Source organism: Lissotriton helveticus, chromosome 6 (assembly GCF_964261635.1).
Source record: "Lissotriton helveticus chromosome 6, aLisHel1.1, whole genome shotgun sequence".
NCBI lineage: Eukaryota > Metazoa > Chordata > Amphibia > Caudata > Salamandridae > Lissotriton > Lissotriton helveticus.
The window spans coordinates 392137345-392209433 of NC_136067.1; positions in this window are offsets into that span (position 1 = coordinate 392137345).

Consider the following 72089-nt stretch of genomic DNA (forward strand, 5'->3'; position numbering starts at 1 on the left):
GTGAACGGGCCTCCCCAGGTGGAGCCTCGTCTGCTGTAGTGGGGCGCCCCTTTACCGTTTCAGTTGCCATTCCGTCCGCTTTTGTTCCACTGTGTCAAAATCCGCAATTCAGCTGAGTTGCGCCCACTCTTGCGGTGCAGCGATAGGCGGCTGTCACAGGACTCTCAAAATGGCGGCAGGCTCTTTCCTTTTTGGGCCTGGTCCACTGAAATGGCCCTGGGACACCTTGGAAATCGGACGCTTGTCTGCTAGGTCTTGGACCCCATTCTCGAAAGCGTCCCCTCCGCCTTGAGGATTCTACAAAAGTCTTGGGGGCCCCCGACTCCTGCAGGATTCCGGTGGGGAGCGGCTGCCATGATTGCTCGCGGAATGACCACGACGGAGCCACGAGATGGTGGTGCTTTCATGCTGACGCCAGCTTCAGTCTGAAACATCCAGAAACAAGGTGGGGCTTTCATCGTTTGGGAAAAAAAATAGTTTTCATCCAATGAAAAGTGTTATTTTTAGGTCATATGATCAAGCCTTCCATCATTAGGAAACTAAAAGTAAAATGAACCAATGAAAAGTTTTATAAACAAGTCACATGACCTGTTATGCGGCATAGGGTATAAAAAGCGTAGAAAACCCGTTGGCACGTGAGGCGGCGTCAGTAGCGGACCGATGTGCGAATAGGCCGAAGGCAGCACAACGCGCCAAGATCCGGATGGCACCGAGGTGGTGTCTAGCAAGTTGTCGCACTGGTGTGGCCATCCTACAATGCTGAAAGTCGGCGTGGGGCGCCCCGTTGGCCTGTGAGATGGCGGCAGTAGCGGACCGATGTGCGAATGGGGCCAAAGGCAGCGCAACAATATTTTCTGAATAGAAGACACCACAAGGCGCTGAGATGCCAAGATCCGGATGGCACCGAGGTGGTGTCTAGCAAGTTGTCGCACTGGTGTGGCCATCCTACAATGCTGAAAGTCGGCGTGGGGCGCCCCGTTGGCCTGTGAGATGGCGGCAGTAGCGGACTGATGTGCGAATGGGGCCAAAGGCAGCGCAACAATATTTTCTGAATAGAAGACACCACAAGGCGCTGAGATGCCAAGATCCGGATGGCACCGAGGTGGTGTCTAGCAAGTTGCCGCACTGGTGTGGCCATCCTACAATGCTGAAAGTCGGCGTGGGGCGCCCCGTTGGCCTGTGAGATGGCGTCAGTAGCGGACCGATGTGCGAATGGGGCCAAAGGCAGCGCAACAATATTTTCGGAATAGAAGACACCACAAGGCGCTGAGATTCGGTTAGCACCGAGGTGGTGTCTAGCAAGCTATGCAGCTGAGTTGCATGCGCACTTGCGGCGAATAGGTCGAAGGCAGCACAACAATGTTTTCTGATTAGAAGACACCACAAGGCGCTGAGATTCGGTAGGCACCGAGGTGGTGTCTAGCAAGTTGCCGTACTGGTGTGGCCATCCTACAATCCTGCTCCGAATAACGACGTGGGGTGCCCGAAGGGGGGGGGGGGAGGCGGCGTGAACGGGCCTTCCTAGGTGGAGGCTCGTCTGCTGTAGTGGGGCGCCCCTTTACCGTTTCAGTTGCCATTCAGCTGAGTTTCGGCCGCTCTTGATGCTACAGCGACAGGCGGCTGCAACAGGACTCTCAAAATGGCGGCCTGTTCTTTGGATTTGGGTCTGGTCCACTAAAATGGCCCTGGGACACCTTAGAACTCGGACGCTCGAATTTTTTTTCCTTTCCTCTACATGCAAAAAAAGGTAAATGCCCGGTACGTTACACGCTTCATCTGCCACGATGTACTCTCCAGAGGAACCGAAAAAAAATATAGTTATGGTAACTATACCATGCATCGTCATATGGAGAGGTGGCACCGATTAATTATAGTGCTGCATAAAAGAGAGGTTTGGAGGAGAACCCCCGACCTGCCAGTACATTCATCAAAGAAGTGGCACTGACAGCATCAGAGGCAAGGGAAACGGTCCCAAATATTTAGAAGAACTTTGGAAAGATTAAAATGACATGTTTAGATTGTGGCAAATTAATTTCATGTGGACAGATGAGTGTTACTCTAATAAATACAGCATATGAACATCATCATAGTCGATGGTTGGTAGAGACATTTTGACTATATCCTGGACCTGCCCGTCCTCGCCCAAAATGGCGCCGGAATAAATGGGACTCGTAACTCCTTGTTGTGTACTGGTTGCACAACCTTGATATCACGAGATACGTATGCAGTTTTGAAGCACATGGCGGGCGGGGACGAGAATAGATTGAATATTTCGATATCCCTATTGATATTAAGTTTGATGTGTTATTGATTACTGTACTATTGAAAGTTCGAATTAACGTCACCCATGGTACTTGCCCGCAAATGTATATCTAGATAATTTTATTGTAACTGGCCCTGTCGTATTTTAATTATAAAATGTACGTCCACCGATTCCGCAACTGTTAGACACTTTAGTTCTTGCAACCTAATGGCCCGCCCGTTACGTTCCTCTACAGTGTAAATGTCTACTCATCATATACGATTACAGTTTGCTCCGTGGCCGGCCCACGTGGTTATAGGCCCGTATTTGTATAATGACATTTTCACAATAAAGGTTTTTAAAAGAAAACATGGTAGTAGTATATACATTGGTAAAGTTTTTATTAATAGTCACTGTTTTAGAATCAGTAAAAGGCAAGTGAAATAAAGCAGACCAATTACATGAAGGGTAAAAGGTATAATACGCAGGAACGCAGTAAAGATAAATGGTCAAGGGCTGTTGTGTTTTCTACTCCTGCAACATAAAGTGATCGATAAGAATCTCATATTCAGGCGTATCGGCGACTAAGACAGCAGGCCGACCCTCTTTTGCTCAACGGCTCCGTCATGGGACGAAGAAACGCCCTTTTTCCTCGAAAAAGGAATATATTTTACTTGCAGGACAGTTGTAAATTTTCCGGGAAAGTACATTAGCCTGGAACATTATAACATATATTTAAGAAAAAATAATGTTCGAAAGTAATAAAAAGCGTAATTTTTAGGTCATATGACCAAGCCTTTCATCATTAGAATAAGAAAAGTAAAATGAACCAATGAAAAGTTTTATTAACAAGTCACATGACCTGTTATGCTTACGTTACGCGCTGCGCGTCGCGCCCCGGATCACTTCCGGATGCGTTAACGCGGCGTGTCATATGACGCATTACGCGACAACGCAGGTCCAGAATACAGTCAAAATGTCTCCACCATCCAGCGGTCGGAACACAACCCCTTTCAGCAGGCTAAATAGTTCTGTTAAATGACAACAGAAGGGACAGGCAACAAGAACCATCAGTCAAAGAGGGGAGGGCTAGTTCTTCTCTACCGGGTCACGTTGGGGCGCTACCGGAACTGATCGAATTGGTAGTCTACAGTGTTTCTGGATGTTTCAGACTGAAGCTGGCGTTAGCATGAGAGCACCACCATTTCGTAGCTCCGTCGTGGCCATTCGACGAGCAATAATGCTAGCCGCTCCCCACCAGAAGCCTGCGGGAGTCGGGGGCCCCCAAGACTTTTGTAGAATCTTCAAGGCTGAGGGGACGCTTTCGAGAATGGAGCCCAATCTCTAGCAGACAAGCGTCCGAGTTCCAAGGTGTCGCAGGGCAATTTTAGTGGACCACGCCCAAATCTGAAGAGCCGGCCGCCTTTTTGAGAGTACTGTGGCAGCCGGCTATCGCTGCACCGCAAGAGCGGGAGCAACTCAACTACATGGTGAGCGAGACGCTGTAGTCGAAAGAGCGGGCGGTAAACAGCTGAATAGCGGAAGAGGCACAGTGTAGCAAAAGCGGGCGGAATGGCAACTGAAATGGTAAAGGGGCGCCCCACTACAGCGTGTCTTTAGGTGAAACGGATTGTGGGACAAGGTCAAGAATGGAAGAGTTACCAAAAGGCAAAAAGTTCCGCTTGATCCCGGGAGCCGGCCACCTATGTCGGGGGCGATCTCAGGCTACACCAGGAGAACATGACTTGGGGAGGGAGCCGGAGCCAAGCGCCCCCTCCGAGTCCGCGCCATCACACCGTCCCTCGGGGGCCTCCGTCAAGCGGTTCAGGGTGGCACCGCATTACATTGTTCACAAATGCAGTCACGTCCTCAAACAGCCCCCACTTTACTTTGAGAATAGTGAAGCTGAAGCAAGTGCAAATAGGCTTCAGACAGTGTTACAAGCACTCCTCAAAACTTTGAACCATCAGAGTGCATGAGTTTCATGCTCGATCGATTGAGCTAGCCGGATCGGGCAACAAAAAGTATAAAATAGTTATGTAAATAGTTGTTTAATAAAATGTTTTACCCTGTTACTTTGCTGGTGTGTTGTATATATTTGTAATATTTGCATAGAGTTTATCGTTATTTTGGGCGGGGTGGGTGGCGGAGCCGAGCTGTATTGCAGCCATCATGGTGTGGAGTTCAGTTCATCTCAATAGTTTCGTGTTTGTCATGAGGGGTTGTTCTTAATGTTTCTATTTTAGCTAGGTCAAAAAGAGATCCCATTAGTGGCCTACTGATTTTGCTCGATTCCTTTTGTTTTTTTACACGATTTTTCGCTATCTGCAGAGACTAAACAGAGTATTGCGACTCTGTGCTTGTTTGTAAATAGAGAATGAACCAAAGAGAACCAATTCTAAAACAGTAAATGCTTGGATAACAATCAATCAAATGGAGAGAGAAGCAGGCACGACGGATTACAACGGGGGCAAAGGCCTGCGTTAACTACCCTTCACTATCTGCAAAGAGAGAGTACTCCTAATAGAAATGAGGGGGAGGGGGGGGGGCAGCATTCAAAGCAGATCAGTGTGCATAAACACGAAAATGTTTTTACTTACCACGTACTTGACATTCGACAGCTTATGATATTTGCTATTAAAAAAACATTGAAATTCACTGAAAAAACCATAGGTTAGAGACCATATATTGTTAGGAATTAGCATTTAAAAAACCTTGAAAATTCACTGAAAAAACCATAGGTTATAGACCATATATAGTTAGGGATTAGCATTTAAAAAACCTTATTTTACTCACACAAAACCATTGAAATTCCATATATAGTTAGTTGCACTAACTATATATCGTGCACCCGCAATCCACTGCTGATGATGTCACATATTACATCATTCATGACATGGTCAGTGACATCACTGATGACATCACTGATGACATCTCAAATATAGTTATAGTTAGCTGGACATTTTACTCATACAAAACAAATGAAATTGCTCCTATATAGTTAGTTGTACTAACTATATTTCGCACACCCGCAATCCACTGCTGATGATGTCACATATTAGATCATTCATGACATGGTCAGTGACATCACTGATGACATCTCAAATTACATCACTGATGACATCACTGATGACATCATCCATGTGACAATCACATACACCTTTTCATACACTATTACAATTTTTCATCACTGTTTGTAAAATACAGAGTATCATATTTAAATCCATTGTCACAGCAATACAAGTATCTAAAAATTCACTCAGTGATTCATAGATGTATACACACATCTAATCACTTACCTATGGATTCACTCATACATGCTGTCAATGAACAATAGAACACTATCAAAAATACTTATACAATTATATCAACATTAAACAACAGCACGCATCCTATTCACATATGAAGTCATCCTACTCACTTATGCAAACAATGGATCATACTTACATATTTACTTAGCAAACACTTATACAAACACCACTTCTTCTTAAGTCATACTTAGTGAATTATAAAATCATTATTACAAGTATACAGTTATCCATACAGTCACTCACACAATCATTGTGTCTTATGTATACTTATTTATATACAACAACTGACACATACACTGCCTTTTATTTTTCTAGTTTGTTGGACCCGTACCTTTGAGAAATATATTTGCTCATCACCACACCCATAAAGAGATTCCCTCACCCAAACTGTTAGAACATGTAGTTTTAACTTCATATATCTACTGAATCAACTATTCACACATCTTTGGACAGTCACACACACCCCCCACCGAACCACACACACTTTCACACTCCCATACAAATACTCAGTTAACTAATCAATAACTAATATAGACTTTCACATAGCTAGTAACCAACTGTAGAATCAGTTTACACAACAACTGACAAAGTGATACAGATATTCACACAGTTTAGTCACTATCCACTATATTTAGTGAGACATTATAAATTGGTCAAGTAAACAGTCAATTACACTGCTACTAAATCCTCCATCCAAATATTTATTTATATATATCCACTCATTCTTCAATGTAAATTGCTACATATATAATGCATATTTAAATAACGAAGCAAACCACATTCACTGGATGATGTCATCATTGATGTCATCAGTGATGTCATTTGAGATGTCATCAGTGATGTCACTGACCATGTCATGAATGATCTAATATGTGACATCATCAGCAGTGGATTGCGGGTGTGCGAAATATAGTTAGTACAACTAACTATATAGGAGCAATTTCATTGGTTTTGTATGAGTAAAATGTCCAGCTAACTATAACACCACTAAAACTTATAGTTTTTTGAGTGAATTTCAAAGGTTTTTTAAAAACTAATTCCTAACTATATAACTCCTGAAATATATTCTCCCTGCCAGAGTTTAACAAGGCTCTGACCGCGGAGGGGCCCCCAGGAGGCAATGACGTGGTTACGGCTAATAAATTGCTCAACAACCGCATCACGGCTGCCCTGGACTGTACGGCCCCACTGGGCCGGTCAATAATAGGAGCCCGCAGACAAAGATCTGCTCCTTGGTTCAGCGAGGCGCCAAAAAGGACTGTAAACGAGCAGAAAGACAGTGGAGAGTGGCATATGACGACCAGCTGAAAGAGGGCTATCTCGCTAAGAGACGCGTCTATCATAATAGGATCCGGATAGAGAAAGCCACATATTACGCAGAAAGAATCCAGGGAGCAGAGAACTCTGCTAGGGAACTGTTCAGCATATATAAATCCCTGGCCATCCCAAAAACCTCCACTCTAGCCGAAGACCACTCGGTAGCAGCATGCAATCGCATTGCCAACTACTTTGGGGACAAAGTGTCTAAGATTTATTCTGCTTTTCCCGCTATACCACCAGCAGTGGAAGAGCCAGCAGACTCAGTAAGAGAGGAAGTTGGTCAAAACCTACTACTCAATTTTATCACCCCCACACCCGAGGATCTAGTTAAAATATGCAGATCGGTGAAATCAGGCTCCCCGCGTGATCCCGCCTCCCCAAAAAGGTTGGGGGACAGCCTGAAGACACTTGAACCCTAAATTAGGCACCTGCTTGATGTCTCTTTCCAGTCCAGTTCCATACCAGAATGTGTCTACTCTGCCCTCTTTTAATTATATCCCCCTTTCAACGGCGTCCTAAAAGTGACGCAGTGAAATCTCATAGATTTCACTGTGTCACTTCTATGACCCTTCCTTGCGTCAATACGCCCCCTTTGCATACATTATACCTGGCGCAGGTATAATGTGGCGCAGGGGTTTACAAAGTGACACATCTACCTAGATGCGTCACTTTGTAAATATGACTCAACAAGGCGCTTTTTTTACACCACTGGTGCGTCACAAAAAGTGACGCACCGGCGGTGTAAAAGTGACGCATGGCCTCATAAATGAGGCCCTCAGTCTTCTACTCTCACTTTTTCTTTCACTTTCTCTGTCTCTTCACTCCCTTACTCACCTTGTCTCACACTCACTTGCCTTTATGCAGTCTGTATCTCCACTCTTTCCTAAACATCACTGCTCTTTTCTTACCCTTCCACACCCCCGTTCCTTTACTACATTTTCTTCACTTATCCTCATTCCCCATGTACACTCTCCTTCTCCTCACTCTCCTTCCCCACACTCACCTTCTTTCAGTCCCCCTACTTCACTTCCCTTCCCCTGTCGTCCCTTTCTTTGCTTTCTCACTAATTTTCCTCTCCTCTCTCACTGCACTCTACTTCCGTTACTCTTTTTCATTTTTTTAAGAATACAGCTCTTTTTTGAGAATTGGAGGTAGTTCTGAAAATAACTTTTTTTTCTTGTTTTTTCTTTTTTTTCAACAAAAACTAAAACAGGGAATGGCAAACTGCTCAACAGGAGCAAAAAAAATAATCAAAAATAGGGCTGGGGACGGCAGCGGTGGTTCTCTAATGCTCGAACAATGATCATAATACTTTGTTCCCCGTAACAAAGTAGAGCATCACAATGTTTGCATTTGATTGAGGCCTCATTAAAAACAGGCTGAATATTTGGGATCAGCTGCTCTGGTCGCCCCCTGACCGATGCAGTTGCTCCTCCAGTTGAAGTAGAGACACCATCCCGTGGAGCCTCTCGTGCAAGAGCCCTGACACTCTCCCGGGCATAGTTCTGGGGGTGCCTCCTCTGGACGTGTCGAATCATAGTAGAATTACCAAAACTGTACTTCCTTCTGGGGTCTCCTCGGGAAAGTACAGTATGGCAGATCTTACACTCCACCTTTGGAGCATTTACTTTTTTTTTTCCCTCAGGTATATCAAAAAATTTCCAAATGAAATGTTCTTTCACCTTCGGCTGAGGAGGCTCTTCATCTATGAAACCATCTGATTCCTCACTGCTGCTGGATGCTCTGGCAGCCATTCTATCCACAGATTGTTAGCACAGAAAAAAAGAGGTCTTGCTCTCACCAAAGTGAAAGAAGAAGTGAAGGAAAAGGGTGGGGTTTTCATTCTTTGGAAAAAAAAGCGGTTAGCAACCAATGAAAATTGTTATTTTAAGGTCACATGACTTGACGCGCTTACGCTACGCGCACCGAAGCGCTTCCGGGGGCGCTTACGCGGCGCGAAAGTAGGCGCTTCCGGGGGCGCTTACGCGGCGTGCCTGAGTGACGTTTTGGTAGCTTTACGGAAATGCAAAATCATTTTAATTCGGAAAATCAAAAATTCTGCTTTATAAGTATGGTACAGAATGTCTTGCATTATTATTTAGTTTTCATACATATTTTTTTTTTACGAACGCAGAAATAGCGCTCTCGCTGCGCTCTCGGGAGAGCTTACCGGTGCGCGCACCCTGAGCGCTCCAAGTCGAAATGATATGGGTAAGCTTACCGGTGCACGCACCCTGAGCTCACCAGGAAAAAATGATGAAAAAAAAATATATACATTGAACAAATAATTTTTTTTTTTAAATATAATTAATAGTTGTAAAAAACAGCTAATAAAAAAATAAAAAATCGTAGGTTCCAAAGTCGATATACAAAGGAATTAGCTTTTAAAAAAACTATGAAATTCACAGAAAAAAACATAGGTTTCACAAACGTTATAGTTAGGAATTGGCATTTAAAAAACCTTTGAAATTCACTGAAAAAACCATAGGTTTCACACTCGTTATAGTTAGGAATTAGCATTTAAAAAACCTTTGAAATTCACTGAAAAACCATAGGTTTCACACCAGTTATAGTTAGCTGAACATTTTACTCATACAAAACCATTGAAATTCCCACGTTATAGTTAGTTGGACTCACTATAACTCGCGCGCCCGCAATCCACTGCTGATGATGTCACATATTACATCATTCATGACATGGTCAGTGACATCACTGATGACATCACTGATGACATCTCAAATGACATCACTGATGACATCATCCATGTGATAATTCGATGCACCTCCTCACACTCTAATCTAACCTTTGATACACCCAGTGTTAAATACAAACTACCATTCCTGAAACAATTGACACACCAATACCCGTAACTACATACGCACTCACTGATTTCTAGGTCTACACACACATCCACTCATTCACCCATACAATCACTCATACATACAGTCACTCATCAATAGAACACTATCATATCCACTCATACACCTATACAGACACTCACACACTGACACTCATCCACAGAGTTACTCACACACCTAGTCAGTTATGCAAAGAATCAATCACACTCCCATTTCCTCAACTACACAGTTTTACACACTAACAGTTACTTATTTAAACATATACTAACACATACTTACTCTCTTATTCAATCAGTGATACAAGTACATATTGATCCATACAGACACTCACACAATCACTGGCTCTCATGTATAGTCATTTATATATGCCAACTCTCACATGCACTGTGTTTTACATATGTACTTACTTGGACATGGAGCACTGAGATAGCCATTCACTCACCAACACAGCCATGTAAACAGCCAAGCGCTCATACAGGTGTTTCCACATGCACTGTTGAACCCATACACCTAGTGAATAAACTGGTCACACATCTATCCACAGAGTCACACACCTCACAGCCACCCACACACACTCTCAGACTCACATACAAATACTTGTACAACCAATCAATAACCCATATAGCCACTAATATAGCTACTGATCAACACATGCAGTAGCTTACACAACAACAGACATACTGATGCACACATTCCGACAGTTTAGTCATTAACCCATGCATTCAGTAAGACACATTTAATCACTCACTCGTACAGTCAGTCACGCACCTACTAAATCCTTCATCCAGACACTTATACATCCATTCATTCTTCAATATGTAAAACATATTTAAACTTTACAGAAACACACAGACACTGGATGATGTCATCAGTGATGTCATCACTGATGTCATTTGAGATCTCATCAGTGATGTCATCAGTGATGTCACTGACCATGTCATGAATGATGTAATATGTGACATCATCAGCAGTGGATTGCGGGTGCGCGAGTTATAGTGAGTCTAACTAACTATAACGTGGGAATTTCAATGGTTTTGTATGAGTAAAATGTTCAGCTAACTATAACTGGTGTGAAACCTATGTTTTTTTCAGTGAATTTCAAAGGTTTTTTAAATGCTAATTCCTAACTATAACGAGTGTTAAACCTATGGTTTTTTCAGTGAATTTCAAAGGTTTTTTTAAAAGGTAATTCCTTACTATAACGAGTTTGTAACCTATGATTTTTAAAGTGAATTATTATGTTTTTATAATAGCTGTTTTTTATAACTATTAATTATTATATTTTTATAAAATGAATTAAATATTTTACATTATTCTAAAATTAATTTTTCAATGTATTTTTCCTGTGTTTTTTTTCATAATTTTACCTCGGAGCGCTCAGGGTATGTGCACCCGTAAACGTAGCGTAAGCGCTATTCCCGTGTGCGAAAAAAAATATAAGTATGTATTTAAAGTAAATAATAATGCAAAACATTCAGTGGCATACTTATAAAAGTAGTATTTTTGATTTTAAATAACCGTATTTGAACTTTAAACGCATTTCCGAAAATCTAGCAAAACGTCATTCCGACGCGCCGCGTAAGCGCCCCCGGAAGCGCCTACGTACGTGCCGCGGAAGCACTCCGGAGCGCGTAGCGTAAGCGCGTCAAGTCATGTGACCTTAAAATAACACTTTTCATTGGTTGTTCACAGTTTTTTTTACAACTAATGAAAACCCCACCTGTTTCCTTCACTACCTCTTTCTCTTTGGAGACAGAAAGACCCGTTCCCTGTTTCTCCTCTTGAATTCTTTGAAAAGAATGGCTGGAAGAGCACCAAGCAGCAGTGACTCTGATGAGTTTCTACATGAGGACCCTTCTCAGCCAAAAATTAAGGAGCACTTCATCTGGAAGTTTTTTACCATTCCAGAAGGTGAGAAAAAAGTCAATGCACCAAAGGTGGAATGCAAAATATGTTACACAATTCTATCACGTGGTGACCCAAGAAAGAAATACAGTTTTGGCAATTCCACTATGATTCAACATGTACAAAGAAGGCACCCTCTGAACTATGCCCGAGAGAGTGTCAGGGACCTGGCACGGAATGCACCGAGAGATGGGGCCAGCACCTCGACTGGTGGTGCAACAGCTTCGGGGAGACAAGGTTGAAGAATGATTCCGAACAACCAGCCGGTCTTTGCACGCATCAAAATTCTATGCATGGACTGTGATGAACTACTCTGTTATGGGGATCAGAGTATTGAGCTGATTGCTCGGAAGAGAGAGGAACACCGCTGCCGTCCCCAGCCCTAAGTTTTTCCCCTTTTTTTTGCTCCTGTTGAGCAGTTTTGGAATCCCTGGTTTTGTTTTTCCCCGGAAAAAAATACAAAAAAATAAAATCGTTATAAAAAAGTATAAAAAAATATTTAAAAAAAGAAGGAAAAAAAAGTTCTATTCAGAACTAACTCCAATTCTCCAAAAAGGAGCTATATTCTTTACATATTTTGCAATTCTTTTTTTCAGAGAATGTGTACTGAATAAATGAATGAATGAAATGAGTAAATGAAGGGAAGAAAGTGACAGAGGGAACAAGTGAAAGAAGAGGAGTGACAGAAGGTGAGTTGTAAACAAGAGTGAGTCGAAGTTGAGTGAACGAAGGAGAGTGAGAGGGAGTGACGGAAAGAAATGAGTCAAGCTGAAAAAAAGGGATTGATATTGAGGGAAAGAGGGTGAGGGAGGATAAAGTAATGGGAGTGAGAGTAAGGCAAGGGGAGTGAAGGAGAAGGAAGGTGGAGTGAGTGAGAGTGAGTTGATGACAGTGAGACTTTGAAGATGAGTGAGGGTGATTGAAGGGAAGTGAGCGTGAGGGGACAGATGGAGTGAGGGTAACACAGACTGAGTGAGAGGAGAGCAGTGAAGAAGTGAGAGAACAGAGGGAGCGTGAGAAGGAGTAAGTGAATTGGAGTAAGGTGAGTAAGGGAAGGGGAATGCATGAATGAGCGAAGGGAGGGAAGAGAGGGGAAGGGAAGTGAAGAAGGGGGACTGAAAGTAAGTGAGTGTGGGAGGGGAGGGAGGAGAAGGGGAGTAAACATGGGGAATGAGGATAAGTGAGGGAAGCGGAGTAAGAGAACGGGGTTGAGAGACGGTGGGAGAAGAGCAATGAGGTTGAGGAAAGAGTGGTGGATAAAGGCAAGTGAGTGCGAGACAAGGGGAAAGAGGGAGTGAGGAGACAGAGGGAATGAAGAAAAGAGTGAGAGAAGGGGGACTGAGTGAGGGAGCAAAGAAAGGTAAGTGAGGGACTGTGGGTGAGTTAAAGGAAGTGAACGTGACGGAAGAGGAGTACGAGTGAGAGGGGATGGAGAGAGTGAGGCTAAGAGAGAGGGAGTAAGGAAAGGGGAGTGAAGAAGTGAGAGGACAGAGGGAGTGAGAGAACAAGTGAGTGAAGTGGAGTAAGGTGAGTGAGGGAAGGGAAAAGAGTGAAGGAGCGAATGACGGGAAGAGAGAGGAAGGAAAGTAAAGCAGGAGGTCTGAAAAAAGGTGAGTGTTGGAGGGGAGTGAGGAAAAGGGGAGTAAACATGGGGATTGAAAATAAGTGAGGGTAGCACAGTAAGGGAACGGGGTGTGGGTGGGTGAGACGAGAGTAGTGAGGTTAAGGAAAAGAGTGTTGAGAAAGTAAATTTTGTATGTCAAACTTACCTTATAAGTAATGTAAACTTAATTACATATTTTCACTAAATTTAATATCTGTGGAAGAGTAAAAAAAAAGTAAGTTATAATATTTACAATATATATTTCACAATACAAGAGACAAAGCAGGAGATTAAAAGTCATAAAATGGTAGTAAGAGATAAAGTAGGAGTGAAGGACACAGAAAGGAAAACAAAGGAATGGTGAAGGTCAGAGAGAGTGAAAAAGAAATAGAGGGAGAGCAAATTACTAAGAGGATAATGAGATGGATACATTCAGTGACAGAGAGGAAGAGAAGGAGAGAGAAATGAAGTGAAGGTGTGTAAGATACTAAGGGAATGTGAATTAGGAAAACTAAAGGAAGAAAGGGGAATAAAGAAAGGGGAGCGAGTGAAAGGGAAGCAGGAGTGAGTGAGGGTGGATTCATGACAATGAGGGATGGAAGGTGAGTGAGGGTGAATGTAGGGGCGTAAGACAGTGAGGGGACAATGGGAGTGAGGGTAACAGAGAGGGAGTGAGGGAAGAGGAGTGAGAACATGATAGAATAGAGGGAGTGAGAGAAGGAATGAGTAAAGGGGAGTAAGGTATGTGAGGGAAGGGGAATGACTGAGGGAGCAAAGGAAGGAAAGAAGGGGAAGGGGAGTGAAGCAAAGGGACTGGGAAAAGGTGAGTGCGTGAGGAGAGAAAGGGGAAGGGGAGTTAAGGATGGGGAATGAGGATAAGTGAGGGAACCGGAGTAAGGGAACAGGAGAAAAGGAGGGTGATAGAAGGGCAGTGAGGTTGAGGAAAGAGGGATGATAGAGGGTGGATAAAGGCAAGTGAGTGTAAGACAAGGGGACTGAGTGACTGAGGACATAGAGGTAGTGAAGGAAAGAGTGAGAGAAAAGGACTGAATAAGAGAGCAAAGAAAGGTAAGTGAAAGAGTGTGGGTGAGTTATAGGGAGTGAGCGTGACAGAAGAGGAGTGAGAGACTGAAGGGACGGAGAGAGTAAGGCTAAGAGAAAAGGAGTGAGGGAAGGGGAGTGACAAAGTAAGAGGACAGAGGGAATGAGAGAAGGAGTTAGTGAAGTGGAGTAAGGTGAGTAAAGGAAGGGAAAAGAGTGAAGGAGCGAAGGAAGGGAAGAGAGAGGAAGGGAAGTAAAGCAGGAGTTCTGAAAGAAGGTGAGTGTGGGAGGGGAGTGAGAGAAAGGGGAGTAAACATGCAGATTGAGAATAAGTGAGGGAAACACAGTAAGGGAACAGGGGTGTGGGTGGGTGAGAGAAGAGTGGTGAGGATAAGGAAAAGGGTGATGAGAAAGTAAATTTTGTATGTCAAACTTACCTTATAAGTAATGCACACTTAATTACATATTTTTACTAAATGTAATATCTGTGGAAGAGAAAAAAAAGTAAGTTACATTATTTACAATATATATTTCACAATACAAGAGACAAAGCAGGAGATCAAAAGTCATAAAAGGGTAGTAAGAGATAAAGTAGGAGTGAAGGACACAGAAAGGAAAATAAAGGAATGGTGAAGGTCAGAGAGAGTGAAAAAGAAATAGAGGGAGAGCAAATTACTAAGAGGATAATGAGATGGATACATTCAGTGACAGAGAGGAAGAGAAGGAGAGAGAAATGAAGTGAAGGTGAGTAAGATACTAAAGGAATGTGAATTAGGAAAACTAAAAGAAGAAAGGGGAGTAAAGAAAGGGGAGCGAGTGACGTAAGCAGGAGTGTGTGAGGGTGGATTCATGACAATGAGGGATGGAAGGTGAGTGAGGGTGAATGTAGGGGCGTAAGACAGTGAGGGGACAATGGGAGTGAGGGTAACAGAGAGAGCGTGAGGGAAGAGGAGTGAGAATATGAGAGAATAGAGGGAGTGAGAGAAGGAGTGAGTAAAAGGGAGTAAGGTGAGTGAGGGAAGGGGAATGTCTGAGGGAGCAAAGGAAGGAAAGAAGGGGAAGGGGAGTGAAGCAAATGGACTGGGAAAAGGTGAGTGCGTGAGGAGAGAAAGGGGAAGGGGAGTTAAGGATGGGGAATGAGGAGAAGTGAGGGAACCGGAGTAAGGGAACAGGAGTAAAGGAGGTGATAGAAGGGCAGTGAGGTTAAGGAAAGAGGGATGATAGAGCGTGGATAAAGGTGAGTGAGTGTAAGACAAGGGGACTGAGGGAGTGAGGACATAGAGGTAGTGAAGGAAAGAGTGAGAGAAAAGGACTGAATAAGAGAGCAAAGAAAGGTAAGTGAAAGAGTGTGGGTGAGTTATAGGGAGTGAGTGTGACAGAAGAGCAGTGAGAGACTGAAGGGACGGAGAAAGTAAGGCTAAGAGAAAAGGAGTGAGGGAAGGGGAGTGACAAAGTAAGAGGACAGAGGGAATGAGAGAAGGAGTTAGTGAAGTGGAGTAAGGTGAGTAAAGGAAGGGAAAAGAGTGCAGGAGCGAAGGAAGGGAAGAGAGGTGAAGGGAAGTAAAGCAGGAGGTCTGAAAGAAGGTGAGTGTTGGAGGGGAGTGAGGGAAAGGGGAGTAAACATGCGGATTGAGAATAAGTGAGGGAAACGCAGTAAGGGAACAGGGGTGTGGGTGGGTGAGAGAAGAGTAGTGAGGATAAGGAAAAGAGTGATGCAAAAGTAAATTTTGTATGTCAAACTTACCTTATAAGTAATGTAAACTTAATTAGATATTTTTACTAAATGTAATATCTGTGGAAGAGAAAAAAAATAAGTTATAATATTTACAATATATATTTCACAATACAAGAGACAAGGCAGGAGATTAAAAGTCATAAAAGGGTAGTAAGAGATAAGGTAGGAGTGAAGGACACAGAAAGGGAAACAAAGGAATGGTTAAGGACAAAGAGAGGGAAAAAGAAATAGAGGGTGAGCAAATTACTAAGAGGATAATGAGGCAGACAGATTCAGTGACAGAGAGAAAGAGAGGGAGAGAGAAATGAACTGAAGGTGAGTAAGATACTAAAGGTATGTGTGTTAGCAAAACTAAAGGAAGAAAGGGGAGTAAAGGAAGGGGAGTGAGTGAGAAGGAAGGGGGAGTGAGTGAGGGTGCAATCACGATAATGAGGGATGGAAGGTGAGTGAGGGTGAGTGAAGGGGTGTGAGAGAGTGAGGAGACAGAGGGAGTGAGGGTAACAGAGAGGGAGTGAGGGAAGAGGAGTGAGGAAGTGAGAGGACAGAGGGAGTGAGAGAAGGAGTGAGTAAAGTGGAGTAAGTTGAGTAAGGGAAAGAGAATGATTGAGGGAGCAAATGAAGGAAAGAAGGGAAGGGGAGTGAAGCAGAGGGACTGTGAAAAGGTGACTGCAGGAGCAGAGTGAGAGGAAGGGCAGTTAAGGATGGGGAATGACGATAAGTGAGGGAAGTGGAGTAAGGGAACGGGGAGAGGGAGGGTGAGAGAAGGGCAGTGAGGGTGAGGAAAGAGGAGTGATAGAGGGTGGATAAAGGCGAGTGATTGTAAGACAAGGGGACTGAGGGAGTGAGGACATAGAGGTAGTGAAGGAAAGAGTGAGAGAAAAGGACTGAGTAAGGGAGCAAAGAAAGGTAAGTGAGGGAGTGTGGGTGAGTTATAGGGAGTGAGCGTTGCAGAAGAGGAGTGAGAGAGTGAGAGGACGGAGAGAGTGGGGTTTAGAGTGAGAGAATGAGGGAAGAGGAGTGAGGATGTGAGAGGACAGAAGGAGTGAGAGAAGAAGTGAGTGAAGTGGAGTAAGGTGAGTAATGGAAGAGGAATTACTGAGGGAGCAAAGAAAGGAAAGAAGGGGAAGGGGAGTGAAGTAGAGTGACTGACAGCTGGAAAGTGGTGGATGGGAGAGAGGGAAAGGGCAGTGAAGGAATGGGGACTGAGGATAAGTGAGGGAAGTGGCGTAAGGGAAGGGATGTGAGGGAGGGTGAGAGAAGGGCAGTGAGGGTGAGTTAAGAGGAGTGATAGAGGGTGGTAAAAGGTGAGTGAGTGTGAGACAAGGGGAGAATAATATATATTTAATAATACAAAATACAAAATAATTTGTACAACATGTTATATGGTTTATTTTTGCTGTTCTCAGAATATATTGAATTTCACTTAAAACAGTGACTTCAATACTCATCATATGACAGCGGGCAAAGAAAAACACAATCAAAAAGATTGTGTTTAAAAAACCCATACAATGTTTCAATAAATAATGTAAAATTTAGAAAAAACATATCTTAACTCACTTTTGATCCACGTACTTTTCCACGAGGCCAAATAGTTTATGGAAAGTCCTTTTCTTTGGAAATTACTCAATAGTATTCTTAAACTTCCATTAACCCGAGTTTCTGAAAGAAAACCTCCAACATCTTTTACATCATGAAACAATAGTTATCTTTTCACCTCTGGCTTACTAATGATTAAAATTTCCTATAATACTCATATCACTCACTATGTGATACACTTACACTACCTCTATGACAACTACAAGTTTTTTAATATCTTAATCAATCTCACTCACAAAGTAATTTGGAACAGCAGACTAAGTTTTATTAACTGCTCCAATCTTCATAGGCCAATTACCTTTCCTAAAATTTCAGTTGTAAGAATACTAGGTAAGAATTTGGTAACTGATAAGGCAAACATGTGAAAGCCAATTGAGTATCATTACAATTAGTCCAGCCTTTTTGACATTTTAAATAAGCTCTGTAATATCCTGATGTTGTCGAAGGACCATCATGGAAAATAATTGCTGCAGTTGCAAAGTTTCTTCCTGAAATTGATAATTAAGAAGCCACAACATTTTTAATTAAAGTTGTCAATTTAGTTCCATCAGGTCTACATCGTTGGAACATTAAAGTTACATACTGTCCATATCTTTGTATAAATAATGTTGATAGCATTGCAGATTTACATTGAGTACAGACCATGTTTTGATTTGCTTCTCTAACTAGATTATTAAAAGACACTGATTTGCAGTCTGGTAAAGTCAAATATATAAATCTTTCAGTGTCTATTGTAGTACTACTTGAAAAGGAGCAATTGTCGCAGCTATGCTGCCATTTATAAGAAAGGCCAAAAAGATTTTCTACATCTACACCTTCATCTTGCAATACAACAAGCATATACATTAGAAATTCCTCACAATCTGCCTGAATATTCTGTGAAAATTGATTTAGACCAGAACATATGTCTAAAACATTTCGAATTTCAGAAACAGTTTGTATTTTTGTTCTATCACTGCTACATTTCTCAAACACAGAATTCAACAAAAAACAAAATCTTTGATCCCGATTTTCAACCATCTGTTCTTGTACAGTTTGGATAAAAAAAACAACATTAACCACTACATTAGCATAGCAGTTGACACCAGAACTGTTTTCAAACTGAAATCCAACAACATCTTTAACTGAATCCTTTTCCTTTCTGCTTACAATTACTGGTTCATCTACTTTTTTTCTTTTTGCTACAACTTCACTACAATTTTTCTCATTTCTTCTTTTTCGGCCTTATACACGCTTTTCAAATAGAAGATATTGAGGTAAATTTGGAGCATACTCTCTTCTTAACCTATTATATTCCTTTACACAATTTAGATCTGCACTAATCTTTGTCTCATCAAAATCAATCAAGTACAATCCAGATAAAGTTCTGACTCGAGATAAAGCAACATATGCCATACCCTCCTTGAACACAGAACTTCCAATATTCACCAAAGCAGTATCTACACTTAAACCTTGAGATTTATGAATAGTCACTGCATATTCCAAAGAAACCGGAAACTGTTTTCGGCGGACATATAAATCTTTCACAAGCAAAAATCGAGCAGAACAACGACTGATTTGTTGTACTTCTTCAATACCATCAAATTTAATTTTTAGAAATTCAATTCCATCTCTATTTCGGTAATTCACAAAATCAACAACAAGACCCATTGCTCCATTTACTAAACCTCTTTCCACATGTAAATTCCGTCATAAAATTATACGACAATTTAAAGATACATACAGAGTCTTTTCCAAACCAGCAGTTTTAGATATTGTCTTAGCTTAAGAATCCAATTTTGATTTCAACTTTTCTGACAAAATAATAGTTGCTCCTTCATGCTCTATTTTATCAAGAGCTTCCAGTTTCACAATCTCTTGATTTTCTAACTTTAACATTTTGTTGTTGAAGATTGAACATTCTTGCAGAGTAGGCATCAAGCATATGACAGATTTGTTTTCAGGATTTTTCTTAAAAATATACTCTGGTAGAATGTTTTCGTTTGGAAACAAATTTTAAATTAATCGTGCATGTAAAGTTACTTTGCCATGCTCACTTACTTTTCCAATTCTTAAATCTTGTAGAATATTTTTATAATCTTCATCCTTTGCCTGTCGCATATTTTGAAGCAGTTCTGCATATTTGAAATTTAACCATATGTTAACATTTCCAATGCTTCCTAGGCACTTACTGGTATCTTCATGTGTAAGCATTTTAAACACTGGTTGTCCTTTCACTGGAGTTAAATGCAGTAGATCTCCAAAAACAATGATGTGTTTGCCTCCAAATAACTCATCATACTCTGTTTTAAGAATTTCTTGCATTCTTAAATGCACAAAAGCATGCATTACATTTGATACCATGCTTACCTCATCAATGATAAGAAGTTTCATTTTCTTTAGGACTCTTGAAACTTCACAACAAGCTTCTCCAGATAGCTTGTGGTATTGTAATTTATTATCATGCTCTACTGGCAGCATCAATAAGCGATGTAAAGTAATCCCTTTAATGTTATGTGCTGCCAACCCAGTTGGAGCGGTAACAACACAAGACAGCGATGACTCCGTTCTTTTCTGCAGATAAGTTGCAATTGCTTTAATCAGAAAACTTTTTCCAGTTCCTGCTTCTCCACACACGTACAGTCGGACAGGTATAAATGATATACATGAGCACTCTTTTTTCTCATGACATAAACCATGCTCAATCTGTTCTGTGACTTCGTCATATATTTGTCTCTGCTCAACGTTTAGTTCTTGTTCCAAATCTTCTAAGTTAACTGCATCCTCCTGAGCTTGTTCCATGGCTCTTTCCACTTCATCCATGGCAGTGGCAGCTTCATTTTGTATAATTGGTCCTCCTAGTGGATCCTGACTCAATGAAGCAGAACTCTGACTGTCTTGAGAACTGTCTCTAGCAATCTCTGCTGCAATTGTAGCTTCTTGCTGTATTTCCTCATTCAACATTTGCAGATAATTTGAAAAAAACAGGACATTCAATGGTATCCTTGGTTGCATTGAACGAATCTTCATAACTGAGAAAATCTCCAAGTAGTTCCTCTTCTGCACGCCGTGGCTTAAAGAGTTGCAAAAGAGCTAAATAGGAAAATTCCCTTTTGTCTGAAGATTCACAACTCAATTTTCGATGATTAATCAAATGGCCTTTTCTTTGTTTCACCAGACAGCCTTCACATCCAATTACAGCATATACACCTTTATTGATATCTTCTGTGATGTTCCTCTTAATAGTATAGGTTTGCAGAACTTCATAGAGACAAACGTTCTCAAGATGACTACTTCTATTTGGATAGTATGTATCCAACATGTTTGTCTTCAAAATATCTGTACTGTTTGGTTCTTTCTCCGCCAAATACTCTATTTCTTGTACAGATTTCAAAACTCGGTTTCGTGTTGCAGCAAGACCTAGACTCACCCAAATGATTGTTCTAGATTTGGCATATAGACTTGCGGATGATAACCAATCAGAACATTCATATGCTCCAATTTCTCGATGCGACAACATCTTCAGACTGTAACTGTATAATTTCTTGCTTAGACACTTTTCATGTGAAATTTCCTCCCACATTTCCTTCAGTTCCGTCTTTTCTGATTTTGTGATGTAAGACGTCACATATCGAGCCACAGCAATAGAGTTGTCAGCAACATATTGAATATCCATGTTAGCATTCCACATGGACAAAATGACTGGGTTGTAGTCATTTATGTATTTGGACTCCTCATTTCTTCTTAGGTTGTATGTATTTTTAGGTGATTTTCTTGTCACAGTATGTCGCAGAGAAGACATAAAATTGTTCACTCTTCCTTTCGATGTTACTGGACGTGGAAATGCGAAACGACATTTTGTGTAGAACTTGTCCTTGGATTTGTATTTTCGACGACAGTATTTTCCACAACGATGGGTTTGAAAGCGTAAAACTTGATGTCTTAAATTGTTTTCTTCTGTACTTTTCGAAACAGCACATGTAGAATACTGCTCAATGAAACTCATCACTTTCTCATCTGAATCTGTTCCAAATGTTGGTGCATCTTTAATCCATAGCAGCATATGTATGTGAGGAGCACCTCTTGCTTGATACTCCTTTCTCCAAATGAAATCCAAAACCTCTCCAAGCGGAGGATTTTTTTTGTTTGTAAAAAAAGACATCATAGCTCAAACCTATGATTGAAATACCTGCATACATTAACTGGATCCAAAGAGCACAGTTCTTCAGGTGTCTTGTATTCAATATTTTCAATGTTTTTATTTGCCTCTCGTAGAAATTGAAGTAAGTCTTTCCATACATACTCAGTACAGCTAAGAGTGAGGAACCATGTAGGAGTTCCTACGTTTCTTAGCATACATTTCAATTCCCCATGACGACGGTACCAATACTCGTTAGCACCACGCTGACATGCCATGAGATTAATTAGCTGAGATTCCAAAACACTGTCTTGCAGTTTCACTCTATCCATAAAGTCCCTTGCCGAAACATTTTGTAGATGTACTCCACTTTTCAGTATATGGTTCACTGCATAAGAAAGTCCAGACAAATCACTCTCAAACAGTAGATGGAACAAATATGGAATGCATTGACAAAACCTTGGATCTTCTGCATATAATCTTAAAGTCCGGTATTCAGATGCAGGATTTTGAACAGGTCGGTCGTCATATCGTCCACCTTGACCTGTTGGAAATAACTGTGGAAAACAACGAGCTTCCAAACTTTCTTCCCATACACTAATGGGACTTCCTTTTGCTTCTTTCATTTGAAACAAGTCAATAGCATTCCCCATTACTTCTTTGGAATGCAATGGATGAACACTATAATGTTCATAAATTTCTTCACTTCTAGAGACATCAACTTTTTCAATTTGCCCAGCTGAGAAATCACTGTCCTCTTCTACAGTTTTTTCCTCTTCTCCTACGGAAGAGGTGTGGCGCCGCGGCCAGGGCGACTGATGCTGGAATCTGGGGACCACGGTTCGATCCCCGGCTCCGGCGGCAGGTCAGCCCAGCACCATGTGACTCTGGGCAATAGCTCGCTTAATCTTCCCGACGGCCCCCCAGCGCCTAGAGACCCTTACGGGTGATTGTGCGCTTTACAAATGTGGACTTTACTTTACTTTACATATACATTTTGGTAGTAGTGATTTATTTTACCAAATACAACGTTGCCTTTTTGACTTTTCTAACATCCACTAATTCTTGCCAGATTTTCTTACTCTTTGTCGGAACACCATTAACTAGAATAACCAGAGGTTCCTCTTCTACATTTTCTACACCAATTGTATCAATATTTTTCTTAAAATCTAGAGGCAAATAAACAACTCTTCCCTTTAATCCTCTCTGTAAATCTGAAGGAGGCAATATCCCTGTCTTAGGCTCCATGCGAACAATAGCCTGAAAAGGATGCACACATTGAATCAGAATAGACTCATAGGTATTTAAATCCATCAATTCAGAAGGAATGTCTACCAACTTCAGATTATTATGAACAGCTCTAGCAGGCATTCTGTTTTCATTTAATTTATTATAACAATATTTACAAATACGTTGATCAGAACCCAAATCAAAACAATTTTCTACCAACAAATAAGTTGCAAAATCATTCCACTCATTAATATTTTGCATTTCACTTTTTATATATAAATCAACTAATCTAGTCTGATTCTTATAATGAGTTCGCCGACAACACACACAAGTAAAATTAGGCCTTTCACTTGAATTGACCTTAAACTTTGTAATTTCATGTTCACATTTTTCTGTACTTGAAATCTCTACATTCTCTTCCACATTACCTTCTATTACTGTATCAGTTTCTGTACTGTCCCCTTTTTCACCAAAGTAACAAAACTCAATTTCTTCACAGATATTCTTCACATCTAATTCAGTTCCATGCAAAAGAGCACTGTTTAACTGTTTTAGCTTAAGTGCTGGACTTTTTGCATAATATAACCTTCTCACTAATTTTCTCACTTTATTACGATGCACTGCTAACATCCTAAAATGGTGACAAACACTCTGACATACTTTTCTTGAAAGACAAGCCAGTGAATGCCCATGCAAACCTGTTTTTTTCTCTCACTCTACAAGGATCTAACTCTTGCAAAATTTTCATTTTTTGTTTTAGTCTTTTCTTAGTATATGCCCGTAAGAAACTGAGAAACAAATCAATTGAATCCTGTTGCACACTACAAATACTACTACAATTCCAAGTATACACTGGAGCCTTAGGACATCTCCCTAAAACTTCATCAGCTAACACCTCTTCTGTATTTCTAGGCACAATCTTTTCTTTTTCAACCTGACAACCGTCATTCACCTCATATGCTCGACCACTGGTGTCAACTGCATGCACCAAATCATTATCCTGAAAGTAACTTTCTTCATTAAAAAATTGGCTCACAACTTGAACTATGCTTCCATTCTCCAGAAAAAACATCACAAAAATGAGTCCGATTAATTACTCTTTTCCACTTACATTTTGATTTGAACACATTGATTACCTTATCTAGTGTACGAATTCTATTGATTACTAAACCATATAATTTATTTTTCACTTGAAATGCTTCATCCACAATCTTCACTATGCTTTTTTTCTTGTAAAAAGCAGTCTTCTTTTGATACATCTTTACATGTTTTAATAAATTTGAAACTATTCTGTTATAAAACATTCGTCAACGAATTTCAATAAATTGATTTCTCCTTCTATTGCTATAGACAATATCATCTCCTTCTACAGGTCTAACATTTTTTGAGGGGCACAGTTTTCTCATTCTATTTACAGATGGGTTATTCTTCTTTGAAACAACATCTTTTTTTTAATATTTCATTAACTTCCTTAAAAAGTCCTTAGTTTGCTTACCAGCAGCATTATTTTTTTTCACTGAAGATTGTGTTTTGGATGAGTCTTGTATTTCTGTTTTCTTGGACCATAAATCCAGTTTATATTTCTTTTGACGTCTTTCCTTTGACAGCATATTCTTTTATCTTTCTATAGATGATTACAATCTGTGGTAAAGAAAAAATAACATATTATAGACCACTACACACATACTACATAGCAATTACAATAAGTAAACGATATAAACACTAGTTTACAACATAAGTTAGTTTATACCACAGCAACTGTGTCACAGCAACAGTGCAGTACAGTGTTATTATTAATCTTACTCTCTGCCTGCACCATCTCACTCTGTGCCTGTGTCTTATGTCACTCTGTGCCTGTGTCTCATCTCACTCTGTGCCTGTGTCTCATCTCACTCTGTGCCTGTGTTTCATCTCAGTCTGTGCCTGCCCCATCTCTCTCTTTGTGTGTGTAATTTCTCTCTTTGCGTGTCTCATCTCACTCTATGCCTGTGTCTCATCCCACTCTGTGCCTGTGTCTCATCTCACTCTGAGCCTGTGTCTCACCTAACTCTGTGCCTGTGTATCATCTCACTCTGTGCTTGCCCCATCTCTCTCTCTTTGTGTGTGTCATTTGTCTGTTTGCGTGTGTCTCATCTCACTATGGTAAATGTATCATGGTAAAAAATATGGCTTTAACATTTTTGACAAGGATCACATTGAGTGTCTGTATGAAATAAGGAATTATCTTTTCACATTTTTCAATAATGTCACCTGTGTCTGCTCACAGTTTGCATCTCTAAGCTAAAAGGGTACTCTGTGCCTGTGTCTCACCTCGCTCTGTTCCTGTGTGTCATCTCACTCTGTGCTTGCCCCATCTCTCTCTCATTGTATGTGTCATTTGTCTGTTTGCGTGTGTACTCTCAGCTCACTCTGGTAAATGTTTCATGGTAAAAAGTATGGCTTTAACATTTTTGACAAGGATCACACTGAGTGTTTGTATGAAATAAGGAATTATATTTTCACATTTTTCAATAATGTCACCTGTGTCTGCTCACAGTTTCCATCTCTCTAACTCTCATCAAATTATTCACCCAGATCCATTTAAAATCAAGCTTGACTCACAGTGTGATCTTAGGCACATGACCAGGATGTTACATGTAATCTACCATGTCTGTCTCTGCATGCAATAAGTGTGTCTCTGCTCATACTATTCCACTGTCTCTACTGGCAAAAAACAGACCATATATATATAAGCAAGACATAACATTCCTTTTTCATTTCAACGGCACACCCTGGATCTTGATTGCACAGCTTAGAGCCTATTTGTGAAGTAAGATGCCTAACAGACATGCTGCCTAAGATTCCCTACTAGTACATTTCCTAAAGCCTAACTGACTTTAAGAATACATGTATTCCCATATTTTTAAACACATCAACTAAGCAAATATTCACCCAAATACATTTAAAATCAAGCTTGACTCACAGTGTGAACTTAGGCACATGAGACATATGTCATGACACACACACAAAGAGAGAAATGACACACAGAAAAAGAGAGATTATGCATGTGCAAAGTGACATGAGACACAGGCACAGAGTACCCTTTAAGCTAAGAGAGGCAAACTGTCAGAAGACACAGGTGACTTTATTGAAAAATGTGTGAATGTAATTCCTTATTTCACACAGACACTCACTGTGATCCTTGACCAAAATTTAAAAGCCTGACATTTTACCAGAAAACATTTTCCATAGTAAATCGTTTTTGACTCAGAGCACAGCCCATTTAAATGACCACTACAAAACAAGGCAGAAACCTAACTCATTTCCAAAATACATTTCCAATATGCACCATTAAATTTTTTAACAGCATTACAAAAAAAACATGACACACAATGCAAGAATAAAGAAGCACAATATGCTTCTTAATCTTCCCCATAGTGCATACAGCAGTCTATCTTTATTAAAAGAATCATTACTCACCTTTAAAAATGCTTTGGAAGATTTAGAACAGCGTCAGTCACACACACCAGATTTTCTTAAGCAGAATCTATCTCTGAAATGCACCTGAAACACTGCAACCACAAATGGCCCTGATTCCCTGTAATTCTCCAGACATATCCCTGAACGTAACCAAATAAAATTCTTCCCACACTATTTCAAAACCAAACTAACATTTTAATTGGTTCTACATTTAAACACTTTGAAACTCACATAATATTCACCCATCCCCCCAGTGCTCATTCACCCTGTTACCATGGTAACTCCCACCTAACCCAGCACACAGTTGAAAAGTTCATCATACTATGTTGCAAAAGAATCCAGCAAGGGTGTTTGACCTCTCAATGTAGTATTTCAAGTGCACTGAATATCAACCACTTTTTTTCATAACTCCTACTTTCAAACTGCCATTTCATTTCCACAACTCATCTGAATACAAGCACATCTACCTTCAAGATGCCAAAAGTCTGGTTTGTGGGTCATAGCTTTGTTCACTGGAATGAAAAATATGCAAGTAACAGAGGCATTTCCAACCTTGATTTACCAAATGTGGACATTATGTGGATTGGACAGAGAGGATTGAGAAGTCACCAATTGATACCATTGGTAAAATCTTTTATGCATCTACCACACCCTGACCTCATAATTGTGCACCCTGGTGGCAATGACCTGGGCACTTTGACTGGGGTAGGTCTGGAAATGCTTTTAAAGGACATCTTTGGGCAATTGATGTCACTTTTTCCAAAAACTGCCTTGGTATTTTCTAATATATGCCAAAGGCAAAAATGGAACTGGTCCAACCAATTTTGTCCACAGATTGAGAAAGCAAAGAAACATGTGAATAAATCTGTTTCTGCTTTCCTCAGAGACTATGGTATGGGTTCCATATACCACAACAACTTGCGTTACAACATGCAAGGCATCTATAGGAGAGATGGTGTACATTTTACAGATGAGGGGAATAGAGTCTTTCTCTTGAATTTGAGACTCTGCATCGGTACCTACTTGTAGGTACAAAAAACACCCACATAACACAACAGCTCTTTTCAGAGCTACCCTACCTCTAAGCACTCTAAATTCTTATTTTGCTCACATTTTTTACTCTGTTTTTCCCCGTGGTGCGCTCATGGTGCGCGTACCGGGAAGCGTACATGGGAACGCACCCAGCGCTTACCGCGAGAAAATTTAAATTTAAAAAATATATATTTTTACCCTTCAGGGTCCTTCTAGGCCCCCCTCAGAAAACCTAGGGGGTCAGGGGATGTCTACCCTGCCCCCTTTTAAACATTTCCCCCTTTTTTTTAACAACTCTTGTGTCTCAATTCTACCGAGACACAAGATGGCGGACTCTCCGGACTGTTTGGAATGTTGACAGACATCTGAGAGCCAATAAAATTCCCGCTCGCGCACTCCCGTGGCGCGCCGGGTGCGCTCTTAGTGATATATATGTGTTTTTGAAGTTGCTTTTCATAAAAACCACTGGAACAATTTTAAACAAATATGGAAAAGGACCTACTACCTACCAGTCCCTACCATTTTCCCAAGTTTTGTGTAATTCCGTTCAGTCATTCAGGCTGTAGCCGTGTCTAAATGTCCTATGGAAAACTGCATGGGGAAAACACATTTGAAAGTATTGAAATTTAGAACCAATCAAAATGATACTTTGGTTTTGTATTTGTGTGTGATGAAGTTTGATTGGTTATGTATATATCTAAAATGAGAGGAAAACACGGCCATTTTGTGATACTACTGTCTGAGGTACATTTGTGAGGAATTTTTGGTGCTCAATTTGTGGTGTTTGATTTACACAGTACTAACTCTTCTCCTACTTTCAAAAAGGTGAGTTGTTAATTTGTAAGGGGAACTATGTTGTACACTTTAAGATAATTTGAAAAATGTTTTCTGTTAGTTATTTACAGTCCTTCTGTTATAGTTATGCATTAAGATAGGCTTCATCACATGCAGTGCCATATATTTCTAGTTCCTGCCTGATACTATACACTGCCCAATTAATTTTAAAGAACTAAATACTTGATGAAGTTAGTTTTATATTATGTATTACTAAAAACGATAAATGGAAGTGATTTTTTTTTCCTGCAATTTACAGCAAGAATGAATCACAATGATGAGACCGTGGAAATTTCTTTTGAATTATCCACTACATTTATTGAAATTGACAGCCGCCAATAATGAAATATTTTCACAAGGAGGAGATGACTTGAATGATTTTTTTGATCAATCTCTTGACGGCGAATTTATCGAATGTTTGGTGACCATAGAGTTACAAGAATCATCATTGCAGACTTTTCATGAGGAGATTCCTGATGATATGATTGAAGACGAAATTCCTGATGAGGACATGTTACTAGTTCTTTTAAATTATGAAAATTCAGAAGAATAAATTTATATTTAGAAATTTAAAATTGTTTGAGACATTATTCATTTTTATTTTTAATTTATGAGGTTGTAGCGAAGTGATTGGATTATAAAATGAGACTTATAGTATAGAGTGCAACATTTTTATGTTACATAGTAAGTTTACTCATATTTACTTCCCTTCTCACACTATATTATCTCCAATGTGTATTTGACATCTCTTCTTCATCTCCAGCCTCCTTTCTCTCACTGTCTGTCTCTGATGCACCCTATCGCCACCATTTTGTGTAGTTACAGAAGAGAGTGAAATATAATAGTTCAGAACGTGAAAAGGGAGCAAAGTAGAGTACCCCTCACCCCCTAGGCCTTTTCAGGCGGTCCCAAAAGGATCTGTTCCTGCTTTCCTGAGAGACTATGGTATGAGTTCTATATACCACAATAACTTGCATTACAACATGCAAGATATCTACAGAGGACATGGTGTACATTTCTCAGATGAGGGGAACAGAGTCTTTCTCTTAAATTTGAGACTCTGCATCGGTACCTACTTGTAGGTACTTAAATCACCCACATAACACAACAGCTCTTTTTAGAGCTACCCTACCTCTAAGCACTCCAATTCTTATTTTACACTATTTTCTTTCACTGTTTTTCCCTGTGCTACGCTCAGGGTACGCGTACCTGGAAGCGTCCATGGGAAAGCACCCAGCGCTTACCCCGCGAATGTTTCAACAAAAAAAATAGTTTTTTTGCCCTTCAGGGTCCTTCTAGGCCCCCCTCAGAAAACCTAGGGGGTCAGGGGGGGTCTACCCTGCCCCCTTTTAATAATTTCCCCCTTTTAATTTTCACCTCTTATGGCGGACTCTCCGGACTGTTTAGAATGTTGACAGACACCCAAGAGCCAATCAGCTTTCCGCTCGCGCACTTCCGTGGCGCGCCGGGTGCGCTCCCGGGTACGCGTACCGGTAAGCGCTGGAAGCGCGCATATAGATATATATATTTTTTAAAAGTTAATTTTGGTAAAAACCACTGGAGCAATTTTCACCAAATATAGAAAAGGCACTTCTGCGTACCAGTCCCTACAATTTTGCAAAGTTTAGTGAAATTCCGTTCAGCTGTTCGGGCTGTAGCCTTGTCAATTTGACCTATGGAAATTAACAAGGGGAAAACACGTTTTGGGACCCCCATTTTTCTCGGCCCCCACTTCACGAATCTCCCCGAAACTTTCAGGAAAGGAGCGCAGCGGAGCTGGCCTGAATTTTGGAAAAGTACACGCAAATTCCTCCACCGGCGCAAAAGTTATTCCCAATAGAATGTTGCGGATTTCCTATGGTAGCTAGGTCCTAACTATAACTACCTACTGGCGACCGCCAGTAGGTATTATATATAATATATATCGATATAGGTGTTCTTCACTTTTTAAAATATCCCACCAAATTTGTGACTAATCACAATACTGGAAACTACGTAATGTGACATTTTGCGGCAAATTTGTGAATGATAAAAAACGTGATTACAAAAAAAATAATAAGCAAAACACTAACAAAACTCTTCTGGTACGCTCCTGAAATGTATCTAACACCAATAGCCCAAGGTAAGGATCAGTCACAAGGGTAACAGTAGTTGCACTAAATGACAATTCATGGAACAATGTTGGTATATGAATTGATAGCATTTATTAATATCTTTAATATTGTTTTAATATTATTTTACACTGTTTTATAATGCACCTAATGCAAGTGTAATATAAGGAATTAGATAGTAATAGCACTTTATCTCACACAATGAAAAATATTAGTACTAAACATACACAGGAAAGTATGCCTAAATGTTGCAAATGTTATTTAATACTATGGTTGTCTACTGACAGACACAAACATCGGCAGTGCAGTATCTAATAAACAGACATCATAGTTAGGATATAGGTTAGAAAAAACTATAGAAATTCACTGAAAAAGCAAAGGTTACAGTGATATTTTAGTTAGGGAATAAAATATAAAAAGCCTTAGAAATTCACTCAAAAAACCAAAAGGTTAGAGGGACGTCAAAGCTAGGTATATGAAAAAAACCTTAACAATTCACTGAAAAAACAAAGGTAACAGGGATGTTATAGTTAGGAGATAGAATAAAAGAAACTTAGAAATTCATTGAAAAAAATAAAAGTTACAGGATATTATGGTTAGGGTCAGATTTCAGTCATACAAAACTAGTGAAATTCAGCAGTTATAGTTACCTGAGCTAGCCATAACTTACACCCCCCAATTCAATGCTTATGGCCTCACATATTATATCACTCATCGCATGGTCAGTGACATCACTGATGGCATCTCAAATGACATCACTGATGACATCATCCATAGAACCACTCACCCAGCATCTCACACACCCATACAACCTTTAATACACTGACTCATTTACCCATACAGCCACTCACACACGTACTTTCTCATCTACAGAGCCATTCATAAACACACTCACACATACAGTTACTCACACTGCCACTCACTTATCCATACCCCTACTCACACAGTTCCTCACTTGCCCATACACTCACTCACACAGCTGCTTACTCATTCATACAGCCACTCATACACCCACTCACTCACCAATACAGCTACTCACACACCCAGCCACTCACCCATATAGCCTTTCAATAGAGTCACCCACACACTGACGCAACCACTGACATAGCCATTAAAACATCCATACAAGCACTCACACATATACTTACTCACCCATAAAGCCACTCAACAGTCACTTTTCAATACAGCTAATCCTACACCCACTCAGTTAACCAAACATCCACTTAAACATCCACTCAATCACCCATACAAACACTTACACACTGAGTCACTCACTCATACAGCGAGTCACAAAGCAGCTCACTTTTCCAAACACCCACTCATATACCCACTCATTTACCTATACAGCTACTCACACAGCCACTCACTCATCTATACAGTCAAGCACACATCTACTCATTCACCAGTACATCAATTCACACAGCCAATGACTCACCCATAAAGCTACTCAGACCCAGGTATTCACCCATACAACCACTCACACACCCAATCCCACCTCCAAACAGTCACTCAGTCACCCACTCATACACAGATACACATAGTCACACAGCCACTCACATAACATATGTTAGAAATAATATCACCCATTAGTAGTACACAACATAAACTAATTTAAATTTTGTAGTACCCTAGTACATATGTTTAACACTCATATACTTTTAGAAAACACTCGGAATAACTGGATGATGTGCATAAATAGTTGCATCTCCTATCTCTTAAATTGTGAAAATGACTACCCTAAGGTGGAGGGTTACAAAATACTTTGTCTTCTCTTTGCGGTTGACACTTTGTTATGGTTTAAAACTCTGCAGGGTCTATCCGCCCAGTGAGGTTGTCAGACATTGGAGTACCATGGTACTCCAATGTCTGACAACCTCACTGGGCGGTCACGGGTTACTTCACCCTGACATGTCCTGTGAAGTGTGGGCAGTATTATAGTCTGCGCCCACGCACAACAGTGCGGGATGCCCAAGGCTGGGTTTCAAAAGTGGCTGTTGACCTAGGGCCAGCAGATTGGCGCCTGCAGCTTCTTCGTATGTCCTGTATGGGTGTGCTACTGCTGCTCCTGCTGGTGGAGTCTTCAGTGTCCCCCACACCTAGGTGTCTAGCGTTGGCTGACTGGTTTGTCAGTAGCAGTTTCATGGCAGATGTCACTCTCCCCATCCCCCTAGACACATCTGGGCAGCAGTGCACAAGGCGCTCTTGCATGGCCACAGAGCGCCGACATAGCAGGGAGGTGGCTGTTGCAAGACGGTTCATCGCCTTGGTGTTTTGCTGCATACACTGCCTCTCCCGGCGCCTCTGTGTGCTGTCTGAATCTAGTTTTTCACAGAGAGCCATCATGGACTGTGACATGTCCCTCATTCCCTCTGCCATATCTTTCATGCTCTCTGCCATGGGGCTAATGCCCCGGTCTATGTTGACCATCTTGGTGTTTAAGTGGCGCATTTGTCTCTGTACTGATAATATTCCATTTGCCTGCAGGCGCTGCACTTTCACCATTTTGGCCTCCAGCCCACAGAAGACCCCCTCTCCAGCCTCAGTTGTGCTTCTCTCCCGGACCCTACGGCGTCTAGCACCGGCATGCACACCTTCAAAGGCGGACTGCTGCACAGCGTTGTTTGCCTCCAGTGGAGAGGGGGCACATCATGCCTCCTTGGCCATACCAGTTCTGAGGAATCTGTAGCTGGTGAGGGAGAGAGTGCTGGTGGGTCCTGCCATGGTGAGTCGTACAGCAGAGGTGAACAAGGCTGTGCTGTGGTGGCTCGCTCTGGTGTTGATGCTGCCTTTGCTGTGGGTGCGGGTGGCGGATCTTTGCTTTGCCCTGCACTTGTACCTGCTTCCTCACTCCTTTCCGTTTGGGGTGCCCTTTTCTCCCTTTCCTGCGCTGTCCTACGCGATGACTCTCCTGTGGACAGATATGGACATTGGCTCAGTGGTGCTGTAAACCTGTGTGTCATTATTAAATCACATTCCTGTCACACAATTACAATGTCCTGAACTGCTTATGGATGTATTGTGTGGCATGCCTTGCTGTTTTCTGTGATGGATGTAGTGATGTATGTTTCTATGACTACGTTTACCATGATGCATTGCAGGTAAATCCTAAAACCTGTTCTGGAGTGTGAAACACACAACCACATTGGGGAAGGGGGGAAGGGGGAGGATTGATGTCCATGCAGCTTACCTTGTTATGTTGCAGCTCTGGCTGAGCTGTCGGCATCCCCTATCCCATGGACACTCTCGGGCTCCAGGGTGGACTCCACCAGCTGCTTCAGGTCTGTTAGGGCAGGTGCCCTGCTCCTTCCTCCCCCTGTGGCACTGGCTTCCCCAGCGTTCCCCCAGGTCTCCCGATAAACATGGTACCTCACTTTCGTGGTTAGGCATAGTGGCTGCAATAGGACAAGGTCCAAATCGTACCCTATAGCAAAACTACCTTGATTTTGGGGGGGGGGCACCTGAGTTTTTGACCCGGAGCTCGGCGGCCGTCTTTGGAAACTACCAAACCCAAACAGTTCTGAAAACTAGACACCCGGGGGAGTCCAGGGAGGTATGGCATGCGTGGGTCCCCCAATGTATTCCTACCCAGAAATCCTTGCAAACCTTAAAATTAGGTAAAAAAAACACTTTTCCAAACGTTTTTGCGTTGGGATCTCCGTGCCGGCAAAAATGTCCTACCACCCAGCGTTCCCCTTGTTCTCCAGAGTAAAATGATACCTCACTTGTGTGGGTGCCCCAAAGCAGAACAGGCTAAAAATGAATTTAAAAAAAAATCTAGTATATAGGTTTGACAAATTAAGCACCCCAACCTTAGTCACATGGCTTTGGCCCAACCACACAAGTGAGGTATCATTTTACTTGGGAGATCAAGGGGAACGCTAGGTGGTAAGACATTTGTGCCGACAGGGAGATCCCACCATAAAATGTATGAAAACGTGTTTTTTTTAATCTAAATTTAAGGTTTGAAGGGATTTCTGTTTAGGAAAACATTGGGGGACCCATGCATGCAATACCTCCCTGGACTCCCCCGAGTGTCTAGTTTTCAGAACTGTTTGGGTTTGGTAGTTTCAAAAGATGGCCACTGAGCCCCGGGCCACAAACTCAGGTGCCCCCCCAAAAAATCAAGGTAGTTTTGCTATAGGGTATTATAAATTCACCACCGTACGATTTGAACCTTTTTCTGTTGCAGCCACTATGCCTACCCACGCAAGTGAGTTACCATTTTTTTCGGGAGACCTGGGGGAACGCTGGGTGGGTGGAAATTTGTTGATCCACGCAGATTCCAGAACTTTCCACCACAGAAATGTGAGGAAAATGTGTTTTTTTTTGTCAAATTCTTAGCTTTGCAAGGGATTCTGGGTAACAAAACCTGGTGGTAGGCAGTCGAGTCACCCTATCCTGCATTCCCCTGGGTGTCTAGTTTTCAAACATGTATAGGTTTGCTAGGTTTCCCTAGGTGCTGGCAGAGCTAGGGCTCAAAAACAAAAGGTAGTCTCTTTGTCCAAAAATGGCAAGATTTCACTGGGAAATTGAGGTGCGACCACGTTGCGTTTTGCGCTGTTTCATGTCGCAGCCACTATGCCTACCCACGCAAGTGAGGTACCATTTTTTTTGGGAGACCTAGGGGAACGCTGGGTGGGTGGAAATTTGTTGATCCACGCAGATTCCAGAACTTTCCACCACAGAAATGTGAGGAAAACGTTTTTTTTTGTCAAATTCTTAGCTTTGCAAGGGATTCTGGGTAACAAAACCTGGTGGTAGGCAGTCGAGTCACCCCATCCTGAATTCCCCTGGGTGTCTACTTTTCAGAAATGTATAGGTTTGCTAGGTTTCCCTAGGTGCTGGCAGAGCTAGGGCTCAAAAACAAAAGGTAGTCTCTTTGTCCAAAAATGGCAAGATTTCACTGGGAAATTGAGGTGCGACCACGTTGCGTTTTGCGCTGTTTCATGTCGCAGCCACTATGCCTACCCACGCAAGTGAGGTACCATTTTTTTTGGGAGACCTGGGGAAACGCTGGGTGGGTGGAAATTTGTTGATCCACGCAGATTCCAGAACTTTCCACCACAGAAATGTGAGGAAAATGTGTTTTTTTTTGTCAAATTCTTAGCTTTACAAGGGATTCTGGGTAACAAAACCTGGTGGTAAGCAGTCGAGTCACCCCATCCTGAATTCCCCTGGGTGTCTAGTTTTCAAACATGTATAGGTTTGCTAGGTTTCCGTAGGTGCTGGCAGAGCTAGGGCTCAAAAACAAAAGGTAGTCTCTTTGTCCAAAAATGGCAAGATTTCACTGGGAAATTAAGGTGCGACCACGTTGCGTTTTGCACTGTTTCATGTCGCAGCCACTATGCCTACCCACGCAAGTGAGGTACCATTTTTTTTGGGAGACCTGGGGGAACGCTGGGTGGGTGGAAATTTGTTGATCCACGCAGATTCCAGAACTTTCCACCACAGAAATGTGTGGGAAATGTGTTTTTTTTGGTCAAATTCTTAGCTTTGCCAAGGGATTCTCGGTAACAAAACCTGGTGGTAGGCAGTCGAGTCACCCCATTCTGAATTACCCTGAATGTCTAGTTTTCAAAAATGTATAGGTTTGCTATGTTTCCCTAGGTGCTGGCAGAGCTAGGGCTCAAAAACCAAAGGTAGTCTCTTTGTCCAAAAATGCCAAGATTTCACTGGGAAATTGAGGTGCGACCACGTTGCGTTTTGCGCTGTTTCATGTCGCAGCCACTATGCCTACCCACGCCACTGAGCCCCGGGCCACAAACTCAGGTGCCCCCCCAAAAAAATCAAGGTTGTTTTGCTATAGGGTATTGTAAATTCACCACTGTACGATTTGAACCTTTTCCTGTTGCAGCCACTATGCCTACCCACGCAAATGAGTTACCATTTTTTTCGGGAGACCTGGGGGAATGCTGGGTGGGTGCAAATTTGTTGATCCACAGAGATTCCAGAACTTTCCACCACAGAAATGTGAGGAAAATGTGTTTTTTTTTTGTCAAATTCTTAGCTTTGCAAGGGATTCTGGGTGTCTACTTTTCAAAAAATGTATAGGTTTGCTAGGTTTTCCTAGGTGCTGGCAGAGCTAGGGCTCAAAAACAAAAGGTAGTCTCTTTGTCCAAAAATGGCAAGATTTAACTGGGAAATTGAGGTGCGACCACGTTGCGTTTTGCGCTGTTTCATGTTGCAGCCACTATGCCTACCCACGCAAGTGAGGTACCATTTTTTTTGGGAGACCTGGGGAAACGCTGGGTGGGTGGAAATTTGTTGATCCACGCAGATTCCAGAACTTTCCACCACAGAAATGTGAGGAAAATGTGTTTTTTTTGTCAAATTCTTAGCTTTACAAGGGATTCTGGGTAACAAAACCTGGTGGTAAGCAGTCGAGTCACCCCATCCTGAATTCCCCTGGGTGTCTAGTTTTCAAACATGTATAGGTTTGCTAGGTTTCCGTAGGTGCTGGCAGAGCTAGGGCTCAAAAACCAAAGGTAGTCTCTTTGTCCAAAAATGCCAAGATTTCACTGGGAAATTGAGGTGCGACCACGTTGCGTTTTGCGCTGTTTCATGTCGCAGCCACTATGCCTACCCACGCCACTGAGCCCCGGGCCACAAACTCAGGTGCCCCCCAAAAAAAATCAAGGTTGTTTTGCTATAGGGTATTGTAAATTCACCACTGTACGATTTGAACCTTTTCCTGTTGCAGCCACTATGCCTACCCACGCAAATGAGTTACCATTTTTTTCGGGAGACCTGGGGGAATGCTGGGTGGGTGCAAATTTGTTGATCCACAGAGATTCCAGAACTTTCCACCACAGAAATGTGAGGAAAATGTGTTTTTTTTTGTCAAATTCTTAGCTTTGCAAGGGATTCTGGGTGTCTACTTTTCAAAAAATGTATAGGTTTGCTAGGTTTTCCTAGGTGCTGGCAGAGCTAGGGCTCAAAAACAAAAGGTAGTCTCTTTGTCCAAAAATGGAAAGATTTAACTGGGAAATTGAGGTGCGACCACGTTGCGTTTTGCGCTGTTTCATGTCGCAGCCACTATGCCTACCCACGCAAGTGAGGTACCATTTTTTTGGGGAGACCTGGGGGAACGCTGGGTGGGTGGAAATTTGTTGATCCACACAGATTCCAGAACTTTCCACCACAGAAATGTGAGGAAAATGTGTTTTTTTGGTCAAATTCTTAGCTTTGCAAGGGATTCTGGGTAACAAAACCTGGTGGTAGGCAGTCGAGTCACCCCATCCTGAATTCCCCTGGGTGTCTACATTTCAAAAATGTATAGGTTTGCTAGGTTTCCCTAGGTGCTGGCAGAGCTAGGGCTCAAAAACCAAAGGTAGTCTCTTTGTCCAAAAATGGCAAGATTTCACTGGGAAATTGAGGTGCGACCACGTTGCGTTTTGCGCTGTTTCATGTCGCAGCCACTATGCCTACCCACGCAAGTGAGGTACCATTTTTTTGGGGAGACCTAGGGGAACGCTGGGTGGGTGGAAATTTGTTGATCCACGCAGATTCCAGAACTTTCCACCACAGAAATGTGAGGAAAATGGGTTTTTTTGTCAAATGCTTAGCTTTGCAAGGGATTCTGGGTAACAAAACCTGGTGGTAGGCAGTCGAGTCACCCCATCCTGAATTTCCCTGGGTGTCTACTTTTCAAAAATGTATAGGTTTGCTAGGTTTCATTAGGTGCCGGCAGAGATAGGGTGCAAAAACTACAGGTAGGCACTTTGCCATAAAAGGGTCAATTTTTAACTGCAAAATTGAGGTGTGACCACGTTACATTTTGCGCCGTTTCCTGTCGCAGGCACAAAGCCGACCCACACAAGTGAGGTACCGTTTTTATCGGGAGACTTAGGGTAATTCAGATTTGTAAATCAACTGTTATTACCAATTGAGTTTGCATGCATTTCTCCCTTCCCAATGAAAGACATTGTGTAAAAAAAAATCTTTTTAAAAAATGACCAATAATTCTCATGCTAGTATGAGTTTTACCCAATTTTGAAAATGTGCAATTATATACTGTTTCCAGACTCTATAATTTGTACCCAATTCAGAAATACATAGGTGTCTTTCATACCGATTTTTCCACATATACATTTTAAAAGAACAAGTGCTCTATACCCAGTAAATAAAACAAAATCATTGCAAGTTGCTGCTCAGTTTTTGGATCAGGGTTCGTCGGGTTCTTGGAGAAACTACAAGTCCTATATATCCCCACAACCAGGAACGTCTAACAAATGTAATGGTACATTGCTGTCCAAGAGCTGTCAAAATTACAAGAAGTTATAGGTGAAAACGTTGAGACAAAGGCTGTTTTTTTCAACAAATTTTCATATATTCCAATATTTAACTGTTAGTTTATATAAAGAACCAATCATGGATTTGGACAAATGACCCCTTTTTGAATTCAGAATTTTGTCTAATTTACGAAAATGTATAGCTTTCCAGGATCCCTTATTGCTTTCATACTCATTTCTACCATTAACTGGAAGGTGGTGAAAAGCTCTAAAAATAGCAAAAATAGGCTATGTCCCAGAAAAATACTAAAACTGTGTGAAAGATGTTGGTTCTCTGACAAAAGACTGTCATTCCCTAAAAGCTGAGAAAATGGAGATTTCAGCCCCACAAACCCTTTTTTGATACCATTTGCAGGGAAAAACCCAGAGGCTTTCATTTGCAGCCCGTTTTTCCAATTTTTCTGAAAAAAACAAACATTTCACTATATTTTGGTTAATTTCTGGAACCCCTCCAAGGGAATCCACAAACCCTGGGTACCTTTAGAATCCACATGATGTTGGAAGAAAAGGACACAAATTTGGCATGGATACCTTATGTGGTCAAAAAGTTACAGGGGCCTAAGCGCGCACTACCCCAAATCGCCAAAAAAAGGCTTAGCACAGGAGGGGAAAGGTCCTAGCAGCGAAGGGGTTAACAGGAAAGGGGGAATACTTTGCAAATTATTTCTAATAAAATATGTTTGACTTATAAGACAGAGCAATCCAACAATATTTGTGTTGAGGTTGTCTATCTCCTCAGTTCTTCTGACTCTCATATTGAGAAATTTTCAGAGCAAGTCCCTAACTATTGTAATAGCATACTTTTCATAGCCTTTGTTTGTGTTTTTACATTAAAGTCATAATTTGTATCTAGAAAGAGAGCAATGTGTTTTTTTAATATTGCATAGTATTACATTTCATTACATAAATCTACATTAGAACAAGTCTCTCTGCTCCCAGCAACCTAAATGTTTTTGGAAACTTTGGTAAACGAAAAAGCTCACCACCTTTCTGACTGAGAACAACCTGTTCCATCCACTCCAATCAGGGTTTAGAGCTCACCACAGCACTGAGATTACATATTAGATGTTTCAGAATCCATTAAGACCAGTCTGGACATTGGCCTTATTGTGGCTCTGGTGCTGTCAGACATTTTAGCAGCATTTGATACTGTAGATCATAGCATCTTGCTGCACAGGTTAGAGCATCTGGGAGTGATGGGCTCTGCCCTAAGCTGGCTGGGCTACTTTTTAGAGCGAGGAGAGCAGGTGGTTTGGATGAAGCTGTATGCCTCTGGAGAAAAAAGTTGAGGTGGGAAGTGCTGCAAGGCTCCTCCCTAAGTCCAACACTCTTCAACATTTACATGTCCCCATTGGCATACTTGGTAGAATTTTTTTTTTGACCTCAAGTTCATCTAATATGTGGATGATACCCAACAGCTGCTCACATATGATGGGGATTCTGCAATGGATGCTTTTGCTCGTTGTATCATAGTGCAGTTTGACTGGTTGAAGACCAATAAAATCAGTGCAACCCAGACAAAACTGAAATCATATTGCTTGGGTGTAATCCATATTCAGGATGGGTAAGAGTATGGCCCAATAACATTCCCCCACCATCTCCCTCCAACGGCAGAGGTCAGAAATGTTGTTGTTATGTTTGACGCCCATATTTCATTCTGTGCACAGGTCTCAGTAGTCATGAAGTCTTGTTTCTGGATCTTTCGCATGCTGAGGACGTGTATTCACTTCTTCCTCATGATGTACATGTTACAGTGGTTAAGACACTGATACTCCCTATGCTAGACTATGCCAATGTGCTGCATGTGGGTCTATCGAACTCTCTGACCCAGGGGCTACAAGTTATGTGGAATATGGGAGTCCGCCTATTGTTCAATATACCTAAATACTCATCAGTGTCATTATTTTGGGAGAGACAGCACTGACTGCCAGTTCAACAACGTATAATGTACACGTCACTGACATTGACGCACCACTCTTCCACAACACTGGGCCTTTGTATCTCAATGAGAGGATTCAGGAATACAGAACAGGGAGGTCCCTGCTTTCTAATAATGCTGGTTTAATTGTGGTTCCCTGTTTTAAAAGGCAATGTACAGGAGGCTCCTCATTCACTGTCAAAGTGGCATGTATGTGAAATCAGTTACCTGAAAATTTGAGGTCCATTACAGAGGAAGTAACATTAAAGAAAGAGCTGAAAACACTCATATTCAAGCTTCAGGAATGAGATGATTCCTGTGGTTTGCTGCTACTTTCCGTCTTTAGTTGTCTAAAGCACCAGGACACTCTTTTTGAGTAGTCATGAGCTATAGAAGAATCGTTCATTCATTCATTCGTTCATTTGTTCATTCATTCATTAAATGTGTGAATACTCACCAGAGTTCTATATTTATTTTTAATCTAGTGTTTGAAGTTCTTTTCCAGATGTTCAGTTATGGAAATCTGTAGAAAGAGAGTCACTGAAATATGTTTGCAGTATTAACTCTTTTTTAAAGTTGGTCACTCTTGAAAGACACTTGTGGGAATGGAACACACAATCCCCTGCATTGTTTCCAAGGAGGATGTACTTCCTGGCCGGCTCTCATGACCCTCTCGTGATAATTCAAGAACAGAGTTCTCCTGTAATTCTTAACAAAGTAACATATTACAGAACTTGCTTTGTTAGTAAATCTGATTTTGATTTATTCCATTAAATTTATAAAGCAATAATATTTTTACGATCTTGCAAGATGTTCATAAGAGTCAAACACCCAGTCCCCTGCCGGGACTCAAGTGGTATGTACTTTTTGTTCAGCTCTCATGATCGACTCGTGAGATTGTGCATTTTCAATTAAGTTAATAACATTTGAACTTGTAGTCTGCACACATTAAAACACTGGAGCTGTTGATTAGCTTGAAAAATTGATTATGAATTGTTCCATAAAATATATAAAGCAGTAATGTTTTTATATGGGTATCTCACAAGACATGTGGGAGAGGACCTACACCCTAACAAAGGATTGTGATTGGTTATGTGGATGTCTTTAGAAGAAGATTCCATCCTTTTTGCTTTATTTTACTATTAGATTTTATTGAGAGTAGACACTTTTGCCTTGCTTTCCCTTCCTGTGTGCCTCTCTTCGCAAAGATGTCTTCATCAGATTCAGAAGGTACAGCCAGGGGCAGCTGCACCAGCTCAGCCATCTCAGCATCCCAAGGAATACTTTGTGTAGCTATTCTTTGAAATGTGGTCAGGTGACAAGGATGTATCTGTAAAGTACCTTACCTGTTAACTTGGCAGCAAAGAGTTCAGCGGGGTGTGGTAAATAAATAATTAAATACCTGATCTATTTTTCGGAATAATTAATTAACAGATAGCTCAATAAATAAGAGTCAAGATTCGAGGTAGCTGGAGTTTGCAGGTTTTAATACAGAAAGGACAGGAACAGGACAACCTGCACGGGGAAGATCTGGGATGGCTAGCAACTTTTAATAACAGTGCACAAGCATATATACTTAAACAAAATACATGGTATTCAATACAGTTGGCGTAGCAGTGGGCGGGGTTCGTAACAGTCGCGAAAGATAAGGCATAAAGTGGGTGTAACAAGAGGCGTGAACATAGACATGTGATGCAAACGTAACAGAATATGTCATAAATGGGGCGGAAACATGGAGGGGGCTACCTAAGGAGCCGGGACCTCTAACCTAGTGGTGCGCGCAAACTGGCAATGACGTGTTACTAGGAGGAACTGGGGGCTATGACTTCTGTGCTAGAAGAAGAGACTGAAGTCTGGAGAGTCAGAGCGACATGTACCTAAACACTATCTAGTATCTGATGTTTAGAGAACATATTGATAGAATCCAAAAGTTATCAGGGTAAAGGCTAACAGACTCTAAGACTGGTGCATGCATTATTCTACATGTGGTGCGTGTTGAGGAATATTAAATGACCATTAATACAGTATTTCTCTTACATGGAGACGTAAAGGCTAGACTGTGTCGGAAACTATTGATGCGATTCAGTAACTTAGGAATGCAGAGAAGGAGAGCTGGACTGATAACTAGAATCATAACATACTCTTGGCAGACTGGCAGGCAGAGCCAGGCCGAGCCGGGCACTGTGAGGCAGGAAGTAAGTGAAGGGTCAGGGATACAGGTGGGGGCTGTATCGCTCCTCGGAGAGGGTTCAGGAGACAGGAGCTGAATCTGAGTCCGGGCCCTTTTGAGGCCTAGAAACGGGGACTTTGAAATGAATTAACGTGCACACTGAGAAACGTGGCAACATAACTTTACATAGGCCTGATACTCGTAGCTTTCACGAGAACTGGAAACTGGCATACTAGAGTTGGACACAACTGTAATTGCGTCTTTAATCGATCATGGGGAATACATATTGCATATTAATCATGCACATATAGCATAAGATGGGGAACACGTAGGGACACAGAACACTGCAAAATTTACTTTTCCACATTCCCTCCTTGTCACTACGTTTCCATCAGGAAACATCTATATTCATGATACCATCTATCATTTCATACAGTATCATTTGCTCGTCTCGAATTGTCTTGGAACGGGATTTAGGACGGGACATGGGACTAGGAATACAAGAGGTAGCACAAATGCCGCAAATCGCAGGGCCACATTGTATACAGAGGCAGCAACTGAATATGATCGCTACTGCAATACCTAGAAATGACAATACTTTCCATCCCCAGGCAGAAATTATACTCCAGAGCCAACCGGACCATGTCCAGGTGCCTGGATTCTGGTGTAACTGATGGGCAATTTTATGAAGTCTGGTTATAGCTGAATAAACAGACGGCGCGTAATTAGGAATGAAAATGCAGCAACTAGATCCGATGACTCTACATGCTCCTCCTCTATCGGCCAGTATGACGTCAAGAACGAGACGATTTTGGAGCACGACAAATCTCATAGCAGATTGCTCTTCTGTTAAGTTACCTAGAGCAGAAGTAGTCTCATTCACTACTGCTTCAAGGGTTCTGGTTAACCTACGGATTAACTTACTATTCTGGATAGGTCCTATAAAGAAGAAGAAACCTCTATTGAAGTCTGTTCTAGAGCAGTTTCAGTTTGATCGACAATCGGGGACTCGATCTCTCTTTTATGTCTGACGTGTACTAGATGTGTGTTTCTATGATAATCAGATGGGGCTAGGAAAACTGGTGGCAGTAGGAAGGCAATGTAACAGGTTCCATCCCAATCGAGGGGCAGGCGAACATATGCGGTCTGACCACAAACAAAATAAGAATGACGTGAGGCTTTGAAAATAGATTTCCCACTGTCACTATACTTGACAATATTAGTACAATCACTATGTCCTACACGTGTGGAACCATTATTTCGGACACATAATTCGCCTTTGACTGGTAGTACTGAAATTGCAGGTAAATCTGGAGTAGTATCAGACTGAACATTCAGGACCATAAAATTCGAAGAATAATTACCCAAATTATATACTTCATTTTCTAGATCTAAACCTGTTCTATGGGTGGGACCTTGTTTGTCTGGAAAACATGTACTATTCAGAAGGGACATATCAGTTGAGGATGACGTTAACGTGGACCACGCTCCACACGAACCATTATGTGAAAACGGATAAGGAAAGAGTGGCAGAACTCCCTTAGGTGTCTGGAAAGGGGGGAGTCGACCACACACCCAACAATTAGTGGCATTGCTGGTCTGGTGTGAATAGTGTAACATCCTGATAAACGTATTATTTCTCATAGCAAGACGATAGGATAGCTCGTGAGGAGGCAGATCACTGAATGTGTGCTCTACTGTAGCATTAGAAAACTTATTTACATGAGAAATTGGAAAACATAAATGTAATGCATAACTTGTGCAGGTAACCATCGAACTTAGAAATAGAAGAAAACATAGAATAACGATACATCTGATGGAGTTTTGACTAACTCTCTCACTATGGGGGTCTATCTCATACATGTCAGAAACCTGTCTAACCGTTTCACCCGAGGGGGACTTAGACAATTAAACTGGCTGACTTATTTTACTAGACCGGAGCTTCTGTTTATACTCCTGCTGCGGAGTTTCCTCTAACAGGGGAGGCTTGGAATCAAAGTTTGTAGCGGGACAGTCCTTAAGAATAGGGCAGTTTTTAGAATTCTGGCAGTCCTTTAAAATGGAACAGTCCAAAGTTTTTATGCGACATCCATGGAATTTCTTGACGTGGGACAGGTGCACCCAGCCTTTGCGGCCTTCCAACTTCACGGCCGTGCAGGTGGTCAGAAGGACTTGCTTCGGTTCCTTCCAGCGAGGCTCCAGCGGACTTGAACGATCAAAATTCCTCACAAGGACTAGACTTCCTGGAACGATTTCATGCGGTTTCACCTCGGTATTGTCTGGAAATGCGGCGGCAACCTGTGAACGACAAGAGTGTAGGGCAGACATCAAGGAAGCTAGGTAATCTGTCAGCATATTACTGGAAACATCGGTAATACTTCGGGGTCTAGGTGTACCCCACATGTTCGGGGGGCGGCCGAATACGACCTCATAAGGGGACAGACCTGATCTGGAATGTGCGACCATGCGCATATAAAATAGGGCGACTGGCAGAGCTACTAGCCAGTCTACACCTTTCTCTTTACAAACTTTGGCGATGCGGATTTTTAGGGTCTGATTATGTCTCTCTACGAGACCTGCTGCTTCAGGATGGCGTACACAATGAAACTTCCACTGGTACCCTAACAGAAGGGAAACATGCTTCATGAGTTCAGATGAGAATGGCTGGCCGTTGTCTGAATACACGACCCTAGGGAGTCCATAGCGGGGGAAAAATTCACGAACCAACTGCTTGGCAGTGGTCGCGGCAGTGTAATCTGGGACTGGATATGCCTCTGTCCACCTGGACAAAGCGCATACAACTACAAGGACATACTTGAAACCTCGACATCGCTCCATCTGAATATAATCCATCTGGAGGACCTCAAAAGGGTGGTCAGGAGGCTGGAATCCCCCTTGTTCCACCGGGACACTTTTACCTGGATTAAACTGACAACATATCATACAGGTACGGACTTTCTGCTTGGCTGCAGCTCGTAAATGCTTGTTAAACCAAATGTTCTGGATACTGTCTAACATGGCTTTTTCTCCTAAATGTGCAGGACTATGTGCGGTATTGATAATAACTTGAACCATTGAGTCGGGGAGAAACCATGTGGCTTTTCCCTTCGTCAACCATCCCTGATCTGTCTGGACCCCTCCTTGTTCGGACCATTTCTTTATTTCATCGGGAGTAGCATGTGACTGGATATCTATGACATCTTGAGTGGGGTCCTTAACTGTCATACATGTAGTCGGATCTGGAGTGTGTGTCTGTGTCGTGTTAACTGGAATGTCTGGAGTCTGGGCTGTAAGCTTGGCTGTTCGATCTGCTAGATCATTACCTTGGGAAATGATGTCAGTAACTTTCGTATGTGCTTTGCACTTCATGATAGCGATAACTGTCGGTAAATGTATTGCATCTAACAAAGCTTGAATGAGGAGACCATGCTGAATCTTGGTTCCATGAGAAGTCATGAAACCTCTCTCCTGCCAGAGCACTCCGAAGTCGTGTACGACTCCGAATGCGTAACGTGAATCTGTATATATGTTTACTTTCAGGTTCTTGGCACGTATGCAGGCTTGGGTCAGAGCGATAAGCTCTGCTGCTTGGGCAGACAGGGTGTCAATACGATGTGTTTCTATAACTTCAGTTTCAGTAGTCACTGCATACGCGGCTACTAGTTCTCATGTACTTGTTCTCATACATGAACCATCCACATAAAGTGTCAGGTCGGGATTAGGTAATGGAATGTCTGTCAGGTCTTGTCTTGGCTTAGTCATAGTGTTCACAACTTCCACACAGTCATGTGTGGCAGGATTTGAAGTAACTGACGGTAACAGTGTAGCAGGATTTAGAACGTTGCAGCGTCTGATTTCTATGTGTGGCTGGAACAGTGTCAGTTCATAACCTGTTAAACGTGCAATTGTCAAGTGCTGAGTCTGTGTTCGGTTTAAAAGAACTTCCACGGAGTGTGGAACTTGTACTGTCAAGGAATGTCCTAACACTATAGAATCACTTTGTCTGATAGCTAGTGCTGTGGCTGCAACTGACTTGAGGCACGCAGGCAGAGCCTGGGCTACTGGATCTAATGTGCTCGAGAAATAAGCACAGGGCTTGTATTGTCCTGCTTGATCTTGTGTGAGAACAGATAATGCTGTACCATTACGTTCTGTGACAAAAAGTGTAAAAGGCTTACTGTAGTTCGGAGTAGCTAGAACAGGAGCTTGGCATAAGGCTTTCTTCAACTCATTAAAACTAAGTGTATGTTCAGATGTCCAAGGGAGAACAGTCGATACGGCTGCCTCCTGAGTCGTTAACTGTATCAGTGGCTTGGCTAGAAAGGCATACTGAGGAATCCATTGTCTGCAGTAAGAAGTGAGGCCGATAAAAGCTCGTACCTCCTTCTGGGTCTTGGGCTGAGGAAGACTCGCTATTAACTGGATACGGTCAGGTGTCAACTGCCTACCCCTCTTGGACAGTAAGTGGCCTAAGTAGATCACTTGCTGGACACAGAATTGAAGCTTCGAAGGGGACACCTTGTGCCCCATCTCGGCTAGGAAATACAGAACTGTAAGTGACGCTCGCTCGCAGTCACTTTCAGAACGGGCTGTGATCAGTAGATCATCGACATACTGGAGCAGGGCAGTGTCAGTTGGCATGTGAATATTGTCTAGTTGTCTCTTAAGTGCTTGACTGTAAATACTAGGACTTTCTGTGAAACCTTGAGGAGCTCGTGTAAATTTATAGCTCCTTCCATTTAAACAAAAACCGAAAAGGTACTGGCTGTCTGAATGAATGGGGACACTAAAAAATGCGTTCTTGAGGTCTATTACTGTAAAAAATACAGCTTCAGAATCAATAGCTGTCAATAGGGATGAAATATCTGGAACAACTGGGTACTGGGGAATGATACATTTATTGAGTTCTCGAAGGTCAATCACTAATCGATATACTGGGGGTGCATTTGGATCAGTACGTTTCATGACTGGAATGATAGGAGAATTACATACATTGGAGTCAGTTTCTACAACCACTCCTTGAACAATGAGCTCGTCAATAATTTTGGATAAGGCTGCTACAGCCTCAGGTGGCAATCTGTACTGTCTGATTCGTGGTAACACTACACCTGGTTTGAGAGTCACACGATGGGGTGTGATTTGCATAAAACCAACATCAGTTGGACCTTGTGCCCATAGATGCTGCGGAACATTCAATAATCTTGGATCAATATCACGTAATACATAGTGACCCTTAAAGTCACGTAAAAACAAACGTATTCCCTCTGGGGAACAACATATGACTGCACCTAATTCTTTCAAGGTTTTAATACCTAACAAATTTTCTGGACATGACTTCGTAAGCAATAGATCAGTAGTTCGGGACAATGGACCAACTTCTAGAGTAACTGGCTTTGATATCTCGTTTACAATAGGTTTTCCTGAAAATCCAAGGGAAACATTTCTAGAGCCTGAGAGCGGAGCCCCTGGAACCTCGTCATGACTGATAGTAGTCCTACTTGCCCCTGTATCAATCAGAAACTTTCTGTCTTTCCCTAATACTTGACTGTGAACATAGGGACCCTCTTGATCTACAGGAATCTCGATGAGAGGCAAGCCTACCTCCCTCTCTAGGCTGTTTCATGAATACGCTTGATACTCTGGATACTCTGTCTGGGCATACTGGTACATCTGCTGTGTAACATGCTGTGTTGCAGCAATAGGCTGCGGTGCTGGAACTATCTGTTGTGCATTCTGTGGCTGAGAAGTCAGTGAAACTTGCTCTTGTCTAGGCAGACGTGGTCTTTCTTTAGTTTTACCAGTGGCTATATTGTGTTTCAGAACTGCACACTCGTTTATAAAATGACCTGGCTGTTTACAATAATTGCATGTCCCTTTAACGGGAGCTGCAGGATGACTGGCTTGATTCGGACCCCTCTTCTGACTGTCTTGAGGAACAGATTGTGCAACTAGTACTTTCATTTTCGTGTCTTTCATACGTCTTCTCTCGTGTTCTTGCTCTTCTCTGATTCTATTCTGGTGGTACTGGAGCATCTGTAACATCTGGGATGGAGTACTAGCTTGCCATGTACTTTCGACTTTCAAAACTCGATTCTTAACTTGTGGACTTGAATTCTCGACTAGTTTAGTAACAAAAAGATGAGGGTATGACTCACTACTCGTCTTTAAACCACTGTTTATGATAAAACATTTCTCGAATCTGGAATAAAAATCACTAGAGTCTTCGTCTTGTTTCTGTTTACAGGCTGAGATTGCATCCCAGTCTTCCTTTTTAGTGGCTAATAACCTAGGCAAAACCTGAATCAATAACTCTGGTAATTCTTTACATTTGTCTCCAAGACCGGTACCTGGTACTCGTATCTTATCTTCAGCTTCTAGAGCTGTCCAATCGATCTTTTTCTCTCCCACCTCCCAATCTTTTTCTTTGAGTTTTTCATATATGCCCGCAGGCAACAGGACTTTTAGCATTTTAATTATATCTGGATACGTGTATTCTCCCATACGGAGCATGTCTTTTAATTCACGGTGGAACCCTGCTGGATCTTTGTCGTGACAGGGAATTAACTTCTTCATTTCTAAGAGTTCCATCTTGGTAACTGGGGTGTAAACAAATACTCGTTGCATTTCACCACCCGCTGTCTTAACTGGGTGTACTTCTCGTAACGGATGCTGTCTGTCTATGTAAAACGGTTTACTTTCCGGGGGTGAGACATGAACAAAATGCGGGTTCAGAAACGTTCTATATTTATGGTGCTGTTCTAGAATGACACTAATTAAATCGGTACCTAAACCTTTCCATCTATACTGGAGTAACTCGTTCAGGATATCATGTAACGGACCTGGATCAGAATGTTGACCCTCATACAGTGTAATGAGGTGCTGGATCATATACATACCCACCAGTCGCTGCTCGGCTGGGGGCAGTTTCAGAAACATTTGTGCCACTATTTCGTCTGGAAAAGTGGTAGAATCAGTAATCCATCGGACTGCTGATCGGGCTAGTTCTTGTTCATGCATGGTACCTAACTCACTATAACCGATTCGTGATTTCAGAATTTGATCGGTAGCTTGAAATACTTGTTCTAGAGAGCCTTGTTCTGGTGCTGGAAGATGAAAGACTTTCTTGTGTTCTAGGCGTAAATGTCGGTCTGGAAATCTAGATTTACCTACATACGCTATTCTGGCGGGATTCTCGTCGTCTACCTCTTCAGTAGGAGAGTCATTTTCTTTCTCGCTTCCTAGAGCTTCTTTGCGTTGTTCGTGTAACCTTATTATTTCTTTACGTATTTTCTTGTACATACTCTCTATACTATTGAGTGTCTTGTGCTTACCCTCGGCTATATTATCACTCCACCTTGTCAGAATTTTCATTTCGTTCAGGTCTTTAGTCGGGGAATCTTGTTCCCTAATTAAACAATTGATCAGAAACTTTAATAACATGAACTGGATCTCAGCTTTCCTGAGAGACATGACTTCACCAATACTTTCTGGATCGTCTCCTGTACGAATGAAACGATACATTCTGTCTAGATCTTCTTTCATATTCGGTAGGGTGACCAAATACTCGGACACCTGCCTTATACGTACGGAATATATAACCATACTATCCTCGCCTGGGACTGGATCATAACAGCATTCAGTAAGAGCTCGCCTGATTTCTGCAATGGACTGATATTTGGGCGTACGCTGTAATGCACGTTCATGTAACTCGACTACCCCTAGACGTCTATTTGGCGGCGGGGTACCAGGAGGACCTCCTCCCGCGGCCCCTGAACTGGAATCGTCGACTGATACTCTTCGTGCTGGCAAAGTGACTGATGTGGCGGGAATTTGTACTACGGGCTGGACCGGGGGTACCGTAACAGGTGCTGTAACAGGTGCCCCGGTGGCTGGAGGACCATGAATTACATTATTTACAGGAGCTGGTGGAACAGGATTGGCATATTCTGGGACTGTGTCGTCCAAATAGGACGAGAGAAAAATATCAGCTGCGGTCGGTTTGTGACGTAGCTTGGTCGGAACTAAGGGTGGCGGAAAATTACATGGTGCTTCCGGGGTTGCTTTTGGCAAGCCCTCGGCAAGAAGAGGATACATACCCTTAATGAGGGCATTTCTCTGTCGGTCTGACTGTTCGACTTTAACTCGTTCACCTATTTCGATTAATTCCCTTTCTTGGGCTCTTTCTGAGGATTCTCTACTTAATTCTGACTTTCTGATTTCTTTTTCGGTTCTTTTATGAGATTCTTTGCTCCATAACTCGATGGCATCTTTCTGTGACTGTCTGGCTTTCTTTTTCCATAATGCTTCTTCTACTCGCATGATGCACTCTGCATCCCACGTACCTGATACGGGCCATCTATACTTTTCCTCTAACTGTTTGGTGTACTCCACCCATAAATCTAAATACAATATGGCACTTATGCCATGCTTTTGATACATAAAATGACCTGGACTGTCCCTAGGCGGGACAGGAACTGCTTCTTCTAACAGACCTTTTCTAGTTTTTAACTGACGTAACTTGGAGAACAGAGGCATGGCTGAACTGGAGTCTAGACACAATACAATACACAATGAACACGATGATTACTGAAAAACAACACATTCATACCACGACATTGAAAACACATTGAAGAACATTTAAAATAACAGTTCGAACAGAAACATTACCTGGAATACTTGAAAACAGAAACACATGAATTTCTCGAGAACAGAACTTACTAGAATTACTAGATGCACTGCTGAAACAGTACGAAACATACCGGTCTCATAAAGAGACACGTCAGGACCCGCATCCACCTAGGTGGATACTTCGTGTTGGATTTGCGTACCCAAACCCACGGACCAGAGACAAATTAATTGACCCTGTCTAGATACTACCCCAGCAACGGTACTCACCGGGCAGCAAGAACGGAAGGCCTCGGACTGGACTGGACTGCTACGACGACGGACTACGAACTTCGGACTTCAGTTACGGGTGGGCCTCCGGATACCTCGGACCTTGGACTCTCGGCTTGGGCTCTGGTCGGGACTCGCCGCGTTCCTCCACCGCCTCGTCTGGATGCTGGACCGCAACCTCCGTCTCCTCCGTGGGCCTGAGGGATACTTGAAGCAGAAATATCTGCACGTGCACGGTATGGTTCCGTCACGGCTGCAGAGGGTCAGGGGGCTGGCGTGGCTTCTCCGGTGCGTGGGGAAAGGGCAAGTCCCTGTTCGGGCGCCATTATGTGGTAAATAAATAATTAAATACCTGATCTATTTTTCGGAATAATTAATTAACAGATAGCTCAATAAATAAGAGTCAAGATTCGAGGTAGCTGGAGTTTGCAGGTTTTAATACAGAAAGGACAGGAACAGGACAACCTGCACGGGGGAAGATCTGGGATGGCTAGCAACTTTTAATAACAGTGCACAAGCATATATACTTAAACAAAATACATGGTATTCAATACAGTTGGCGTAGCAGTGGGCGGGGTTCGTAACAGTCGCGAAAGATAAGGCATAAAGTGGGTGTAACAAGAGGCGTGAACATAGACATGTGATGCAAACGTAACAGAATATGTCATAAATGGGGCGGAAACATGGAGGGGGCTACCTAAGGAGCCGGGACCTCTAACCTAGTGGTGCGCGCAAACTGGCAATGACGTGTTACTAGGAGGAACTGGGGGCTATGACTTCTGTGCTAGAAGAAGAGACTGAAGTCTGGAGAGTCAGAGCGACATGTACCTAAACACTATCTAGTATCTGATGTTTAGAGAACATATTGATAGAATCCAAAAGTTATCAGGGTAAAGGCTAACAGACTCTAAGACTGGTGCATGCATTATTCTACATGTGGTGCGTGTTGAGGAATATTAAATGACCATTAATACAGTATTTCTCTTACATGGAGACGTAAAGGCTAGACTGTGTCGGAAACTATTGATGCGATTCAGTAACTTAGGAATGCAGAGAAGGAGAGCTGGACTGATAACTAGAATCATAACATACTCTTGGCAGACTGGCAGGCAGAGCCAGGCCGAACCGGGCACTGTGAGGCAGGAAGTAAGTGAAGGGTCAGGGATACAGGTGGGGGCTGTATCGCTCCTCGGAGAGGGTTCAGGAGACAGGAGCTGAATCTGAGTCCGGGCCCTTTTGAGGCCTAGAAACGGGGACTTTGAAATGAATTAACGTGCACACTGAGAAACGTGGCAACATAACTTTACATAGGCCTGATACTCGTAGCTTTCACGAGAACTGGAAACTGGCATACTAGAGTTGGACACAACTGTAATTGCGTCTTTAATCGATCATGGGGAATACATATTGCATATTAATCATGCACATATAGCATAAGATGGGGAACACGTAGGGACACAGAACACGGCAAAATTTACTTTTCCACAGGGGTGAGCAGAAATAAACAATATAACATGAGTACCCAGGCATGTGGAGACACCTGAGGTCAATGCATCCCCAAAGGGCTGCACAGGCAGAAGTGGCTTGTGTTGCAGAGCCAGACAACTCTACAGGGACTTCAACATCATTTGCTCCCGGAGATACTCTGCCTTCACAAGTACTAAGTGTACAAGCAGACATTAGTCCTGCTATTTTGAATAAAGCACTATTTTGCTGCTTGTGTAAGAAGATAATTTTTTCTTCAGAGTCAAGAAGATCTGCCCATGTCCAAGAGCACAAATGTCCCCCCTAGACAGTCATATTTTTTTTTACCATTTTTTTATTAGTTTTGCTCCTTTTAGTTTTTAAGGAAATGTTGGTGTTTATTTAAAGATTTTAATACAAAAAATTGTAAAACATAAAAAATTGTTTGCGTTTATCAAAAATGTTAACAAAAATAATTCATGTTCTACATTGTTTGTACTATGTTTCCCTTGTTTCCCCATCTCCAAAGCTCTTGTGAGACTCTCAAGAGAGCTAGGGAGGCAATCCCTCATGTGCAGTCCAAGGTGGCGAGGCTTCCTGGTTTGCTCTCGCAAGATCGTACTTTTTACATTTGCACACATTGACAATGAATATATCCTCATGTAGTATTTATAATTAATATACACCAGAATAGTCACAATGTATTTAGTTTAATGATATGCAATCCATTATATAATGGTGGGGAAAATAAATCTTTAGATTTATTTAAAAATCCACTTATTTTATCTGCATGAAACAAATATTGGTACATAGCACACATTGATACTTGTTTATTCATTTATTATTATTAGAAAAATTTAAATCACTACTTTTTTTGCTTTCCCATGAGAATCTGGCAAGATTATAAAAAATAATTTCTAGAGGAAGAATGTACACATTCCTTAATGACAGTACTTATGCCTTATAGTCCCCATTAGTAGGGTGTAGGGAAAAAGTATACTCTCAAATGAGATGTTTTTCACAGTATAACAACAGTCCACAGTAGGATGTAAGTAGACACGGGCATCTCACTGACACCTCTCCACAGCCTAACAACTTTGTATAGAAGACTATGGAGAGAGGCTGGCCACTAAGACCTTGCATGAAAGTAACTAGTGTGTAGAGTATAGTGTAAAGAGACACTGCCTCTCCACTGACACCTTTCCTCAGACTCAGCACTATGCATAGTAGGGTGGTGAAGGTACACACCTCACGTGTAAGAACTTACTCTATTCTATAGTAAGTATAACAAGTACTGACCTCTCCACTGATACCTCTCCCCAGAGAAATAACCATATGTATTAGTGTGTGGGAATGTATTTTAGTATCCAATCACAGCTCTACCCAGCATGACAGACATATACAGTAGTGTGTACAAAAACACTAGGCCACTGAGCCACTTTCCACCTTTGTGGACCATTTTCTGCGACCTATGGTGAAAGAAATGCCCATGTTTCTTCAGGACACGACTGATGTCTTATGACTCCTACCAGAGATTGAATTTGATACCACCTCCGACTTTCTTGTATCTTTTGACGTAGAATGACTGTATAAGTCCATTCCTCAAGATCAAACTTTGGAAGTGATTTCTTCTCTGTTGACATCTCGTGACTTGGACAGTATAACACCTGTACATTTCATCATGGCCTGTGTCACCCTGGCTATGAAAGATAACTTTTTTTAATTTGAAGACACGGTGTACCTACAGACTTCGGGCACCAGTATGGGAAGTACTTTTGCCCCGAGTCTGGCTAACATATACGCCCATCATTTGGAACAAGAGCATATACTTACCACAACCAACCCTTTTTCCAACTTGGTTCGGTTGTGGAAAAGATATATTGACGACGTCTTGGTGGTTTGGCGAGGTAGTATCGATGACTTACAGGAATTTCTGGCATGGCTTAACAACAGAAATGAGTTCCTGCGGTTTACTGTCGAATTCAACAAAAAAAAGTAGCCTTCTTGGACCTCATGATTTTTTCTACCCCTGATGGATTACAATAAAAATTGTATAGAAAACCCATGGCCAGAAACTCTTTACTCTGCTATGACAGTTATCATCCCCAATCCCTTAGGGACAATTTGCCCTATGGGCAATTCTTAAGAGTACAGAGAAATTGCTCCACTGGTTCAACGAACACTCTACTGCACTACAAAATCAACTGTGCGTTAGAAAATATTCACCTAAATTGATACGCCGTTCTTTGAAACATGCCAGGAATAATAACCGTGCAGCACTCCTAGAACCCCATTTGCCCAAACAGAATTTGCAAAGGTTGACTTTCTTTAGCACTTTTAGGTCTCTGTCTAATAACATCAAAAAGATAGTCAAGAAACATTGGCCTATATTGAACACTGGCCAAGAGTCTATCACGCCGCTCCTCTTTGCATTCAAAAGGGGTCCCAACCTACAAGATCAGGCAGTACATACAAGACCCAGAAACAAGATACCAAGGGCTTTTGGGACCATTTGCAATCTTCCGCCGGTTCTAGGACACTATCCATGCGGCTCCTGCACAGCTTGTCCGCAAACTAAAAAGTCCCTTGAGACCGACATTGGCACATCTAGACCTTGGGTACAGAAAAGATTCACAAACTGCAACAGAAACAAGCTGATATACTTAATTGTGTGCCCATGCCAGCTGAAGTACGTGGGCATGACCACACGGAAAATTAAGATCAGAATTTCCGAACATAAAAGCACCATAAGATGTCAGAAACAGACCACCAAGCTCACCAATCACTTTTTTTGAAGCCCAGCATGACCCTTCGGCATTCTATTGGACGGTCCTGGAACAGCCTTTTATTCCAGACCATGTCACCGACCTTTCTAGATACCTTTTGGTCAGAGAGCAGAAATGGGTCTTTAGACAAGGCAGTGATAAGACAGGACTAAACAATGAAATTCCCTGGTCTATTCTGTGAGTAGAGCCTAGATTTACATCGTGGTTCCATATGAGTACATCCACAGTTCAGAATACTCTACCAAATGTTTCATCTGTAGAGAGTCCTATAGAGGTATTAGCTATACTGACCTCATATTAGGACCTCCTAGTTCTGTTACTTTGATCCCTCTAGGAGACAGAGAGTAGTATCACACCGGGACATTACTAACCTGACTTTTATAGCCAATAAATCCTTAGATATGGTTGATTAAGAGAGGCATTTTTACCCCCCAATATGGCATGGCCCCCTTTATGTCATTTCCATTTTTCCTCTCCCATATCATTGGGTATAAATATCATGCTGTAATTCTTTTATTCTTCCTTACATTCTTTGTGGCTTTGCGGTCTTTACAGCACTTAATATGTTGTAAAGTCCCTTACATGTTTGCGCATTAATATTAGCATGCTATTAATATATCTTTTGTACTTTCTGGCAGTTTTGATGTCTCGCGTTATTCATAGCACTCACCATGGTGCTTATTCACATGTGTTTTCCGCACCGCTGCGTAATAGGAGAGCTAATATCTCAGAGGACAGGGCTATTACTACAACTCCCAAGCCTCCTTGCTCATACGTCAGTCTCGCGATACTTTCATAGCGCACGGGTCTGACGAGCTGTACTCAATATATGGAATTTTATTTGTCACATCCAGACTAAGCCTCGTACATTGGGTACCTGAACAGGATTGTTCTTGCTAAATCAAACTCTATGTCTATTATTTATGCTCATTTCACATCGAGCAGCATCATGACATCATGACTGTTGTCACGTGACAAGGAGCCATCCAATACGAATTCAGCACAATAAAAATGGCGGATCCTTCCCCGATCGGTCCCTCCCCAGTCGGCTTAGATGTCGGCGTCAAGTACCGACGGAGAGGTAAGTGGCCGCTCGACAGTTTTCTTTTGCTGCTCTCGCCCTGACTAAGCGAGTCGCTTGGCTTCTGTTACAATCTTTACGCATTTGAGAAGGAAGCGCCCAGAAATCAGTAGAGACAGCCTTTGGTCATTCTAGGCGCATGCCGGCTCCAGCTTGAATGAGCGCTTTCACTCTTTGCTTTTTGCAGTATAACTTTTCAACTATACCCGACTAAGTGGGCATTGTGTTGGCGCTATATTCCAAAGTACATATGTTGCCCTTTTTTTGGGGATATGGTACATTTACCTTTGGTTTCTGTTTATGTTGTCCCCTTTTTTTAGAGCGGTGCTTCTTCCTCCTGAGCCACTGCCAGGTGGGGTGAGGCTCATTTTCCCTGCACAAAAGGTAAGCAGGTGTTTGGTTATGTCTAAGTGTATAAATTAGACTGTGAGGTAATTCTGTTTAAGCTTTGGCATAGAGCTTCATGCCTTATTGTGTTCGACCACGAATGGTTGGTGGCCTGATACTGATGTCTTTATTACACTTATTTTGTTTGTGTACTATGTGATGCATATCCGACTTCTCATATTATGCTGTTTTCTCCCTCTAGTGGTACAATCGAGCCATATGTAGGGAAGATACAGACACCTAGGATCACAGGTTATCACGTTCCTTTTTTATCTTTTTGTTCATTATTGATTTTTGTCACTTGAGCACTTTGCAGTAGCACTACTATAGAGGTCCTGAGGAAGGCAAGGACTACTTGTTCCATCTTTGCCGAAACATGTCGACCTATATCATCTAGGCAGTTATTAGCTCAAAACTGCCTTTTGCTATTCTGTTTTTAACATTGGAGGATTGAGCAGAAACCAAAATAAAATATTTGTTGCTCCTTCATACCAATTTTAACACACTTTCTTTCACTTTCACATACACTGTAATCCCATCACCCACTAGTAGAACATAACGAATTAATAACATAAGGACAGCACTACGGGCTATTTGGTTGATGAAGGATATTCCATTCTGCCCTCATACATCACCTATAGCATGTATGGTGCAAGGTCCTTAAGGAGTCCCAAATGATGAAGGGCGGTACCAAGTGGTGACTGATGGGTATCCCTACTAGATCAGGATAGGTCAGGATTAGTTAATTTCACTTTCCTTGGTCTTTACTCTTACCTTTGGGTTGGGTAGTCTTTGTTGCATCATAGAGTTCTTCTTTTCTTTAGACCCGTAGATACTTATGAGTGTGTCGCTAGGGAGGAACAGCCTTGTTTGCTGACACATCCCTCTTCCATGATAAGTCTGGAGTCGTATTTATTTAATTTAATGTATTTATTTAAAAAGTTTTGTATAGCACAAACATGACCCAAGTGGGTATCAGAGCGCTTTACAGAAGCAGGGCGGAAGACAAACGGGACAACAATAGAGGCAAAGCAAGAGTAATATACAGCAACAGTAATATACAACAGTAGTAACTGGAATGTAGAGACAAAATAATAAAGGACATCAGAGCCCTGACATTCCAAAATACCATCGGTAGGCAACAGTCCAAACAGGGCGATTGAGACTGAACTTTTAGCCCAGAGAAGTACTCATGAGTAGAGCTTTCAATTCCCATTTGAAGGACTCTGTTGATGCAATCAGTCTAATTTCCGTGGGTAGGGAATTCCAGATTCTAGGGCCGACACCTGAGAAGGCTCGATTGTAGGTTTAAATTTAATTGTTTGGTTTCAACAACAAGGTGCTGGAACTCCTAGAGGAGCGTGTGCCTCCTGAAAGGACTTACTTATTTGCAAGGTATAAAGGAGTGTTGAAATGAGTGATTTGTGGGTCATACAGGCAAGTTTTAGTTGTACCCTTGCCTCGAATGGTAGCCAATTTAGAGATTTCAAAATCAGGGACATGTGGTTGGATTTCTTGGAGCCTGTGATGATTCTTGCAGCAGCGTTCAGTGAGGCCATGAGAGGGGCCAGCATGTACCTTGGTAGCCCACAGAGGGTTGCTTCGCTATATTCCAGTTGAGAGATAACTAGTGCTTTCACAGCAGATTTGAAGTCATCAGAGGGAAGGAAGGATTTTAGTTTCCTAACCATGCTCAATTGAAGGCTCGTTCCTTTGGTAGATGCACTGATGTGCGCTTGCATGTTCATGTTTTTATCCAACACTATTCCGAGAGATTTCATAGAATCTATGATATTTGGTGTGCCGTTGAGAGTGGAGAGATTTTTCATACATTTCTGAACTATGAGTGCTTGCTTGGGAGGAGCGAGAAGGAGGAAGTCTGTTGTGAGGGAATTCAGATGTAGATGGTTGAAAATTAACCAGTTTTATTTTTTGTGCAGGGGTCTGTTGAGAGTCTTGATATCGTCCCTTGAAGAAATTTTCATGTATAAATGAGTGTCATCCGCATACATGTTGTTGTGTATGTTGGAGGCTTTGAAGATTTCAGGAAGAGGTTCAATGAATAGGTTTAACAGAGTGGGGGAGAGATATGACCCTTGGGGGACCCCCAGAGTACAAGGACTGGGATTGGAGAGGGTTTGATTGGTTTTAACTCTTTGACCTATGTTATAGAGAAAAGAGGCAAACCATTTTAGAACTGAGAAATAGTATTGTTGGCAGAGACTTGCCTCTCTCCTGTGACCTGTGTATTGGAAAATTGGTAAGCAAATTAGTGTGTGCAAAGAAGCTTACCTCTCTGGTCAAAGCTCTCTTCAAGAAAAGTCTGTCTTCCATACAAATATATGGATTGTGATATGGAACAATACTGCTCTTTCAGCTGAGACATCTCCCTAGACCACGCAGGCCTCTCTTCATAATGATGGATGTCTACAGAAGAGTATAAAAGGGAGTATTCTCTTTTGAGGGCTGCCAGTTTTTGCAATATTGCAATACTATAATAAAGATGAAGTTTATAATAAGAGCTAAACAAAGAAATCAAATGTAACTTTTAAACTTTTTTATTGGAACAAAACAATTTAACAATTCAATACTACAAGAACTATATTAACAGAGTACATCAGCAACTACAAAACAAATAAAACAAACAATTTTAGTAAGATAAATCATTTTTCTCTGATTGTCCTCAGCAGGCGGTAACGTCTCCCCCCTTTTTTTGCGTCATGTCCCTACTGAATAGTGATGTTGGTAGCCTTTATTTTCCTGACTTTTAGCCGCCGTAGCCTGCTACAGAGACTTCAGTTTCCTACTATCTCACAGCAGGCTTGGTGGCTAAATAGGCTGCAAAGTAGCATATCATTAATTTACAGTCTTGAAAACATAGTTCACAAAGCATAGCTCATTTAGAGTTAGCTCCAGCTGCTGAACTTGAAAAGTGTTCAGGCACACACACATCCTTCCAACCTGACTACATTGTGCCTGAAGAGGTACTTATTGCTGAACAGCACAACAATCCCGCTTGTCTTAACAAGGTTCTTTTTTGCTTCTTATGTAGGCAGATCACTTTTTCCTCACAGACATGTTTCAGCTTTCCTCCTAAAAAGTAAACAAAAAATAATAACCAAAAAGGTAGAAGTTATATTCTGATCAATAATTTAGAACAGTGAAAAACCACTATACTGTCTAAACTTTACTATATCACCCCAATCACATATTTATACCTAGTATACCAGAAACGTGTTATTCCTTTCTCAACAGTTGCCCTAGTCTCATCTAGGCTAGATTATTGCAATGCCCTTTACAGTGGCATTAGCAAAGGCTCTATCCACCGTCTTCAAATGGTGCAGAATGCTGTGGCCAGGATGGTCTTAAACCTTCCTAGACGCTCTTCTGCAACCATAGCCAGAAGGGACCTTCACTGGCTACTGATTCCATCTAGGATCTCTTTTAAACTTCTTTGTTTGGCCCACAGTGCTATATATGGCTCAGGCTCGGAGGAAATTAGGTCTCTTCTGCGGGTTTATATCCCCTCGAGAACTCTCCGGTCATCATCAAAGAACATGCTCTCGGTTCCCAGATTTGCTACGGTGAGATGGGGAGGTAGAGCTTTTTCCATCTTGGCTCCAAAACTTTGGAATTCCCTCCCCCTGGAGCTTTCTAGCCAGTCCTCTTTGGCGGTTTTAGGAAACATCTGAAGACCTGGCTTTTCTCCAAGGCATACAACGAATCGAGCTCTTAGCGGTCTTGTGGTACTGTTACCTGGTAGCCTGGACTTTTTGTCTGTCCGTTTTTTGCGCCTTGATGCCCTTTGGGGCTAAGTATGCGCGGTATAAAAGACCATTCATTCATTCATTCATTCATCCTGAAAAATGCCACACCCTGAACCACTCTATTTTCATATTTTCAATCTTAAATTATAACATGCCATAAACTCTGTTTCCATAACAGTTATAAAGTAGCATTTCATCTTCACACACCTTTGCAAAACACTCACCACTGTGTTTCACACTCGAAATAGCAGTTTCACCACTCAAACATCTCTTAGGGATGAATGAGGTACAGTGAGGTTCATCACAACTCTAGGGCTTGTATTAACACATTAAACAATCAATCTTTTATAGCTTGAGAAACACTGCTGCCTATATTTACAAGTACGTACAGGTGGAACACTTCATATTCCAACACAATCTGCAATAATTGCTGATATTGACCTACACACTAACGGCTACCTCTCAAAAGCTGTATTAAGACATTTACACATCTCCAAACAGCTTTTCACTCTGTAAACATGTTTTTGAATGCATTTACTAATATTCGTACACCTACCGACACTTCACAACAAAGAGGCTGATTACGATTTCGGGCGGACTTATGTCCACCCAACACCATTGCGGAATCAGGACCGACCACAGTATTAGGATGCAACCACACATGGGAGCTTGTGCTGAAGCCAGAAACCGGTCCCAGGATGCCTGTTTCATGGCTTGGCAGTTCGGGCTGGACCGTTCCCATGAGGCACAGGGTAAGATTGATTTGCATATGGCCATGTCTGAACTGGGGTGGCGGAGTGAGCTAAAGAATGAAGATGGATTAAACCCAGATCAGTTGACTGGGGGTGAGTGCTTGCATTGTTCAACACTCCGTCCATCATCCCCTTTGGTTGTGCTTTGTTCGCCCTAAGTTGGCAGGGTATGCCTAGACGTAGATCCCTTGCTCACTTTGCCAATGGATTCAAGCTAGCCTGGTTGATGACAGTTGATTAGCCAGAAACCAGTCCCAGGATGCTTGTTTCCGGTCCTGGGAAGACATGGATTGGCAGTTCGGGCTGGACTGTTCCCATGAGGTACAGGGTTAGACTGATTTGCATATGGCCATGTCTGAACTGGGGTGGTGGATTGAGCTAAAGAATTATGATGGATTAAACCCAGATGAGTTGACTGGGGATGAGTGCTTGCATTGTTCAACACTCCGTCCATCATCCCATTTGGTTGTGCTTTGTTCGCCCTAAGTTGGCAGGGTATACCCAGGCATTGGTCCCTTGCTTACTTTGCCACTGGATTCAAGCTAGCCTGGCTGATGACAGCTGATTAGCCAGAAACCAGTCCCAGGATGCTTGTTTCCGGTCCAGGGAAGACATGGCTTGGGAGTTCAGGCTGGACTGTTCCCATGAGGCACAGGGTCAGACTGATTTGCATATGGCCATGTCTGAACTGGGGTGGCGGAGTGAGCTAAAGAATGAAGATGGATTAAACCCAGATCAGTTGACTGGGGGTGAGTGCTTGCATTGTTCAACACTCCGTCCATCATCCCCTTTGGTTGTGCATTGTTCGCCCTAAGTTGGCAGGGTATGCCTAGACGTAGATCCCTTGCTCACTTTGCCAATGGATTCAAGCTAGCCTGGTTGATGACAGTTGATTAGCCAGAAACCAGTCCCAGGATGCTTGTTTCCGGTCCTGGGAAGACATGGATTGGCAGTTCGGGCTGGACTGTTCCCATGAGGTACAGGGTTAGACTGATTTGCATATGGCCATGTCTGAACTGGGGTGGTGGATTGAGCTAAAGAATTATGATGGATTAAACCCAGATGAGTTGACTGGGGATGAGTGCTTGCATTGTTCAACACTCCGTCCATCACCTCCTTTGGTTGTGCTTTGTTCGCCTAAGTTGGCAGCGTATGCCCAGACATGCGTCCCTTGCTCACGTTGCCACTGGATTCAAGCTAACCTGGCTGATTACGGCTGATTAGCCAGAAACCGGTCCCAGGATGCTTGTTTCTGGTCCAGGGAAAACATGGCTTGGCAGTTCAGGCTGGACTGTTCCCATGAGGCACAGGGTCAGACTGATTTGCATATGGCCATGTCTGAACTGGGGTGGTGGAGAGAGCTAAAGAATGATGATGGATTACAACCAGATTAGTTGACTTGGGGTGAGTGCTTGCATTGTTCAACACTCCGTCCATCATCCCCTTTGGTTGTGCTTTGAAGTCGGAAACTGGGTGCAGCGCCAGCATAGAGAAATGGGAGTTTTTGTTAATCCCTGCACCGTCTGGCAGGCACCACATGGTATCTGCCACTCTGTGCAGGGATTGACAGGGGGCACCATATGTTCCCCCCAGAAAGCCCATTCGGAGGCCTCTGTTGAATGGCGGCCGTGCCTGGGGCCCCCAATGTTGTTTTCCGACAGGCTTTTCATGTCGGTAAGCCTGACATGAAGAACATGTGGGAAACCGACATCGAAATCCTGATGGCAGAAACGCCGTCCTTAAGAGATTACGTGCCAGTTCTGACCAACCAAGGGGCTCCTTGAGTCCATCAGAAGCCAGCCAGAATGACCGACCGACCAGTTTCAATTCCGCCCGCCATATTCGTAATATGGCGGTCTGAATTGAAACCCAAGTTGTCGGTTGGAAAGCCTTAGGTCAGAGGCTTTCCGACTGACATCAAAATCAGGGCCATAGTTTCTAAAATATATTATTTAATACCTTAACTGGACTTTCAGTGAAAGGTGTATAAAGAAGCATTTTGATGGTGAAAGTAAAAAGACCCGTCAAATGGATAGAAATTGCGTTGTACAGATATGTGTTTAAATATTTCCTAAACTCAAAGAGATTTGTTTCATCCCAAAAATAAAATGGTAGCGAGTTTAACTTTTTTGCAGCTGCCACAGAAAGGTTCCTATCACTGAACTTAACTGTTTGGGTCTTTAGGACTGAAGAAAGGGATTGGGTGCTTGACCAATGAGCTCATCTAATTAGTGCTAAAACAGTTTTTTGATAGAAGGTATTGCTATTGCAGGCAAAGTTCTCTGTGTAATATTACAGTTGGCTTAAGGAGCGTCCTATTATTCAAGAGAAGTCATTGGTGCTGGACCAGTACCAGGGAAATTTGAGTACCTCTTTGGGTCCCTGTGAAGAGGCAAGTTGCAGCAGTTTGAAATTATTGCAGTTGATAAATAATTGAGGTTCTTGAAAATAGATAGACTGTGTTTCCATAATCAAGCCTGGATGTACGAAGGGAATTCAACCCCTGGAATGTGAAAAAGAAGGAGTATTTTAAAGCATTCAGCTGACAGTTGTTTGCCTATGCAATTTGCACACCATTGTTTATAATAATGGCAAGATTATGAATAGTTATAGCGAGCACTGGATAAGGACCCATTACTAAGGGAAGAGCTTGGATAAAAATGGTTAATATGACATTAGGAGAAGCTGTCTTTTAGAAACAAACTAGGTGGCTTAGTTTAACAGTTCTCCCCCACTACGCTGAAAATGAGCTGAGTGTCATAAGCAAATACATACAAACAAAGATGCACTTCCATCAGATGGATGTATATTAATATGAAATAATATTGGAAATATATTTTATCCATGAGGAACCACATATCTTAAGGTTCTGTGGTTAGAACAGAAAGAAGAGAGATCCATGGATTGTTGTCTATCTTTCAGGAAGGAGATCAGACACTTGAGAGGAGTACATGAATGTAAATTTGATTACATACCATTTTCTCCATAACTTTACGATAAAAAGAGAAGTAAGCTGATGGGTTTATAGTTAGTATGTGTCGTGTCCCACGACTCCGGAACTCACACAGGACACGATGTTGATCAGCAGGTATTCTTTTATTTCACTGTCTACAGCATGCATGGATCACGACCTCTTGCCTTGAGGTCCAACAACAGAATGTTCTCCCTTCTCCCCACCCCTTGACCGGATGTGGTGTCCGGAGTTGATGATATACGATGGCCCATAGGCCCCTTCATTTTACACTTCCTCAATTAGTCTCTTTGGTTCCATGTGTTTCCTTCTTGATCGCTGTTTTCTGATATCCGCTTGAGCTTCTTCCATTTGTGTGTCTTTCTACAGTTCTTGCTTTGAGCTTTCCGCTTCTCTTGCTTCTGCCTTGCTGACATGCGAAAGGTGCCCTGTGACGTGACACTGGCCAAACTGCCACCTTTGCCATCCATTCTTTTGCTTTTGTCATCTTCAACTTGCCTCCGGGGAATTCATTGCCACATTTCCTCGCTCGTCCTTGTTTGACTATCGCGGTGCCTCCTTTGTTTCTTTTCCGTTTTGACGCATGTCTTCCTTTGTTTCATGAGCCTTTGTTGTTGTGTGTGCTGTTTGATCTCTTGCAGCAGTGTCTCCTTGTTCCACTCTTTCTACCCTTCTTGTGTGTGATAGTCTCATTCTTCTTGATTCCCTCATCACCGTTCCATTTCCGCTTTCTTGTGCCACCACCTGTCTTCGGTGATTTTTTCCTTGTTGGTGTTGTGTCAACTTTGTTACCAGTTCCATTTCATTGCCATCTGAATTTGGCTCTCTGTGCAGCCTCTGGTCAGCATGTGCTGGGTCGTCCTCGGCCGTCATAGAAAATCTGATCTCTTTCAATGCTTTGTGGTGCTCTTCGGCCCATGTGAAACGTTTGCCTATGTTTGTTAGCTCCCTCAGTGAGGTGCTTGTGGCAGCATCATCTTCTTCCAGTTTTTTAGTTACGTTGTGGTCTGTCTTCAACATGCTCCCTTCCTCTGACGTGTTGTACGTCATGGCCATGAGACCCATCATTTGCGTTGTGATGTTGCTCAGCAGGCACGGTGCTGGGACGTCACCCTGCAGCACGTGAATGTCCTCTTTGATCTTTTTATCTTTATATGCTATTTCTTCTGTGAACTTTCCCATGTTAATCACTGGTTTCTTTGACCCCCAAGTGAACACCTCTAATCGGGACGGGCTCAGTGCCAGCTTTGTCTTCATCTTTCCATATTCCGATATGCACATAATATTGCGTGTTGTGCCGCTGTCCAGGACAAACTTTGTTTTGTGTGATCCTACTCCTATGGTCACATAATCTGTCTTCTTCATTTTGCTTCTGTCTGCCAGGCATGTTCTTTTTTCATTTTCAATGTCTTCAGTTAATTCTGTGTGAACGCGTTCAGTTGATTCTATGTGGACGTCCGACATGTGATATAGTCGTTCTGTCTTTTCTTCTTCTTCCTCTTCACCTGATTCTATTGTTGAGCTTCTCCTTTCCGTTTCGATATGTCTGACATGTCTGGATGTCGATACTTGTGGTCTCCCTGTTCTTCCACTGTCATTCCTGAATTGTGTTCCTTGGCATACGCTGGCGTAGTGATTCCTCCCATTGCATCTTCTGCACGTTTGACCAAAAGCTGGACATGGGCCTCGATGTGGAAATTCCATTCCACACCTGTAGCAAGTTCCTTCAAGCTGTTTCCTCACTGTCTGTTCATTCCTGTCTTTTTTCCAACCACCAGTGAGATAATTGTTTGTCAAGTGATGTGCTTGTTCCACTCCTATGTCCTTTCTCCGCTCCATTTCCCTTGCGTGTGCTGTCGCTCTCGCCTCCGCTCTTGCCAGGATGTTTTCTAGTGACGTTGGTTCTTTTAGTATTCTTGCACGGAACCCCGTGTCACGGCAACCTTCTATGATTCGCAACCTTATTGCTTGTTCGTTGTCAAATTTGTCAAATTCACAATGTGTAACAAGTTTTCTCAGTCTGGTCACAAAGTCATCTAGTGTTTCATCTATTTGTTGAGACGCAATTGCGAAAGTGTATCGTTCGAAATCAACATTTCTTTGCGGGTAAAATTTCGTTGTTAAGCATTTCTTTAGTTTCTCATAGGTAGTTGTTTCCTCTGTTGGTAGCGTCACTAGAAGGTCTTCAATGTCATCGCCTGCAAAATTTAGTAATAGACCCAATTTCTTTATCTCTGTCACATCAGTCGCTTCCATGTATCTCTCTAGACGTCTGATCCACTACTCCCACCTCATTCCTACTTGTGGTTCCGACAAGTTAAATGGTAGTGGTCTTCTGTATTGTGCACTTTGTCTTTCTGGCTTGGGGTCTGTCATTTTTGCTTTCTCGCGTTCTTCCCGACCCTCTTTTGTTATTTCTTCTGTTATTTGTCCTTTTGTGTTTTCTTTGCGTGCTCTGTGAGTCCCTTATTTCCTTTATTTGCACTTGTTCACTATATTTTTTTTTTTCGTTATTATCTTCTTTTTCTGCGCTTTGTTGTTTTGTTTGTGTGCTCCTTAAGTTTCTTTTTTCTTCATTTGTACTTTCTTTGTTTGTTATCACCTTTCTCTTTATATTTTTCTTTGTTGCTGTTTATTTGATCCTTATTCTTCTTCAGTTTGCCCCTTTTGCCTTTATTTCTCTTTTATTCTCCTTTATTGCTCCTTTTTCCAATCGATTTCTTCTTTAATTCGCTCTTTTTGTTGTCTTTCCGACTTCGCCTGACCTCAAAATGGCCGCCGCGCTGTTCTCCGCTCCTATTGGTTCATTTCGCCTGACCTCAAAATGGCCGCCAAGATTCTCGCGAGACTTATTGTCCAATCCGGGTGCTGCCTGACTTAAAAATGGCCGCCCGCGTTTCCTGCCCTGTGATTGGTTCTCGCGCCTGATCCTAAAATGGCCGCCGAGACTCTCGCGAGAGCTCGCGCCAGTTTCTTTCAATTTCTTTTTACTTCGCGCTCATTGCACGGCGCTTACCGGAGCTCGCGGTCTTCTTTTTTCTGTGATCGGGGTGGGCTCCCGCATCGTTGCTCTTCGTCTGGGGCACTTTTCTTTTGTTCTTTCCTGCACAATGCGATCCAGGGTGGGCTCCTGGTATAGATCGCGATGATCTTCCGATGGGCACAGCGTCCAGTCCGTCGATCCTTCGTGGCCAGTTGTCGTGTCCCACGACCCAGGAACTCACAGAGGACACGACATCATGCTCTGAAGAAATTTGAGTAGTTTTCTTAATAATGGTCTTACCATTGCTGGTTTCCAATATCTATAGACATTTATAAGGCAATTATTGAAACTGATAGTAGAAACCTCAGGTAATAATGGGACAAGATATTTCAGCCATTTTGCAGGATCAGGAGTATCTGGAGAACGAGTGGGGTGGGAATCTTTTCAAAAATCTGATAGTGAATATGGTGTAGTCATGGCACGTCAAATTGCTCAAATACAGCAGCTTCTGTCATTAGGCTTTACAATTACATCACATTCAATCTCATCTCAGATCTTAACTATTTTACCTTCACCTCATTGACCAATTCCAGGTTTGGTATAGTATATTAGAGCCTGACGGTGGTGTAACTCCTCTAGGAATCTATAAGGTGCTTAGGATAAAATAAACATATTTGTGATTCAATGCAAGACATATCTCTTCTTCACTACTTTGAATAGGCCCTTAAAGCTTTTTGAGTGCTTAGTACTCCGTTTTTCTTCCAGGCTATAATCTTTCCGCCATTTCTATTTCAATTGGTGGATTAATAACTTTTCTTTAGCTAGATGAGATCAGAACCAACGATTCTGTTCTTTAATTTCCTTGGTACAGTTCAGCTAAGGGGCAAACACAGTCAAGAGGCCTGTATATATTTATATTCAAGTTGTTTTTAAATAATGCTCTACAGATTTGCACTCTTCAAGATTTACATTTTCAGTCACACTAGACTGCTTATGGGATATTGTTTTCAAATTTGTATTTTTTAGTGGCTGGATTATTATTAATAGCAATGTGAGAAAGATGAGCAATAGTTGTTCTAAATGATGTTGCCACGTTATCACACCATAGCAATTACATAACATTCTCTACAATTATGGATCTAATTGAGTTAATTACAGGATACATTAAACGGACAGCTTCATGGGTAGGACTAGAATTAACTAGCTGGACATTGAAGGTTTCCAGGCTTATTGTGAATTGGCTCAATGCCCTATATGCTGATCTAGCCGCCTTGGGTTTAGATCACCCAGGACAATCAAAGCAATCTTCTCAAGAGCATACAAATCAATTCCTTCAATCAATCTGGAAGTCTCAAGTGAGAAAGATATTGTTGGTAACTTAGGATAAAAGAATACACCTTATTATTGATTTTAAGTGAAGCAACTGAAATATCACAGTCAGGATTAAAAAAGAGTCAATCTTTGCCGACCGCTAGAAATTTACAAGTTATAAGCATTACCCCTCCTCCCTGTTTGCTTAGTTGAATTGATCTAAAATACTACTGGAAACAATTGGTCAATGATATGGTTATTGTGAACAGAAAGCCATGATTCAGACATGCACACAAAGCCAAGTTTTTGCTTTTCAAAGAGGTCAGTGTTATGGTGGCAGTGGACCTGTGTTGACATCGCATAATATGGAGAGGATGTAGCCTTGAGGTTGGAGCGGTCAACCTCTTAGCTGGGGAACCGCGTTCGAGTCTCTGCAACGACGCTCAACATTCTGTGATTCTAGGCAAATCAATCTTCCCGTACCTAACAAAAATGAATGTGTCCATCTGTGATGAAACTGGTGCTCATGTAAAGCGCTCTGAAACACGATGTGCCGGGTCTAGTTCGCACTATATAAAACTCTTTAAAAAATATGACCTTTTGATACTCTTCCTTTTTAGCAATATAACCTACAACCGCTGTATCACCCTCTCAGTGTTTTAGAAGCTATGCAAGGCTCACCTCTGCTATTGGAGTTGTCTCGATGTTGCACTCTTAATTAACTTTTATTGTGCTTTCCGTAATTGTGCCTTATTGAATGTGTTGTGACTAGAGGAAACTAAATAAAAGACGATGAGTTGAAAGATTTGGACCTTTGTAAGTCATTGATTTTGCTAATTACACCAGTTCCTAGTTCCCAGCATTTCTCTATAAAACACTAGTTAATTAGTGTTAAACTGTCAACATACTGTGAGTATTTCTGTCACTCCTGTAGCTCATTTAGAAAGAAAACGTCTTGAAAAAATAAACAGATCAACACAGTGCATTCAACTGTATTGGGTTAGGCTGAATTAGAACTCACATTTAGCCTCAACAATTAGATATGACCTTTGAAGATTCTCAAATTTTAACTTTTAAATTATAACTTTCGTTTAGCCTCAACAATTAGATATGACCTTGGAAGATGCTCAAATGGCAAAGAAAAGATTATAAAGAGTTGGTTTATTTCCATGGTAACTATGCCAAATTGGAAAAAAATGGAAGAATTAAATGTGATATCGAATATGTAAAATATGATGTGAAATATGGCATTTCAGACATTTGATTCAAAATAATACTTGGGGAATTAATACATTCTAATCGACTTTGGGACAGAGTTAGTGTGAAATATAGACTTGAATTCTTGAAAACGTGAAAATCTCAAGTGGTTTTTAGGTGTCCACGTTTCATTTCTAAAGCTGATTCAGCCTCCTCAATCAGGCAGGTGGAACGTTCAGCTGAAAACATGAATGTGTCAGTGAATTATATTCCAGAAAAGCATGCTTAATCCTATGTCGCTAACCATGAGACGTAGATTTGAGACATTGAAAAAGTTGTATTCTGACTTTTGATTTTCTTTCTCTTCATTTGTAAATTTGTCTGTAACACATCTCTTTTTGCCTCACACATTCTGTAAAAACTGGAGCTTCTTGTCAGCTCCTCCGTAATGCCCCGGTTACTTACCGGTAATCTTCATTACTCCGAGTCCATGTCTTCCTCGCCACAGTAATAACCTATGAGCCTCCGGCTCCACACAGAACTCCAAGTAAATTAAAAGAGCAGCGCTCTAGTCTCCCCTCCCTCCTCCAATAGGGCCCCAGAGGCTTAATCCAATCCTATAAAAGGATACATACCAACCAGCCCAGCCTGAAAAACCAAGCCGCAAACATGAAGCCACCACCAGGGCCGGGAGGGAAGGGAAACTATACTGTGGCGAGGAAGACATGGACTCGGAGTAATGAAGATTACCTGTAAGTAACCGGGGCATTACCTCCTCGTCCTGTCTTCCTCGCCACAGTAATAACCTATGAGCCGATACCAAAGTAATCAGCTTCATGTAAGGAAAACAGACCACACCATCAGTGCAGCGAAAACACAGTTTAATAAACAGAGGCACAACAACCCAAAAAAATGGACAACCTCTTAAGGCACCCCAGCAGATAAAACAGAAGAGGCAAACGAAACAGAACCCCCACCCCCAATCTGGAGGCCGTAATGGGACATGAAGGTATGTGGAGAAGACCACGTAGCAGCCCTGCAAACATCCTCCATAGACACCCCCTTGAAAGAAGCCCAGGATACAGCAACAGACCTGGTGGAACGACCCTGAACAGGAAGAGATGGAACCACAGAGACCGAAGCATAAGCCAAAAGAATGGCCTCCTTAATCCACCGACTGATCGTGGACAGGGAGGGCTTCATACCCTGACGTGACAAACCATAATTCACAAACAAGCAGTCAACCTTACAAAAGGAAGAAGTGCGAGACAAGTAAATCAGCAAGGCACGACGAACATCTAAGAGGTGCAAAAGGGACTCCTCAGCCGAGGAGGGATCAGGACAAAGAACCGGAAGAACCACCTCGGCAGACCGGTGAAAAAAAGAATCCACCTTAGGAACAAAAGTGGGATGAGGGCGTAAGACCACACGGTCCGCCAAAACCAACAAAAACGGGGCAGAACGAAGGAAAGCACCCAACTCACCCATACGCCTGGCAGAGGCAATCGCCACCAGAAACACCACCTTGAGAGTCAAAAACTTCAAGTCTACAGACTCCAAAGGCTCGAAGAGAGCCAACTGCAAGGAACGCAAAACTAAAGGAAGGTCCAAGGAGGAGGACACATGATAGGACGTGGGTGCTGGAAAGAAAGAGACTTAAAAAGTCGAGCAACCAACGGAGAAATGGAAACCAAAGGCAGGACATGAAATGCCCGAATGGCG